Source organism: Danio rerio, chromosome 5, assembly GCF_049306965.1.
Source record: "Danio rerio strain Tuebingen ecotype United States chromosome 5, GRCz12tu, whole genome shotgun sequence".
Lineage (NCBI taxonomy): Eukaryota > Metazoa > Chordata > Actinopteri > Cypriniformes > Danionidae > Danio > Danio rerio.
The window spans coordinates 70,658,582-70,730,670 of NC_133180.1; the positions used below are offsets into that span (position 1 = coordinate 70,658,582).

At 36.5% G+C, this 72,089-nt stretch overlaps 1 protein-coding gene across 6 annotated transcripts; it reads left to right on the forward strand.

Moving 5' to 3' along the window:
* The first annotated feature begins 1,711 nt into the window (after positions 1-1,711).
* On the forward strand, positions 1,712-49,809 carry olfm1a (olfactomedin 1a). 6 transcript variants are annotated; one of them, XR_012405842.1, is made up of 7 exons: positions 1,712-2,011; positions 16,680-16,829; positions 22,231-22,386; positions 28,832-29,051; positions 41,554-41,660; positions 44,928-48,397; positions 48,613-49,809. XR_012405842.1 is itself a non-coding variant. In XM_005165598.6 (6 exons), exons 1-6 carry the CDS (start codon positions 1,946-1,948, stop codon positions 45,600-45,602), a joined length of 1,374 nt encoding a protein of 457 aa, XP_005165655.1. In that variant the 5' UTR covers positions 1,712-1,945; the 3' UTR covers positions 45,603-49,809. The 6 variants fall into 6 exon arrangements, 4 of the variants coding, with proteins under 4 accessions (XP_005165655.1, NP_001002491.1, NP_001314808.1 ...); XR_012405841.1 differs by lacking the exon at positions 1,712-2,011 and adding an exon at positions 9,436-9,810; XM_005165598.6 differs by having other exon boundaries at positions 44,928-49,809.
* Positions 49,810-72,089: the final 22,280 nt, after the last annotated feature.

A 72,089-nucleotide genomic window follows, 5' to 3' on the forward strand; every position in this document is an offset into this window, starting at 1 on the left:
AGAGCAACCGTCTCCCATGCGGAAGGTCGCCGGTTCGATCCCAGCTCGGAGCGGGTTGGGCGGTCTAGGACCGGCAGGGCTACATTGGTGCCGTGACCTGGATGGGAGTGAGGTTTAAGGGGGTGAGTGTAACGGAGGCCAGCTAGTGAAGTGCTGTGCAGGTAAACCTCACTCCTCTGACCTCTAAAGGTGCTCTAGCGATAGACGCTAGAGGCCATGGTCTTAAGCCTCCTTGTTAGAGCAACCGACTCCCATGTGGAAGGTCGCCGGTTCGATCCCAGCTCGGAGTGGGTTGGGCGGTGTAGAACCGCCGGGGTTACACTTGCGCACATTGATAATCAATTAATTAATTGATAATCAATTGATACACATTGATAATCAATTAATTGTTGCAAGTTAAGAAAGAAAAATGTTTGGTAATCTTTAATCAAAGTGTGGAGTGGTGGTTTTTCTCTGATGTCAGTTGGATGGTTAACCACACTCCTCTTACCGTTAGTTTGCCAAAAGTGAATGATTCCCCGCCTCTCACTCAATATTCTCATTCAGTTGGAAGTACATCAACATACTGAAATAGAAGTATCAGCAACATTTATTTTACACACTTTAAAACCTTCCGCTTATATAAATATATAAAATAAATAATTAATATAAATATTACATTCATTCAAAATAAAAATGCTGGGTTATTTCAAGCCATATTTGGGTAAAATATGGACAAACACAACTGTTGGGTTAAAGGTAGGTATGAATTGAATTGTCAAAAATATTATATTCAACTGAATTATAATAATAATATTACTAATATGTAAGAATAGATGTCACAGTGGCTTAATGGGTAGCACAATCATCTCACAGCAAGAAGGTCGCTGCTTCGAGCCCAGGCTGGGTCAGTTGGCATTTTTGTGTGGAGTTTGCATGTTCTCCCTATGTTCGCGTGGGTTTTCTCCCAGTGCTCCGGTTCCACCCAACAAATCCAAAAACGTGGTACAGGTGAATTGGGTAAGCTAAATTGTCTGTAGTGTGTGAAAGAGTGTGTATGGATTTTTCCCAGTGATGGGTTGCAGCTGGAAGGGCATCCGCTGTGTAAAACATGCTGTATAAGTTGCCGGTTCATTCCGCTGTGGCGACCCTAGATTGGTGGAGGGACTAAACCGAAAAGAAAATTAATTATTGTTTTTTTTAGATATTAATTATAATAATTATTATTGTTGTTGTTATTAGTATTATTATTATATGTAATCTGCATTTATATCTATAAGTATTTGTATTATCATGATTCTCATCGATAAATTGCCTTTAATCTTGTTTCAACTTTGAGTTTGGATTGATTTGCAATGATACCCGATTGAGGACAGTCTGCAAGGCACCTTCGCATCTCCTTATACCCTGCTTATGATATGTAGGCTATATTGTATATTATCCTCGAGTATGCTGTATTATCCTCGTCATTGTCCCGATGATGCACTGAGAGCTCAAGTCTTCGAGAGCAGATCACGGGTTTCTCTCCTCCTCGGACCCCCGCAGCTTCTCCGCTCCCTCGGTGCGCTTTTCTTTCGAATTTCCCCCGTCATCCCGTGTCACATCCGGTTCAGCACCGCCGCTTGGCCCCGCTTGTCAAATTTCCTGCCCACACCTACTCCCTCTCGTATTAACCAGCCAAGTTTGTCCTAGTGATGAAGTAATATTTACGGCGCTTTCCCCGTTCATCCCTGTTCATTCGCGATCGGGTCCAGAGAGGAGGCGAGGAAGCTGAGATGAGCTAAGAAAAAACAATGCAAAGCCAAAACCATCCCAATCTCATCTTCACCTCATTCTGCCGCTGAATTAAAACGCGTTGGGTTAAGATCCGTTCAAGAGGAAGCATCGAGCCGGACAGCTGCACGGGAGAAACAGCCTTGCATGTGATTTTTTGTATTCCCGGATCAGGTGGCATCGGCGGCGGAAGATGCAGCCTGCAAACAAGCTCCTGAGTCTCACCCTCCTGGTGCTGATGGGTACCGAACTCACCCAAGTAGGTTTTCAAACGCCATTTTCAGCGGGATAATTAAGCAGATATGATCATAATAAGCTTATTTCGTGATTATGAATCTGTCGGGATATTAACTAATATGATTTTAGGAGAAAAAAATTATCACAACGGGGTATTCTTCTAGCTTGAGGTTTATAATGGCACATGGCTAGAAGGGGTATTTTATAGTAACTTTTATTGTGAATTGGTGGTTGAAGATAAATGCATTTTAGCAGTGCGAGAGAGATGGGTTTTTATCATTTCTGTGATATTATTCTTGACGATAAAGCACTGTGGGGTTTGCTTGTGCAGTGTATTCTCATTATCCACACGCTGTGATTGTCTCTAACACTCTACAATCTCACTTTGAAGACGAGAATAGCAAGTGAATTGCTTTCTCCACACTCCACGACGATGCTCTCTCTATTCAGAAATGACTTTTCCCTTAAGCCCCTGACATTATTGTGGGGAAATCTCTGCTGGTGAGTCCATCAAATTGTAATAACTATTGAAAGGGGCGAGGTGATTAGACTTACAGAAAATTGAATTAGCACGTTCATTCAGGCTCCTTTTTAGGTCCTCCACCAGCTGTTTTGCGCTAAACATCTTTTAAATCCTGCAAGAACTGTGATTTATCGGATGATATATTTAACTGAGTTAGATTTCTGAAACTATAAGTGCCTTGTGTCTAATTATAAATCGATGAAAATCATAATATAATGCAATGATTGTTTATCCCTATCTCAAAAGTAAACACAGGAGTTGTCACTGCTTTGCAAAAGGTACACATTTGTAACTGAAAGTTCCATAATGGTACCACAAAGGTACTTTTTAGGTAGGCTACTTTTTTGTACTAATATACACCTTTTAGGTACCACTGTGGACTATTTGGGTGCAAATATGTATCTTTTAAAAAGGTACTGACCCTGTGACAGCACCTGTACCTTTATTTCCGAGAGTGTATAATCATTTAGGCTCTTCTTGCATTCATTGTGAGATATTTTTGCACAAGAAACCAAATGTCATTCATTCATTATTTAATTCATTTTCCTTCGGCATAGTCTCTGATTTATTATAGGAATCGCCAAAGCGGAATGAACCGCCAACTATTCTAGCTGTTTTACACAGCGGATGACCTTCCAGCTGCAACCAAATGCTCTCATTCACACACACTCATACACTATGGCCAATTTAGTTTATTTAATTTGCCTATAGCGAATGTCTTTGGACTGTGGGGGAAGTCAGAGCACCCGGAGGAAAAATAACCATGCAAACTCCAAAACCAAATATGTTATTTCATATTATTATTATCATTATCATTATTATTATTATTATTATTATTATTATTATTATTATTATTATTATTATTATTATTATTATTATTATTTCAGTTTTCACTTAATAATAGTAAAATAATTTAAACATTTACAAAAATGATGCTGGATTTCTTTTAAAATCTGAAACTAGTGCCTGGGATGATTGTATTTTGTACCAAATTATAAATTACTGGGGGGGGGGGGGGGGGGGGTGTATTTCTTGAATGACTTAATAAAAATTGTGGTTGATGTGATACATTTTTCCATCCCTATAATTACAATATCATAACTATAGAGTTAGTAGCACTCCATATTACAGAATACAACTTTTATCAAGATGTGAGACACTATTTTAGATAGTCTGTAAACTTAATTTATCAAAATAAGTTTTTTATCCATTATTAATAAATGCTTAAATATTAGATTAGATTAGATTCAACTTTACTGTCATTACATATGTACAAATGCAGTTTGGGTACAACCAGGAGTGCAATAGCAGCAAGTGCAGGATACAGATAGAAAAACTATGGGGATATTTACATATGGATGTACTATGAACCTTATATACAGGTTGTATTAGTGATGAACAGAGATTAACAATAGATGAATATATGTACAGGTTGCTGTTAATAATCAGAAGTGTGCTGATAGATGTTAACATAATTGCAAATATTGAACAATTCAACATGAATGAATCAGTGCAATGTAGTGCATTGAATATGTGCATTTTTTTTATTTTATTAAAATAAATAAACTACTTAACCTGCCATCGCTACATTAAATATCCTGTTCTACCTTATTTAACCCATATTAAAAATCAGTTTTGCTAGAATAATTTGATGTAAATGGGTTTAGGGGTTGATGACTGAATATTTTAATAAAACCAGTTATCAGCTGACACAAGGCTGCAGCCAAAATACAAAAGCTACTTATTTAAAACTAAATGGTCAATATTAATGCGTTAAAAAGTACATATTAGCTCCTAAAAATGTATATACATATAATATATACATACCAGCACAGAAAGGAAGTTGCTTGTGCAAAATCAGTGACCCACAGTACACTCTCAGTACGCGAGCTGTCACTGGAGTGGTACCTTTTTAAAAGCTACACATTTGTACATAAATGGTCCATATTAATACCTCAAGGGTACATATTAGTACCTAAAAAGTATCTACCTCTTAAAATGTGTAGGTACAAATATAAGCTACCATTATGGACTCTTTAAGTGCAAATGTGTATCTTTTGAAAAGGTACCACCCCAGTGAAAGCTCTAGTACCTTTATTTTCAAGAGTGTGTAACCTGAAAAAGTGCATGAAAGAGGACAGGTAATTAGGAGGATATGAGGATGCGCTCAGACTCAGTCTGTGTGAAAGAAGAGATCGGGTGTGAGTGCTAATTTGTCGGCACTTCATTAAGAATGTGTCTACAGTATGTGAACTAAAGATGTCTAATTGGAAGATAAAGTTGTGTACGGTTGGGGTGGGTGGGGGGGGGGGGGGGGTGATTGGAACTTTAGTCTAAGAAAAATTTTTTTAAATGAGAATGAAACCTGCACTGCCCTCTGTTGGTTAAATAATGTCAAGTCAATTTAAGAGCTGAAGAGTGTCTCTAGTCTATCCAGGTCAAATCCCCTGTTCAGAACTGGCTTGTGAATAAAAGGTGTGTATGAGTGAGTTATCTTTTTAATCTAACATCTGCTGATGGTTTAGAGTTTAATGAGGTAATCACAGAGCATTGCAAATTGTGGTTATTTTATTCTAGCACATTAAATAATGTGTGTTTCTGTCTACTGCATGCTGTATTTAGCCGATGAGCAGTGTATACTATATATATATATATATATATATATATATATATATATATATATATATATATATATATATATATATATATATATACACACACACACACACAATTGAAGTCAGAATTATTAACCCCCCTGTTTATTTTATTCCCCAAATTCTGTTTAACGCAGCGAAGATTTGTTCAACACATTTCTAAACATAATAGTTTTAATAACTCATCTGTAATAACTAATTTCTTTTTTCTTTGCCATGATGACGGAAAATAATATTTTACCAGATGTTTTTCAAGACACTTCTATACAGCTTAAAGTGACATTTAAAGGCTTAACTAGGTTAATTAGGTTAACTAGGCATGTTAGGGTAATTAAGCAAGTTATTGTATAACGATGGTTTGTTCTGTAGACGATCAAAAAAATCTAGCTAATAATACCTTAAAATGGTGTTTAAAAAAATTTTAACTGCTTTTATTTTAGTTGAAATAAAACAAATCAGACTTTCTCCAGAAGAATAAATATTATCCGACATACTGTGGAAATTCCCTTGCTCTGTTAAACATCATTTGGAAAATATTTTAAAAAGAAATTTAAAGGGGGCTAATAATTCTGATTTCAATTGTAACTTGTCCTTTTCAGATAAGATTCTGAAAAGTAGGATAAGGTTGTTTGTTTTTAGTGTTATTCTCACTTATCAAAAATAAATAAATTATATAATCACTGAATGGTCCTATGTGAAACCCAAACAAAAACGTTTTTTGTATGGCATCACTGCAAAAAACATATTTTGGAACTATTTCTTTTAAGAATGTAGTAAACATCAGGCAGCATTCATTCATTAACTTTCCATCAGCTTATCCTTTATCTATCAGGGGTCGCCACAGCGGAATGAACCACCAACTATTCTGGCATATGTTTTTATGCCTTTCCCATACACATCCACACACACACTTATACACTACGGCCAATTTACAGTGCATCCGGTAAATATTCATAGCACGTCACTTTTTCCACATTTTTTTATGTTATAGCCTTATTCCAAAATGGATTAAATTCATTTATTTCCTTATAATGACAATGTGAAAAAAAGAGTTTTTGAAATTGTTGCAAATTTATTAAAAATAAAAAACCTGAAAAATCACATGTACAGAAGTATCACAGCCTTTGCTCAACACTTGGTTGATGCACCTTTTTGCAGCAATTACAGCCTCAAGTCTTTTTGAATATGACGCCACAAGCTTGGCACACCTGCCCACCTGGGAATGTTTGCCCGTTCCTCTTTACAGTACCTCTCAAGCTCTATCAGGTTGGATGGGAAGCGACGGTGTACGGCCATTTTCAGATCTCTTCAAAGATGTTCAATAAGCCGCTCCATTGATATTTTGGCGGTGTGCTTTGGGTCATTGTCCTGCTGGAAGATGAACCGTTGCCTCAGTCTGAAGTCAAGAGCACTCTGAAGCTGGTTTTCATTCAGGATGTCTCTGTACATTGATGCATTCATCTTTGTCTCTATCCTGACTAGTCTTCCAGTTCCTGCTGCTGAAAAACGTCCCCACAGCATGATGCTGCCACCACCATGCTTCACTGTAGGGATGGTATTAGCCTGGTGATGAGCGGTGCCTGCTTTTCTCCAAAAGTAACGCCTAGCATTCACTCCAAAGAGTTCAATTTTCGTCTCATCAGACCAGAGAAGTTTGTTTCTTATGGTCTGAGAGTCCTTCAGATGCCTTTTGGCAAATTCCAGGTGGGGAGTGTCTTCCGTCTGGCCACTCTACAATACAGGCCTGATTGGTGGATTGCTGCACAGATGGTTGTCCTTCTGTAAGGTTCTCCTCTCTCCACAGAAGAACGATGGAGCTCAGACAGAGTGACCATCGGGTTATTGATCACCTCCCTGACTAAAGCCCTTCTCCCCCGATCACTTAGTTTAAATGGCCGGACAGCTGTAGGAAGAGTCCTGGTGGTTCTAAACATCTTCCACTAATGGATGACTGAGGCCACTGTGCTCATTGGAACTTTCAGAGCAGCAGAAATTTTTCTGTAACCTTCCCCAGCCTTGTGCTTTGAAACAATCCTGTATCAGAGGTCTACAGAAAATTCCTTTATCCTCATGTTTGGTTTGTTCTTTGACATGCACTGTCAACCCTGGGACCTTATATAGACAGGTGTATCCCTTTTCAAATCATGCATTAAGGTTAATTTTAAAGAGAAATGTAGGAATTAGCTGTGGTTTTTATGAACACCCTTTTTTTTTTTTGCAAGCTATTTCTGAAAACGTTACCATCACACTTTTGTGCATAAAAACTAGTCGCTGCTCAATTTATATATCACTTCGATATTGCAATGTGCTCATACACAATAGTCACATCACAGGATCAATATTAAGTTGATATTTTCACAATTAGGCATGAACAATTGAAAAGTATAACGATAATAGTGTACAAATTTATCATTTGCATGTGTTTTTTTAAAGGTTTGTGATTGTGTGAGGATTTCAGCAGAGTTTAAAGCATTTAGAGACAAGCATTTTTATAGTCTGTAACTTTAACTAAGGTTTAATTGATTGAATTATTAATATGATGATGACTATACAGCGCTGTTTTTCATTTGATTATTAGATTTCTATAGTTCACTATTAAGTCTCCCAAGAAAACTGTAAAGCACTGTTTATTTGACTTGTGTTTTTGATCTGTTGTATTTATCAATGATTGAAATGTTTAATTTATGCAAATTGCGATGCAAATCAAACTGCAGGGTATCCACGGGGTCTCAATTTTTTTTTAAACGTCTTAAAGCTAAATTTTAGGCCTTACAAGTCTTAAATCTGCTGAAATGTTGTGTTGTAGGTTTTAAATCTTTTTTAACAGGTTCTAATTTTAATTTGTTCACATATATAGTAGCTACCCAATCTTGCCATTAACACCCAATCACCAACAAACTTTAAACTTTTTGTTTAAAAATAGCATTTATTTACTTTCCTTACAGTAACATTTGCTTAATAGTTCTCTATTTATTTACTGCTGAGCATACTGGCCTGACCTTTATTTTTTATTCACAATACTCATTAGAGTTAGTTTTTGAACTTAAACGGTTTGTTGCAATCGGTTTCCTCAAATGGTTTAGGTTACATTAACTTAGTGGGTTTTGCAGTGTATTGTAGACTGAAGTAATTGACTGCTATGCTTTGTTCTATTCTTGGTCAGGATTATATAGGGTTTGTGAATGGATATATAAAAAATATTCAAACAAATTATTATTATTATTGTATTATTAAATGTATGGAATTGTAATAATTTTTGATAAGGCAAGTCAAATTCTATTCAGACTGGGATATTCTGAAAATAATATCTTTAGCATTTAACCCTGTATAAGTCTAAAATTTTATTCATAATGGTCCTAAAAATGTCTTCAATTTAGGTTAGTAAAACCTGCAGAAACCCTGACACTAAATTTAAATTAATTATTTACAAACAAAACTATTAAAGTCATCTGGTAAAATGGTATTTATATCGCAATATACAGTTGAGATCAAAATTATTAGCCCTTCTGTGAATTTTTTTTCATTGTCCAATATAAATGATAGTTAAGAGAGCAATGATTTTTTCACAGTATTTCCTATAATATTTTTTCTTCTTGAGAAAGTCTTATTTGTATTATTTTGGCTAAAATAAAAGCAGTTTTAATTTCTTAAAACCATTTTAAGGTCCATTTTATTAGCCCCCTTAATATTATATTTCGATTGATGAATGAACAAACCATCATTATGCCTAATTACCCTAACTTACTAAATATACTAGTATCTTGAAAAATATCTTCTTAAATATTATGTATTGTCATCAAGCAAGGATAAAATAAATCAGTTATTAGATATGAGTTATTAAAACTATTGTGTTTAGAAATGTGGGCTAATAAGTCTGACTTCAACTGTATATTGCAGGTAAAAAATAAATGACGCAACGTCAGATTTTTCCAATAGCCTTATAATAATAACGCATTATTTTTTATCATTATATAATAATGTATATTATTTTAAATAATAATTTTGTAGGTTATTAATTATTAAGGTATCCCTCCAAAATTAATAATCTTTTAAGGCTTGAAAAGCAGTCAGAGCTGTTTTAAATATTGCTGACAGCGTGGGTATCGTGAGACCACGAGAAAACTTTGTACGTGCTAAGTGATTTAGTATGTCCGTGCGTCAAGCGCCAGGAGGAGGCTTTAGTGATATTTATGAATATTTCAGCAGTATAGCGAGCGGGTGGGCGGGGCGCGGAACCAATGAGACGAGATGCTCCGCTGAACTGCCGTCATTATTCGAGTGGAGAGAGAAGACAGAGCTGCGTCCTCTTATCCTCACAAAGCGCAATTATAAAGTTCGCTGTATAGGATAGTGCGCGTAGAAATGCCTGAGATGAATTTATTTACACCGGGAGCTTCGCAGGAGCGCGTAACCCCAGTCAGTCGCGCAGGTTACCCGCACAGCTCTCCACTGGAATGTGTATAATGAAGGATACTGGGAAAGAGGAGAGCAGAGATGTCGGTGCCTTTGCTGAAAATTGGAGTAGTGCTCAGCACGATGGCGATGATCACCAACTGGATGTCGCAAACCTTGCCCTCTCTAGTAGGTCTGAATAGCACCAAATTAAGCGTGGCACCCCCGGGTGTGCCGGACAGGAGCACTGGCGTGAGTTTTCCTCATTCTCTTTGTTCATCTTCTAGTTAAAATACAAACATGTTTATTATTGACACGGTGTGTTAATTAAAATGAAACATATAATATCCACTTAGACTTGAAAAAAAGTCTGTTTTGAATATATTAAACAATGCAAATATGTGAATTTTTTTACTTATAGCCTGGTAGTATACACTCTAAAAAACGTTATTTATTTAACCCAATGGTTAAGTTAAACACATTTGCTGCCTTGTTGGGTTATTTTTAATCTTTATTGTGCTATTTTTAATTACTGAACTAGTTAAGTTAAATATGTATTGCTTTGTTTGTTTATTTTTAACCTTTATTTTGTTATTTATTTAATCAAAATATCCACTCGGAAAAAGTCAGTTTTAAATATATTAAACTATGCAAATATCCGAATTTTTCGACTTATAGCCTGGTATATCGTACAATCTAAAAAACGTTGCATTATTTATTTAACACAATGGTTGAGTTAAACATACTTGGTGCTTTGTTGGGTTATTTTTAACCTTTGTTTTGGGTTATTTATTAATAACTAAACCAGTTAGTTACTAAATAGGTTGGCTACCATGTTGCTAAATATCATATGGATGTAGTTAGTCTTATAGATTGTAACATTGTATTACCCTACACCTCATATTTAGGTATCGGTATTCATTATATATCAGAGTTAGTCCTACTTAATCTGATACTTTAGTCTAACTATTTAATAACTGCACTATATTGTAAATATTGTGTTTGACATCTTTAAGATAGATTTTTTTGTATCTTGCATTGATAGATATGTCATACTGTTTATTAAAATATATTTTATATTTGAGTTTTATGTCACTGCATTAATGCATTGTAGTATAGAAGCTCGAAAGGTAGATAGATAATAGCATCTCCTCTTCTGTACATGAATGTACAATTTTGTAATATTATTATACATTTAATTACTTTGCTTATTTTTACTTATTTATTTTTTCGTTTCAAAGTGTTTCTAGGACAGAGGTGATAGGAACCATCTACTGTAGCTAGAGTTCACCTGACTGTGCTTTCTTTCTCATTCTCTTTGTTCATCTTAGTTAAAATACAAACATGTTTATTATTTACATGGCGTGTTAATTGACATGTAATATAAAATATCCACTCACACTTGGGAAAAAGTCAGTTTTGAATATAATAAACTATGCAAATATCTGAATTTTTCGACTTATAGCCTGGTAGTATCGTACAATCTAAAAAATGTTGCATTATTTATTTAACACAATGGTTAAGTTAAACATATTTGGTGCTTTGTTGGGTTATTTATTAATAACTAAACCAGTTAAGTTAAATATTTGGTGCTTTGTTGGGTTATATATATATATATATATATATATATATATATATATATATATATATATATATATATATATATTTCTATTTAATGTAACTGCATTGATGCACTAGAAGGACAAAAGGTGGCAGAAAATGACATCTCATATTCTAGACAGGAATGTACAATTTTGTTATAAAAAAATATGATATATGATGATATATATATATTATAAAAATACAATTGTATAACGATGGTTGTTCTGTAGACTATCGAAAAAAATATAGCTTAAAGTGGCAAATAATTTTGACTATAAAAAATTCAAAACTGCTTTTATTCAAGCCAAAATAAAACAAATAAGACTTTCTCCAGAGGAAAAAAATATTATCAGACATACTGTGAAAATTTCTCTGCTCTGTTAAACATCATTTGGGAAATATTTAAGAAAGAAAAAAATCGTAGGGGGGCTAAAAATTCTGACTTTAAATGTATATGTACATATATACATGTACATATATACATGCATAAATGTACCTATATAGGTTCATATTCTGTATTTGCCATAGTTAAATTCCATAACATGCCAATAACACCAATTTCAAGTACCATTTTCATACATACATACCTTTTTTGCATTGTAAATGTTTTTTTTCTCAGCCTTTGTTTATAATGAGTTATTTCTCTTTAAAGATCCTATAATGAGATAGTTTACTTTAAAGAAAGGACTTATTCTTTGCCATAAAAGTAACGTTACTGAAAATACACACAGGAGCCTGATAAAAATGCTCATTTTAGAGTAAAATTTCAGACGGCATTTAGAGGTTTTTGCATCTAAACTCTTCACCTATATTATATATCGCTTAGTTTGGTGATTTTGTTTTCTTTTTCTTCGTTTAAAGATATCTTGAGTTCATCAGAAGGTGTTAGTTTATGGGACAGATGTGATAGGAGCCATCTGGCTAGAGTTGACGCGACCGTGACAGCGTTATTAATTTAAATTGATATCCAATGTTATCCAGCTCGTCCAATTTACAAAAAAACCTTTGTTTCCTCTGGTTCAAACGGCGCAATCAGGTGAAAATGGGTCTCGGCGGGGACATTATTGACTTTGAGTGTGTTTATAGTATTGGCTCATTTTATTATTAGTCACCTGCTACCTTAGAAATCCTGAGTTAAAATCGATACTAGTTTAATCAGATGTTTGGGAGTAAGATAAAGATGTGATTTCTTCTTTTATAGTTTTTTCTATACAATATATTCTTAGACAATATATAGTGCTGTTTCATAATCTGAATTCAGCATTGCGGTGGTGGCAGATTTACAAAGACATTCCTTTGAATTTAATAAAAAAGTGCTTTCTGTCCACATTGGATATGAATATGGATTATTCATTAGATTACTCAGGATTAGGGCAAGACATACGGAAACGCTCTCTCTTCCAGATGGCTCTTTTATGTAAAGCCACTGGGTCAAAAAATCCCCTTTGAGAAAAAAGATCATTTCGCGTCAAAGCAGCTACTGTGAAAATCCTTAGAAAAGTGTGTTCTGTCAAGATATATTGACCACTGATACACTGCTCTGCTCTTGAAGGACTTGAAGAAACAAAATGGAAGTGGGTGAATGTAATAAACAATACACACACTGTTGCAGGATTTAATAATACAATTTTTTCATGTTCTTGATCTGCTGGCCTAATTAGAATTTACTGATGCAGTGCTCAGCATATATAAGTACACCCCTCACAAATCTCTCTTTTAATTTCATATTTTTAATAGGAAGCTTTACAATATTATAATTGTGCATATACATTAGATTAATCAAGTTAAATCTGGGCCTAATCTAACAAAATAACTTACGATAACGACACAAAAACTAGTACAGCCAAATTTATACAGTTGAAGTCAGAATTATTATCCCCCTTCAAATTTTTTTCTTCTTTTTTAAATATTTCGCAAATGATGTTTAACAGAGCAAGGGGATTTTCACAGTATGTCTGATAATATTTTTTCTTCTGGAAAAAAGTCTTGTTGGTTTTATTTTGGCTAGAATAAAATTAGTTTTTAAATTTAAACACCATTTTAAGGACAAAATTATTAGCCCCTTTAAGCTACATTTTTTCTTGATTGTCTACAGAACAAACCACCGTTAGTCCATAACTTGCCTAATTACCTTAACCTGCCTAGTTAACCTGGTTAAGCCTTTAAATGTCACTTTAAGCTTTATAGAAGTGTCTTGAAAAATATCTAGCTAGTAAATATTGTTTACTGTCATCATGACAAAGATAAAATAAATCAGTTATTAGAAATGAGTTATTAAAACTGTTATGTTTAGAAATTTGTTGAAAAAATCTGCTCTCTGTTAAACATAAATTGGGGAAAAAATAAACAAGCGGTTTAATAATTCAGGGGGCTAATAATTCTGACTTAAACTGTATGTTATAGAAAATATTAAATACAAATTTAAAAAAGAGGAAAAATCAAGAGAAGAATAATAAATGAAAAATTACGTTGAATTTTTGTAGGTTGTAATGTATTTTTGCAATATTTCGCTTGAATTTAATAGTATTATCTTTCAATTTCTAAATATGTTTGGTGAGTAAAACATTATTTTAATAAATATGTCTGTTTAATAAATCAGTTTTGTTTAAATACACCAAAATGCATTGCCTACAGAATATTCACTGCTATATTCACTTACCATATAGCCTATTTTTGTATTTAATATATGAATGTTTACTGGTATTTACTTCTATAATGGCTGTTAACAAAAGCCATGATGATTATACACAGATCAACAAATAAGTATGTTTAGGGCTTATTCATCTTATAGAATTATAATTATTTTTATTGTGATTTCCTTTCATTTCATTTCTTACCATATATCTTTGAAGATTTATGTGTTTTGTGTGTGTGTTGTGTGTGTGTGTTTGCTGGAAAATCATTGTATACATTGTAGCACGCTGCTGTATGTGTTTATTATTTTCTCACTGAAAAATACTCTCAAGGTATGAAAATATTTTTTTTCTAGCCTGCCATAACATTTCATGTATACCGTTTTTTTAGCAATTTATATTGCAAAATATATTATATTATTATCAGAAAATTATTATGATATGAATAATGATGAAAATAATATGAATAATAATGATGATGATGATGATAATAATAATAATAATTATTATTATTATTATTATAATAGTAGTAGTTATTATTATTATTATTATTATTATTATTATTATTATTATTATTATTATTATTATTGTTATTATTACTATTATTATTATTATTATTATTATAGATATTTTATAGGTATTATTATTGTTATTATTATAATAATAATTATTGTTAATAATAATAATAATAATAATAATAATAACATGACTGTTTAATAATAATAAAACAATTGTTATTAATAAATAAATAATAATAATAATAATAAATTATTAGTAATATTATTAGTATTAATGGGTTTTTCAAGGTTTTCAACTTTTACAAAGAAATAGTTTACAATTTATTTGTACATTTACTTATCAGGTAAATTTTTTGTCATTTATCATTTATTTGTTAAATATACCCTCTATCTGATTATAATGTAGCATTTTTATAATTTTACAATCACAAAATGATGTCAGCCAACTAAATGATGTTACGTTGGATACACACAATTTACTACCACATTAGCCACACTGTCAGTGACATCATGCAGGTAGTGGAGTGATAACCTTTGCTAATTGAACATTTAAGATTGATATACAACATGCACACTCTTCAAAACAGCTCTTTAAATCTCTAAAGACAGACACAGACGGTATGTGTGCCAGTATGGAATGAAATGTAGAGATAGTACTGCTATGTAGAGATCTGTAATGTAGAGATAGTACATTTGCAAAATCCAATTGTAAATTTGTAAACCAACAATTGTTGAATTCACTAGTAAAAATCATAAATATTTTTGGCAAATGAATTGGATTTGTGCATTATGAATCGTTTTTGAATTTATGAATGGGATTTGTATATTTATGAATCCTGTTTTGAGTTTACAAATTGAAATTGAGTATTTATAAATTGTGTTTTGAATTTAGGTATTGGTTTTGCATATTCATGAATCCTGTTTTGAATTTACGAATTGGATTTAAGTATTTTTGAATCATGGTTTAAATTTGCGAATTGAATTTGCATAATTATGAATCCTGTTTCAATTTACAAATAGGATTTGTGTATTTTTGAATTGTGTTTTAAATTTACAAATTGGATTTGCATATTCATTAATCATGTTTTGAATTTATAAATTGGATTTGCGTATTCATGAATCGTCTTTACATTTTTTTACGAATTGAATTTGCAAAATTATGAATCGTGTTTGAATTTACTAATAGAATATGTGGATTTTGAATTTAAGAATTGGATTGGCATATTCATGAATCATGTTTTGAATTTATGAATTGGATTTGTATATTTATGAATCTTGTTTTAAATTTACGAATTAGACTTGTGTATTTATTAATTGTGTTTTGAATTTACGAATTGGATTTGCATATTCATGAATCGTATCTTGAATTTGCGAATTGGATTCGTGTATTTCTGAATCGTGTTTTGAATTTATGAATTGGATTCGCATATTCATGAATTGTGTTTTTTAATTTCCGAATTAAATTTGTGTATTAAATAATTGTGTTTTGAATTTACGAATTTGATTTGCATATTCATAAATCGTGCCTTGAATTTGTGAATTGGATTTGTGTATTGGCGACGCAGTGGCGCAGTAGGTAGTGCTGTCGCCTCACACCAAGAAGTTCGCTGGTTCAAACCTCGGCTCAGTTGGCGTTTCTGTGTGGAGTTTGCATGTTCTCCCTGCATTCGCGTGGGTTTCCCTGGGTGCTTCGGTTCCCCCACAGTCCAAAGATATGCAGTACAGGTGAATTGGGTAGGCTAAATTGTCTGTTGTGTGTGTGTGTGTGTGTGGATGTTTCCCAGAGATGATTTGCGGCTTGAAGGGCATCTGCTGCGTAAAAAACGTTCTGGATAAGTTGGCGGTTCATTCCGCTGTGGCGACGCCGGATTAATAAAGGGACTAAGCAGACAAGAAAAGGAATGAATGAATGAATGATTTTTGTATTTATGAATCATGTTTTCAATTTACAAATATTTTGTAAACATATTATTTTTGACAGCGATCTGGCTCCATAGCTAATTTGGTTACCTTTACGGTCTGTCCATATGTCACATCAGGAATAAGCTATGCTTTATAGCCACAGATTGAGAGCTGCGGTTCCAATCATAAAAGTTGGTGACGGTGTTTGTGAATGTTCATCTGAACGGCAGAATTTGCCAACTTAGTTGGCTAACAAAAGTTTTGGCAAACTCACCCCTGTTTTAAAGTTCTTGCACAGAGAAAAGCATCAACTGGCCAAAAACACTCACTCTGCCCTTGTGTACTGTTCAGGCAATTAACCTTCTCAAAGACTGCAGTGGCAGAAAGGATAAATTTGCTACAAAGCTGCTTCCTATAAAACACACGGCGATCAGTCACTGACCTTCTTTCTCTTTGTTTATCCCAGGTGCTGCCTGCGAACCCTGAGGAGTCGTGGCAGGTGTACAGCTCAGCGCAGGACAGCGAGGGCAGGTGTGTGTGCACGGTTGTGGCTCCTCAGCAGACCATGTGCTCACGGGACGCCAGGACCAAGCAACTGAGACAGCTTCTGGAAAAAGTAACCTTTGAAAATAATCCACACAAAGCCCCACTGACAGATTAAACCGCACGACGAATGGCTTTAATAAATCTTTTCAGTAGTGATGCACCGATCTCGGTTTTTCAAAGCAAAAATTGTCTGATTCCAATTGTCGTTGTACAACGAACTGAAGTGAGGAAATTTAAAATAAAATCCAGCCAAAACAAAGGTCATATTGAGTTCATTTCGGCAGATCAAAACAACTCATCTCAAAGCAAGCTTTCTGAGGGGAGTTCGCTTTGGCTCTTAAACACCTGTGGTGATTATGCAATCAGTAAGTGTGTTACAAAACTCCAGCTTCTTTGATTGATTCATATCTCATATCAGTGGAAGTCAGATAGGAAAACAGGAGAACAACATCCAAAACAATAACTTCATGATGAAGCAGCATGAATATACTGGAGGGCTAATCGCTCATGGAGAGGAGGTTTGAAACACAGACTTTTCGAACTTCTTGCCCTCAAACGAAGAACAAAAGAATTACTTCTTTTGAAATATACATGATACAGACATAATCTATAAAGAAAGTACTATCTGAATGAAAAGATATAGTAAGGTTAATCTGTCAGCTTGAAATTGTACCGCCTGTTTCACACTGCAAGCACAAGCAGAGCGTTAGCAGCGCGTGCGCAGCACATATAGAGAGCAGAAGCAGCACGCAGGGTTTGCCTTTCACACTAGCTGCGACTGCAGCGTGCAGCTCATCGGCAGCTGCTGCACAGATCAATGTTTCTCGGCCTATTCTATGTAGTTACCTATCTATCTATAAACAGGCCTACACTTTTTTCATCTGCACCAAGGCCCACAGCAACTTCCTCCTATGCTGTTACCTTAACCTAAGAGTCTTTATTTTACAAATTATCCAGATCCTAAAGAGCTGTAGCCCATGCTTCTCACACTCTGAGGAGTGTCATTCATGTCTTTTCAGGTGCACTCGGTCAGAAGACAATCATCTGTGATATCATGTCATTTAGTTTTTGATTGTCAGGATGATGTTGGCCTGTTGTTATAATAATAATATTTATACAATATAGTTATAATGATATTTATATTATATTTATAAATTTTATAAATGATAAAATACATTTATAATAAATATGATATTTATTTTTTAAATTTCGTTTTGTAGATCAGGCCTAAATAAATATTTGTTGCCGTTTTTAATCGTTTAAGTTCATTTGATTAAATATATTAAAATCAGTGAAAACTATTGATTCATTTATTGGGTAAAATTGCTACTTTTTACTGTCATTCAATGTGTTATTGGTCAATGAGTTATTGTTATTGGGCACTGCTGCTTCGGCGACACTCACGCCTCTGCTTCTGCTTGCGATATGAAAGCTCTAATCTGTTAACATGGACGCCGAAAAAAACACGCACTGCTCATGCTCTGCTCACACAGACAGCACACTCTATCTAACATTTTTGTGAAATATGTTATCTGTATATTCTTATTCTGTGACAACGTATTGACATCATGTGTTTGTGTGCGTACATTTTGGATCTTTTACTTATTAAACAAAATGTTTTAAACTCTAACTTGGTCCTATAAGGTTCTGTTTGTGAGCCAGTTTCAAAATGTGAAAGTAGGACCGATCGGTATCATCTCAGAAATTATGTTCAGTGATGTTCACTGCTCAAGGGAAAACGAAAATTCACCTAAAATGAAAATTTCCTCACATTTACTCACACTCAGATGGTCTGAAACTTGTATAAGTTTCTTTTTTCTATTGAACACAAAACTAAATTTTCTGAAGAATGCTAGGGAGAAAGCAACCAATCGCCCACACGGTAAATGTTTTAATAAATGTTTTGATTTGGGTTTTTAATATATGTGACATATATAAAATTGGCCGTTTTCCTATATTATATGTACATATACAGTTGAAGTCAGAATTATTAGCCCCCCTGAATTTTTGTTTAAAGAAGAGAAGATTTTTCAGCACATTTCTAAACAGTTTTAATAACTCATTTCTAATAACTGATTTATTTTATCTTTGCCATGATGACAGTAAATAATATTTGACTAGATATTTTTTAAGACACTTCTATACAGCTTAAAGTGACATTTAAAGGCTTAACTAGGTTAATTAGGTTAACTAGGCAGGTTAGGGTAATTAGGAAAGTTATTGATAATGATGGTTTGCTCTGTAGAATATTGAAAAAATATAGCTTTAAGGGGCTAATAAGTTTGTCCCTTAAATGGTTTTTAAAAAATTTAAAAGTGCTTTTATTCTAGCCGAAATAAAACAAATAACTTTCTCCAGAAGAAAAAATATTATCAGATATACTGTGAAAGTTTCCTTGCTCTGTTAAACATCATTTGGGAAATATTTAAAAAGAAAAACCATTTCAAAGGGGGGCTAATAATTCTAACTTTAACTATAAATACACCACATTTTTGTTTTTTTCCATTTCCGCACATCCAAAGTTGGAAAAAAAATCATTTTATGGAAGTTATGGCTGCTGCTTTACAAATCAAATCAAATCACTTTTATTGTCACATCATCAGCAGCACGTGTGCTATGATGAGTGAAAAGCTTAGGTGCGGGCTCCAGACAGTTCAAAATACAGAGTGCAAATACAACAACAGTGCAAAATACAGACAATGCAAATACAATGACAGTGCAAAATACCCATACAGACAATGCAAATACAACAACAGTGCAAAATACAGACAATGCAAATACAATGACTGTGCAAAATACAGACAATGCAAATACAATGACAGTGCAAAATACAGACAACGCAAATACAATGACAGTGCAAAATACAGACAGCGCAAATACAATGACTGTGCAAAATACAGACAATGCAAATACAATGACAGTGCAAAATACAGACAATGCAAATACAATGACTGTGCAAAATACAGACAACGCAAATACAATGACAGTGCAAAATACAGACAATGCAAATACAATGACAGTGCAAAATACAGACAATGCAAATACAATGACTGTGCAAAATACAGACAATGCAAATACAATGACAGTGCAAAATACAGACAACGCAAATACAATGACAGTGCAAAATACAGACAGCGCAAATACAATGACTGTGCAAAATACAGACAATGCAAATACAATGACAGTGCAAAATACAGACAATGCAAATACAATGACTGTGCAAAATACAGACAATGCTAATACAATGACAGTGCAAAACACAGACAATGCAAATAGAATGACTGTGCAAAATACAGACAATGCAAATACAATGACAGTGCAAAATACAGACAATGCAAATACAATGACAGTGCAAAATACAGACAGCGCAAATACAATGACAGTGCAAAATACAGACAATGCAAATACAATGACAGTGCAAAATACAGACAGCTCAAATACAATGACAGTGCAAAATAAAGACAGCGCAAATACAATGACAGTGCAAAATACAGACAGCGCAAATACAATGACAGTGCAAAATACAGACAATGCAAATAGAATGACTGTGCAAAATACAGACAATGCAAATACAATGACAGTGCAAAATACAGACAATGCAAATACAATGACAGTGCAAAATACAGACAGCGCAAATACAATGACAGTGCAAAATACAGACAATGCAAATACAATGACAGTGCAAAATACAGACAATGCAAATACAATGACAGTGCAAAATACAGACAATGCAAATACAATGACAGTGCAAAATACAGACAATGCAAATACAATGACTGTGCAAAATACAGACAGCGCAAATACAATGACAGTGCAAAATACAGACAGCGCAAATACAATGACTGTGCAAAATACAGACAATGCAAATACAATGACAGTGCAAAATACAGACAATGCAAATACAATGACAGTGCAAAATACAGACAATGCAAATACAATGACAGTGCAAAATACAGACAGCGCAAATACAATGACTGTGCAAAATACAGACAGCGCAAATACAATGACAGTGCAAAATACAGACAGCGCAAATACAATGACTGTGCAAAATACAGACAGCGCAAATACAATGACAGTGCAAAATACAGACAGCGCAAATACAATGACAGTGCAAAATACAGACAGCGCAAATACAATGACTGTGCAAAATACAGATACAGACAATGCAAATACAATGACAGTGCAAAATACAGACAATGCAAATACAATGACAGTGCAAAATACAGACAGCGCAAATACAATGACAGTGCAAAATACAGACAGCGCAAATACAATGACTGTGCAAAATACAGACAGCGCAAATACAATGACTGTGCAAAATACAGACAGCGCAAATACAATGACAGTGCAAAATACAGACAGTGCCCCCCAAAAAAAAAAAAAAAGAAAGAAACAGGACAATGTAAGATTGACAGCGATATGTACAATGAATAGGTGTCCACATAGTTGTAGCAGTATGGATTCACACAGTATGGATTGGTTAAAGTGCAGTGCATGCTACATATTGAATTAATTTGATTTGATTTGATTTCATTCCTACAACTTTTGTGTTCAAAGGAAGAAAGAAATTCAGGTTTAAATCAATTGGAGAGTGAGTAAATGAACAGAATTTTTATTTTGGGTGAACTGCGATATTTACTCTAGCTGTATAGTTGAATTTGACATAATTTGAATATAAGTGATCGCCTAAACATGAGATATGATGAAAACTTCATACCTTGTTTTAATTTAAAGTCAGTTGAAAAAATCACAGAATCAAAGAAGTATGAAGTCAACAAAAGTCAGTATTTGTTTAGTTTGGTTTGGAAATTTGGTAAGTTTCTGTGGGTGCTGCCAGACTGTTTGTTGGGACATCTGTGCTCTGTCATGTCTTCTGTTAATGTTCTGTTTACATTATTTGTAATATAAAATCATTGCAGTGCAATTTATATGCAAATCTAGAATAAATTAGGAGAAATTGGCTGGACAGTCGGTGCACCTCTACGTGTTAGGTAAGGTTTTCACCCGTCACATGGCTTAGAGTAGGCCCACAGAATCAGTGCTCTCAGAAATCCACAGATTTCCTCAGATTTTTAACCCATCAGTGAATCTCTTTATTTCTTGTGTAAATGTGTGTGAATTTATATTTACTCAGTTTTTAAATTAATTTTATTATTATATTATTGACTAATATGTTTATATTATACACTTACAATACAGTTTGTAAGGTAATATTTTCTGCCTTTTAGTAGATATATTAAAGAAGAGACTTGCTTCGTTAACCAAATAAGCGTATTCAATTGGATTTGCATTGTAAAAATTAAATAAAATCTAAAAAATATATTATTTTTAGTTACAATACTCCCCAATTAATTCCAGTTTCTACAGATTTTTTTTACAAAATTCTCAGCAGAAATAGCAAAAAATGTCTGCCGATTCTGTCTGGCCCTACTTGTGAGTCCTCTCATGTTCTCTTTCTCTCTGTCTCTAAGGTCCAGAATATGACTCAGTCCATCCAGAATCTTGACCAGAGGACTCAGAAAGACCTGCAGTATGTGCAAAGAATGGAGGTGCAGCTCAGAGGACTGGAAACCAAGTTCAAACAGGTGGAAGAAAGCCACAAGCAGAATATCGCCAAGCAATATAAGGTGCGTACTACTTATTTTTCATTTTGATTATCACATTGTCATTGCCATATATTTCATTTGTGACCACATAAACAGGTTTTTTTTCCCCTTTTTAAACGCACAGTTCGCCCAAAAGTAAATTCTTTTTTTCCCTAAACATATTTGAGTTTCTTTATTCTGCTGAACACAAAGGAAGATATTTTAAAGAATGTTGGAAACTGGTAGCCATTAACATCCAATAGTAGATTTTAATTCCTCATATGGATGTCAGTGGCTACCCGTTTCCAACATTCTTGAGGATAACTTCCTTTGTGTTCAACAGAAGAAAGAAACTCAGACAAAAGAGTAAACGGTCACCATCATTTCATTCAAAACCCATAAAACATATGTGTTTATCATTAGAAATCTTAATACTTTCTGTGTAGAGACATAAATTAATCATATTAACACTTCAGTAAAAAAAAAAAAATTGAATTCCCTAGAGATAAACATTTAAGTTTGACCCTTTGTGAATCTATTTTATTGTGTTAAAGTAGTTGGGTTGAAAATACCCCAACATATAACCCAATGTATTAAGTAACAACTTAAGTTATTGTAGCACCTTCCACAACTATGGCTTATTTTAACCCAATGCATTGGGTTATTTTGATTAAATGTTATTTTTCCATTCTGGTATTACTATTGCTACTATTATTAGTACTACTATTAATTATTAGTACTACTATTATTATAATTGTAGCTGTGTAAACAAATAACATACTTTTTTAAAAAATATTGAAAATGCTTTATTTTAGTTCTAGACACTTTTGTTAAAAAAAATTATCAATCACAAACAATGAAGGAAAAGAACAAAGTGCAGACAGTTATAAACTGTGCAAGCAGAACATCATGTGTTGATGGAGCAGAATTTGGAGCTCTGTGTGCTGTAGAGACTGTCCAGCAGGCTTCACTCAGTGTCCACAATGTACAATATAATTTAAGCACATCCAAACGCTTCTAAAAGATGGTCCTGGATGGTGAAATGGATATAAAATATTGACAAGGAGAGGTGATTTGATAAAAAATTACAATATTATTGTTATAGCTTAATTAAACTTTATAAGACAAAAACAACATTACACATGGATAATACAGCTGTTTTGTCCGTTAAATCAGTTGACAGTTGAAATTCAAAATTTTAACCCAACTGGTTGAGTTATTAAATAAATAACCAAATAAAGGTTATAAATAACCCAACAAAGCACAAAATATTCAACTGGTTGAGTTATTAACAAATAACTTAATATAGGTTAAAAATAACTAACTCAACCAGTGGGTTTAATAAATAACTCAACGTTTTTTAGAGTGTTGCCAATCTTCAGATTCGAAGGGAGCACTTTTAACTTAGCTTAGCATAGATCATCCCCTCGAGTGACCAGCCTGGTTTAAGCTGGAGATAGCTGGTTTTGGCTGGGCTCGCAGCCTGGCTAGGCTGGTCAAGCTGGATTTAGCTAGTCACCTCCCAGCCTGAACAGGCTGGAAATGGCTAGGAACTGGCCTGGAATTGGCCTAAACCCCTCTAAAACCAGCCTAGGCTGGTTTAAGCAGTTTTTTTCAGTAGAGTCATATTAGACCATTAGCTTCTCACTAATACCCTGGCTACAGAAGTCGCAATGATATTAGGCAGCACCTGAAAAAAGTCTCAATGCAGCACCAAGCACTACATTTGCAACAGCAGTTCAGCAGGTCGCACACCAGAAGCGCCGCGCAAAGCGTCGTGCAACGCCACTCAGCGCCATGCATTTTAGAATTCTAAACATAGTTTTCTATCAGGGTACACACACCGACGCCGCAAGTCGGCGGCTGTCGGCGGCGCCCAGCCACGACTCAGGACGCAGTTCATATTTCAGCCGCGCCACAGAGCGCCATCTGATTCATTTCATGTTAAATATCACGTGAATGTGCGCGTCTGGTGTGTGATACTTTAAACTGTCATGTGCTGAGCGCCACTTCTGGTGTGCGACCTGCTTTAGAATCTGCGTAATAGCACCGGCTGTAGCCATGGGATGGTAGCAAAGTTGTTGATTATCACACCGGAATATTCTGGAGAGGATAGTTTCCAGCCACATTAGCGTAGAATATAGAAATTTTCCATTTTCCGTCAGTTTTAGTACACAATGAAACTACACAAGATTCAAGCTTTAAATTGGAAAAGTTGCTCTTTGGTGATGATGCTAATGGTCTAATCCGATTCAATGCACTATGCTAAGCTAAGCTAATGAAATCAAAAATGGTAAAACTCAACTGTTTAACTCTAGGGGAGATCTCCAAAAATAAAAGTGGAGTGTTCCTTTAAAAATATCTTCATCAGTGTTGAATGGAGATGAACAAATAAAAAAAATTATGGGTGTGGATGAACATGCGGACGAGTTTCATTTTGGGGTGAACTAAACCCTTTAACATGTTTAACATTGATAAACTAGTCTGCAATTTCATTTTCTGCACATCTGTGCGCTCAGAATACACGTTATGAGTGATTTTCTCATCCTAAGTGGACGCCACAGGCATTTTCTCTACAAGAAGTGAATTGCAAAATGTGATTCATTTTGGCGCCGTAGCTGCTTCTCCATCTTAGGCATTGTTAGCTGCGTGACATCAATTGCATCTGCATGCTAATGAGGCCGGTTCTATTTTTTTCTAGACAGAGGCACGGCGATTTCTCCGCATTGCAATTTGTAGCATGTATCGAGCTCCGGGAGTGCCACAGATTTTATAGATCAATCTAGCACAATCTGTTAGCTCCTTCCACATCACTGTGCCCTTCAAAGTCTTTTAAACAAAATAAGCGTGTTGAAAATTTAGATCTAATGAAACTGAATATTGTGTTCAGGCAGGTCAGCACAGGCTGCATCCTCTTGTTCATTTAAACTACTCAAAACAATTTATGACTTGACCTTTAAACATTTATTACATGAAGGCATCAGATATTTGGATGCAATCGCTGGAAAAGGTCAACATATACAACATCACATGATCTTTAAATCAGAGTGCTTTTCATTTTCAGAAGTTCAGGTATGTGCCGGGAATATACAAACATGGCATTTCTGTCCAAGCTGGAGAATATTTATGATGAGTTTGAAAAACGGAGGCCAAAAAGGCATTTTTCTTTTTTTTAATACAAGAGTGTTTATACACTTAATGATGCCAGTGCTATTTAGATATGATATTAGCGACCTTTGGATAAATAGAGGGCAGTAAGAGCATTAAAAAGACAATTATAGTCTTGTTCAGTAAAAACTGTAAAATAATGAAAAATTTTACTTCAAAGAAATGCATTTATATACATTTTTTTAATAATTTCACTGTGAAAATAACAATATTTTAGTGTAATTGATCAACTTTTAGTAACCAGTTATGTTCATCCAAATAAAAATGTGGCCACCAAACAAAAGTTGGAATAGAAACATAATAATTTTAAATTTAAAGGAGGTTTAGAAAAATGTTTATTATATAAATAAATATTTTAATATTAATAATGATATAATATATTGCAGTTGAAGTCAGAATTACTACCCCCCCCCCCTGTTTTTCCGTCCCATTTTGTGTTTAACGAAAAAAAAATTTTCAACACATTTCTAAACATAATAATCTATTTTATCATTTCTATACTTTAGATTTATTTTATCTTTGCCATGATGACAGTAAATAATATTTTACTATATATTTTTTAAAAACACTTCTATACAGCTTAAAGTGACATTTAAAGGCTTAACTAGGTTAATTAGGGTAACTAGGCAGGTTAAGGTAATTAATAATATAATGTATAATGATGGTTTTATCTGTAGACGATTGAGAAAAAAATATAGCATACAGGGGCAAATAATTTTGACCATAAAATGTTTTTTTTTTTTAAATAATAACTGCTTTTATTCTAGCCGAAATTAAACAAAAAACTATTATTTAAAATTAAACTTTCTTTAAAAAATAAATAATATTATCAGACATACTGTAAAAATTCCCTTGCTCTGTTAAACATCATTTGGGAAATATTTAAAAAAAGAAAAAAATTGTAAGGGGGGTTAACAATTCTTACTTCAACTGTATGTATGTATATATACAGTTAAACAGCTGAGCAAGCATCTTATATATATATATATATATATATATATATATATATATATATATATATATATATATAGAGAGAGAGAGAGAGAGAGAGAGAGAGAGAGAGAGAGAGAGAGAGAGAGAAATTATATATATTTTTTTAACTTCACAGTGAAAATTGGCAATATTTTATTGCATTTAAACCATTTAAACTCAAAAGAAGTTTCAATATTTTTTATTAATTGATTAATAACATTATTCAGAAGACTCAAAGCACTCGTTAAATAATTACTTTATATAGCTTTATTTTACATTCTTAGGAGATGCAAAACACAGTTGTTTCTGTTTTTTTTGCAACTCATTTGAATTTAAATGTATTAAATAAAAAATGTATTCAAATTTTGAAAAAAAAAATGTTCAACGAAGTAATTTTCACTGTTTATCTGATAGTATTCTTTCTTCTGGAGAAAGTCTTATTTGTTTTATTTTGGCTAGAATAAAAGTAGTTTTTAATTTAAATTAAATTTATTAAAATTAATTAATTTAAAAGCATATTAAGGTAAAAATTTTTAGCCCCTTTAAGCTATGATTTTTTGATAGCCTACCATCATTATACAATGACTTGTCTGATTATCCTAACCTGACCCCTGAAATGGGAAAAAAAAATTATATATATATATATATATATATATATATATATATATATATATATATATATATATATATATATATATATATATATATACTGTACATACACTACCGGTCAAAAGTTTTGGGTCAGTGGGATTCATTTATTTAATCACAAATACAGTACAAATAGTGAAACGTTATTGCATTATAAAAAAAAGCTGTTCAAAAGTAGTTTATAATTTAATTTAATCATTTATTCCAGTGATTTTAATGATGAATTTACAGCTTCATTACTCCGGAGTCATACGATCCTTCAGAAATCACTCTAATATTAATTATTATTGTTATTATTATTCACATTATTATTATTAATGATAATAGTAATAAAACCAATAATGACTGGAGTAATAATTTCATTTGAAATTACATACAATACGTAATAAATATATATTAAATAAATAAGTATTTTACAATTTAACTTTTTTAACATTTAATGAATCCAGCTGAATTGATCAACTAGATGATTTTATTTAAATTATTGAATTAAATTAATAATAAATAAATAAAAAACTGACCCCAAACTTTTGACTGGTAGTTTGTGCTCTTTATTAAAGTTTTATTTAATTCTTTTCCCTAACATATTCCTTTGTGTCTACTAATTTTCGCACCATGATCCAAAGTTACTTCGTTTGGTTAGTTCTAGTCATGGCTTTGGTACTGAAGATACTGTATATATACACAGATACACAGATACACATAGAGACCTGTAAGGTATGTGCTTATTTCTACTGACCACTGTTTACTTACTTTATAAAAATAAACTCTCCTGAACTCTCTCAAGGCAGGCGTTGCTGATTTGCAACAGTTAAAAGCATAGATTTTGCCTGTTTCTAAAATTTAATTTGAGCCTAAAAGGGTTAAACACAAACTTACAATGATTTTGGAAGGATTGCTTGAAACAGGAGAAATTCTGCATTCAATTTGTGCTAGCATTTCTTAGTTCCACTGTATTTTTAATTAAATAAATGCCAACTTGTAAAGAACATGAGTAATACATTTAATAACAATAACTAAACCTGGTGTATAAACCTAAATAGAAACCATCAAACAACTTCATTCACTCATCTGTGTGTATATTCATCCTATCAAGTTACAATTACTGTACATTTAAATCATCAAGTGTGTTGTATAATTTCAGCTGTATCTGTGAAGATGTGTGTTTTAGAAAGGCTAGCGAGTTAGCTATTCAACCCAATTTCATTTTCTTGCTTGCAGGGCTAACTTTATGCATTAAATCAAAGCTGCAGAGACTGAAGAACAAGTTCAATCCCAGTGTAATCTCCAACTGGTCAACTGATCGCATCATTCAGTTTATTTTAAACGCACCTTGCCAAGTCTTTTTTGTGCATGCCACTATTTGCAGACTACCGTTGAGTAGATCCTCTAATGTTATGACATGTCTTTACTAACTCCAATTTGTTAATGCACATTTGGATATTTGGAAACGAGCGAGAACTATTGTTGTATGTGAAGCATGTGAGACTTGCATTCTAAGCATTGAAACAAAAAATAAAGAGAGTTTTTTCACATTTTGCTGGTGTACTGAGAACTTGTTTTACGCCTCTACATCTATCCCACTTGTATAATATATATATGTATCGTGATAGAGTAGACGAGTGAGGGCAAGACAGGGTGTTTGGACGCGATCGTTTGCACGCATGCCTACTGAACCACGCCTATTTTAACCTTTCAGGCCATAAAAGCGAAAATGGAGGAACTTAGGCCAATGATACCAGTGTTGGAGGAATACAAGGCCGATGCAAAATTGGTAATGCAGTTTAAAGAGGAGGTCAAGAATCTGACGTCAGTGCTAAGTGAGCTGCAGGAGGAGATCGGGGCCTTTGACTACGAGGAGCTCCACAACAGGGTGTCTAATCTTGAGGAGAGGCTTCGTGCGTGCATGCAAAAATTAGGTAGGATGAGTTTCAGCACAAACACAAGCAACCTTTACGCTTCATTTCTAAAACATACGGGTTGTTGACATGATGTTGCAGTTCAAGGGATTGCAAAACTGCTAGCCTGACATCTCGGGCAGTGTTGGATAAGTTGCTTTTAAAAAGTATTAGATTACTAATTACTGACTACTACTTGAAACTTGTAATCTGATTACATTACCAAGTACTTCATGTAAAAAGTAATCAGATTACTAAGTACTTTACTTTGAAGTTACTTTAAAAACAGGGGCGGACGTGGACTAAAAATCAGCACTGGCACTGTACCCACACCAGCCCACATTACCACACTGACTCAGCCCCACCCACGGACACGCACATTAACTACTTATATTGGTGTACAGATGGTCAAAATAATATAAGCAGTACCATATGTAATAGATATTTAAACTGTTAATGTATGTGACTGGAACAAAACCAACCCATTTATAACAAATATACATACAGTCATTTCATTAATTCATTTTCTTTTCAACTTAGTCCCTTTATTAATTTGGGATCGCCACAGCGGAATGAACCGCCAACTATCCCAGCATATGTTTTACGTAGCGGATGCCCTCCAAGCTGCAACCCATCACTGGGAAACCCCTATACACACACATTCTCATACATGCACTACGGACAATTAGGCCAACCCAATTCACCTATAGCACATGTGTTTGGACTTGGGGGGAAACCAGGAGGAAACCCACGCGAACATGCACACTCCACACTGAAACACCAACTGACCCAGCCAAGGCTTGAACCATCAACCTTCTTGCTGTGAGGCGACAGTGCTACCCACTGTGCTGCCCCCTTTCGAGACTATTTCAGTTAATTTTATGCATTTGGCAGCGTCTGATTTTAGAGCAATGTTTTGCTTTCTCTGAGCTTTTTGGCACGCTTTTCCTTTTTTTCAGTCCATCTCTGACAATCAGCTTGTTGTTTGTTTGACATTCCTGCCAGATTTTGATTACATCCGTGTAACCTCTAATTGGGTCGGCCCATCTTGAAACCAGCCAGCCATTATCGATTGGGCCAATGCTTAACATTTATTATTATTACTATTATCATCATCCTAATATTCACATCTTGCAAGGGATAAAAGCTGCCTGCATGTAAAAACAATACATATACATTTTTTTTTTAATTATTTAAAAAAAGCATACCGGCCCAAATTTTTAAAAAGGTCCAGCCCTTCTGGCATGTGCTAGAATTGCCAGATGGCCAGTCCGCCCATGTTTAAAAACATATAAATTATACCGATAAAATAATACAAAATATACTACAGCTCATTCAGTAATTTAATATTCAATGGTCGAGTTAAAAGCAGTCGAAAATTCTTTAAAGACTGGACATAGATTGCATTTCATTTTAGTTTTTACGCTCAATGAAATCTAAGTAATGTATTTCCTCTTGAAGAAGCAAACTCCCTTGACAGCAACCAATTTCAGCTCGCGTTCTCCTGCAATTTAAAAGCACCTGCTTGTTAACTGACATTGCAGCGGAAATTTTCTTCTACAAAACTATATTTGTAACGTAAGTAACGCAATTACTTTGACTTTAGCAACTGAAATCAAATTAAACAAATTTAAAATGTAATTCGTTACATTACTGCGTTCCCCAAAAATGTGATTAGAATACAGTAACATGTTATTATGGAATGCGTTACACCGGGCTACCAAAAGTTTATCCACCTGGTGGCCATCTCAGTGGACGGAAAAATATAGAGTATTTCAGTGCTTTTGCATTCTTTAATAGATTACGCATGTTGTATGTCATTTGCTTGCATTGAGGATCCACAAAAATAACAACACAAGTTGTTAAAAATAATAATAAAACAATTAAAGCGAGAGCTGGTTTTCACATTATTTGTGTGTAGCCTACAATAAATGCCATCATATATATTTTTTTAAAATTTAGCAAATGTATGTATTTCTTTTTATTTAGTAAATAATGGTATTTGGGCCACTTAAATTTAATTTGGGCTACCAAAAACCTGCCCAAAAGCCTACCAGGGATTTAAAAAATTTTCCTTGATGACCAAAATTCAATGTCTAGTCAACGTCTAAGGACAATGTTATTTTAAAGAGCCCATATTATGGGTTTTTGAAAATTCCCCTCCATGTAGTGTGTAACACAGCTCTAAGTGAAGTGAAGTATCCAGCTAAGGCTTAAATCTGTAAGAGTACAGTGTTTAAAACGGTTGATTCATCTATAAAAGAGTCGACTCATAGTGCTTCAAACGAGTCGCCTTGATACCGATTCATTAGGTGTTTCGCCATGACGTACGAACGAAACCAAGTTATTCACGTGCACGCGCAAACCCGGGAGATTTCAAACCTGAGGCCCCGCCCTCTGACGCAGAAACCCAGACACACACACACACCCACAAACACACGCACACAAACATGCCGGTCGATTGAAGTCACACTGTCACACTAAATTTCCGAATCAATCGCGGGAGCGGTCGGTAACAGGTTTAATTTGGGACGGGAGCGGGCTGTCTAGCAATATCGTGGATATTGCTATGCGAATGAGACAGAGCTTTGCCTGCCTGTGTGTCTGCTTGGCGCTTGTGTGTATGTGTTAGTGCGCGCGTATGAGAGAGAGAGAGAGAGAGAGAGAGCGAGAGAGCGAGCTCTGTCTGGCTGTCTCTGGACTGTTTTGCTGGGTGATTTTCGGTTATGTTCTCCCCCGCTCTTTAGCGGGATCGGGCGCGGCGGGCAGAAAACGGGGCGGTTCGGGCACCGGGACAAGAAATTCTAAATATAAGCCGGGAGCGGTCGGGTTCAGGCTAAAACCTGGCGGGTGCGGGCGGAAGCGGGAGCGTTGTCGTCCAGAGGTGTGTGTTTGTGTGTGTGTGTGGCAGCTAAAATCCACGCCTACACTATGGAGCGCGTATGAACTGTGATTACTTTCATATTGCTGATTAGCTATTGGGCATTTCATTCTCTGACTAAAGGCAGTCGACCAATCGTGACAGACTGTCATCGGTCCAATCAGCGCAGATTAGCTTCGCGCTAAGGAGGGGTTTGGGAACAAATGAATCACTGGACGATTCATACAGGAGTCGCTGGGATAATTAGGTAAAAATAAATGCAGATTATAAGACCATGAAAGTGTTTTTTGACTTTGCATGCATATTAGACTGTTGTTGGAGACCCTTACAAGCAAGATATGACCCTATTTCATGTATAATATGGGCTCTTTAATGTCCTAGAACGACGTCAAATGACGTTGAAATTTTGTTGATTTTAGGTTGTGTTGGAAAGTGACCAAAATCCAACGTTAAGCCAACATCTTAAACGTCATATTGACATTAAATACTGACATTTATTAATCTTGTTGGGCAACCAAAACCCAATGTCTGATAGACATTATAGTGGTAATGTCCACACAACGTCAAGCTGTAACATCATTGGACGTTGACATTTGATAGATTTTAGGTTGTGTTGGAAAGTGACCCAAAATCCAGGGTCGAGTCAACATCTTAAACCACGGGTGTCCAAACTCGGTCCTGGAGGGCCGGTGTCCTGCAGAGTTTAGCTCCAACATTCTTCAACACACCTGCCTGTAAGTTTCTGGTATACGTAGAAAGAACTTGATTAGCTGGTTCAGGTTTGATTAGGGTTGGAACTAAAATATGCAGGACACCGGCCCTCCAGGACTGAGTTTAGACACCCCTGTCTTAAACCAATGTCATATTGATGTCAAATACTGACATGTATTCGTAGACTTCATAGTGGTAACGTCCACACAATGTCAAGCTGTATAACATCATTAAACATTGATGTTTGGTTGATTTAAGGTTGTGTTGGAAAGTGACCCAAAATCTAACATCATATTGATTTCAAATACTGACATTTATTTGTCAGGTATGGCAACCAAAATCCAGTGTCTGATAGACGTCATAGTGGTAACTTTACACAATGTCAAGTTGTAACATCATTAGATGTTAATATTTGGTTGATTTTAGATTGTGTAGGAAAGTGACACAAAATCCAAAGTCGAGCCAACATCTTAAACCAACGTCATATTGGCATCAATTACTGACATTTAGTCATCAGATACGGCAACCAATTCAAGTTGTGATAGACGTCATAGTGGTAACATGGTTGGACATTGCACATTGACGTCAAATGTTGTGAATGAAAATAAGGGTGTTTATATTGAATTATTAACCAATCTATTGACATTTAATAGCCTCTTTCACACTGTAATATCTGTAGATATGTGTAAAATTACCAGAATACCGTTACTAGCATTTTTAAAAATGGGCTGTTAACACATGATCTCTTTCATAAAAGTTATCATTAATTTTCCTGGAAAAGTCTGTGTGAACTACAGTTGTCATTTTATGCTCTAAAAATGTCACTTTAATTAAATTTTTGTCAGCAATGTCTTTTTTTTTGTCATCAGTTGTTTGCAGAACAAAATAAAAATGACAAAAATGCAGAGAAACCGAAGAATTTCCAAAAGATCTTTAAATTTTATTTTATTTTATTTTTTTTTAGTTTTTTCCAAAAGTCATTCTTGGAACCAGAGATCCTAATCAAAAGGATAGTTTGCACAAAAAAAAATTTATTTACTTTCTGTTTACCCTCCCTCTAAACCTTTATGAGTTGCTTTCTGTATTCATTTAATTTTCCTTCAGCTTAGTCCCTTATTTAGACCCCTTATCTAGGGGTCGCCACAGCGGAATAAACCCATGCGGACACAGGTTTGCTTTCTTCAGTCGAACACTAAAGAAGACATTTTGAATAATGCTCAAAATCCATTGACTGAAAAACAAACACTACAGAAGTCAATAGATACAGGTTTCCAACATTCTTCAAAATATATTCTCTATTGTTCGACAGTAGAAAGAAAGTCAAATAGGTTTGATACAAGTAAAGGGCAAGTAAATGATGACAAAATTTTTGTCAGTTTTGGCTAAACTATCCCTTTAAGAACTATTATGTTAGGCAGCACAGTGGCTCAGCTCACACTGCCTCACAGCAAGAAGGATGCTGGTACAAGTCCTGGCTGGGTCAGTTGGCATTTCTGTGTTGAGTTTGCATGTTCTCCCCGTGTTCATGTGGGTTTCCTCCAGGTGTTCCGGATTGCCCCACAGTCCAAAAACATGCGCTATAGGTGAATTGAATAAACTAAATTGGGTAGTGTATGTGTGTGCATGTGAGAGTGTATGGGTGTTTTCCAGTACTGGGTTGCAGCTGAAAAGGCATCTGCTGTGTCAAACATATGCTGGATAAATTGACAGTTCATTCCACTGTGGCGCCCACTGATGAATAAAGAGACTAAGCCAAAGGAAAATGAACAAATGAATTAATCCAGTCACACTTTCGATTTTCTATAATTAAGCACACACACAAACACACGTGCGAGCGCACAAAAAGTGTTTACTTCAGTATTTACTTGAAAATGCAATTAGAGACGTCAGTCCTGACAGTAAAACACAATCAGCATCTTTTATTACTGTGCCGCTCGGAGGCATTAGCATGGCGAGTTTTAACAACACTAGATATACAGCGCTCCTGTCATTTCCCCTGTTTGAAATGCTGCGTCTCAGCATAGCTAATCTCGACACAGAATCAGACGTAGCCTTATTGTGAAGCGAGAAACGGATCTCATATGGATGTTGGACACAGACGTGACTAATGAGAAGCTGCTGTGCTTTTCTCTCCATAACAAATACCTGCGGGTCCACCTGAGCCACGGCATGAATTCATAGCGACATTACAGGTAAATAAAAAAAATCAGCATGACAGGACGCACACGCAGTCTCCGATTTATAGGCAAATCCTTAGTTTAAAAAAGCGAAATACGCCAGAAATCATAATAAGCGTTCATACAGTGGAATATAGGTCAGCAGCTCTGTGTAACAATGCTCTTCTTCTTCTTTTTTGGAGCGTTTTATTTTAGATTCAGACGAATAACAGATTTAGTACTCATGCATAATGCAACACAGTCTTACTTTGATTGATTAAAGGAGGACAGCGGGCTGGATTTTTTTTTCTTTTTTGGTGCTTAACAATAAAAAGAGCAGCAATCTTAAGTTTTTCACTTGAGCCTAGAGCTACACGCAGTGATAACGAAAGCCATCCAAATATGATCATGGGATTGTATTGAAAGATTACAGCTCCCAGTACGGTAATCTCCTGGCTGCATGAATGTCTAATGCTGCGTTATGCAAGGGGGTTAAATCAGTGGACGAAGGGGAGGGGGGACAAAACAAAAACAAACAAACAAAAAAACTATGATTATTTGTTCACCAGTGTAAATATAGGTAATGCTTTACATCACCTGACAAAAGTCTTGTCATCACTCCCAGTTGTATAAGCTTCTTAACTTCTAGTTGATCATTTGGAAAAGTGGCAGAAGGTCGATTTTTCTGATGTTGAACTGCATCCCAATCATCACAAATACTGCAGAAGACCTATTGGAACCCAATATTCTCACAGAAATCAGTCAAGTTTGGTGAAGGAAAAATCATGGTTTGGGGTTACATTCAGTATGGGGGCATGCAAGAGATCTACAGAGTGGATGGCAACATCAACAGCTTGAGGTATCGAGACATTTGTGCTGCCCATTACATTATAAACCACAGGACAGGGCAAATTCTTAAGCAGGACAGCGCTCCTTCTCATACTTCAGCCTCCACATCAAAGTTCCTGAAAGCAAAGAAGGTCAAGGTGTTCCAGGATTGGCCAGCCCAGTCACCAGACATGAACATTATTGAGCATGTCGGGGGTAAGATGGAGGAGGCATTGAGGATGAATTCCAAAGAATCTTGATGAACTCCTGCAAGAACACTTCCTTTGCCATTCCAGATGACTTCAACAAAAAGGTATTGGAGTCACTGAAGAGATGTATGGATGCAGTCCTCTAATCTCATGGGAATTATACACAATATTAATTCTTTTTTCACTGCACAATGACTTTACATTCTAATCTATACTGTACATCATTTCTGTTAAGTGACAAGACTTGTCTAAGCAAAGTCAGACTTTACTGTCCTAATTATATAATTCTAAATCAACTAAAAGTCAAGATGTTATTTGTTGTTTCTAAAACTTGGATAGGCAACAAGATTTTTCTCACTATTAAATACTTGCCAAACTGCATTGACCTAAATACAGTGTCTTACTGTATATAATAATAATAATTATATATATATTGTAAAATAATAGCTCATCATTTAATTTTTTTAAATAATTGCTATAAATAACAGCTGTTAACATTAGAAATACAACCACCCATTTTTTCCCCTAAAATTAATCTATTTTTAATTATTAGCAAAGTGTCTTTAACCACTTAAGTCCCAAGGTGTTTTTTACATGCATTTTTTGTCTCTTTGCTATTTGAGCTTATTGGAACCTAATTAGAATAAAACCTAAGTATCATCTTTTGATATGATGTACTATTAGATAACAAAATTATGCTCATATATGTGAACTCTTGGTTCGAATTTACATAAAATACTTTTTCTGACGGTTTAGTATTGCATATTTAACAGATTTTTTTTTTATATTTTTTGACTATCAGAGAGTAAAAACAATTTTTTTCCCAACTATGGACAGTTAAAAATAGTGTTTGGGATATTCCATATGCTGCAAAACAGTTGTAGGATGACATTGTATTTCTCTAACTAAATGTAAAACATTTAAAGTATTTTAAATAGCCACTCAAGAGCTAAAATGTGCTGTCCATGTATGTGGTCACTAAGCCCTAGGAGGTTAAGGCAAGTCATTTTACTTTGTGGTCATTTTTAAAACGCCTCTCGGGCAGTATGCTCAATTATTCTGTCTAAATGGGAAAACCTTGAATTCTCCAAAACTGTTTGCCAAGCTTAGGATTACATTACTTACAGTATTTGGAATCACCAATACAATTAGACCAATATTGTCCCATAAGCTTCTAAATGTTCAAAACAAAATCAAAATTTTTTCAGGTTGCCTGAGCTAATACGCATGGGCACTCAAAAGGAACGAGATCACGGCACTGACCTCAATTATGGCCGTGCTACATATTATCATCCTCTGGATGATGCTTTGTCTGATCGCGCTGGTCTTCTGAAGTAATGCACAACTTGGTCTTAATGGCAAATCTCCTTCTGAAATGAGGAGCTTGCCCAGTAGCTCACCATCTATGTTGGTGGACTTGAGACGCAGAGAGAAGTTGACCGTGACGACAAGGTTTGAGTCTGGTAAAGAAAGCAATGCTTCCAGAAAGCAGGTTAAACAAAAGGCAAAACATTAAAATGAACAAGTAAATAGAGATCGTAATAAGATCTGAAAACCTCGTTAATATCAGGTGATTTTCTTTTTCTGGATTACTTTTGAAAACACTGTCTGTTAGGTTTATTAGGGAAGGGGGTGGGCGTTGGTCTATCAGTGCTTTTGAAAACACTATCAGTTGGGTTTAGAGAAGAGTTTGGGTGGAGATATCAGTCGGTCGGTCAGTCAGTCGACAGCAGTCTCTGATGGATTTACGCGAGACAGGCAGGTACGAATGCCACTTGCTAAAGAACTTTGAGATCTGAAAAAGCTTACACAGCAGCCTCTAGTAGATTCGCGAAAACAAAAACAAAAAAACTGTACCTCCTGGGACGTATTTCACGATCTCCAGAAGTGTATATAGGGCTACGTATCAATAATGAGCCTGAGTTGCATAATATTGACCTTAAAATGGTTTTAAAAAATGTAAAACTGCATTTATTCTAGCCAAAATCAAACAAATAAGAAAAAAAGCCTTGCTCTGTTAATGATCGCTTGGGAAATATTTTTACAAAGAGGCCGTGTAATTGTGACTTCAACTGTAGATGCTATCCTTCAGCCCACACGAAATTCATCATCTCCTAAATATGCTAATGAAACTGCAACCCCTCGCCGGCTACAGACTGTTGAACTAACATTTGGCGGTGGGGTCTGGTGTAAAGACTGACCACCTGTGCTGAGACAATAAATCAGGCTGGCACTTACTGAACATTATGTGTCATGGAGTGTCTTTGAGTCTAGGTTTTGTTTGGTGCAGTACGTCTGGATCAGAGAACCGGGCGAATAAATGGCAACGCATTCAATCTCGGAGGGATTATGGAATCGTACAGATCAATATTAGCAGATTATGAATAGTCATATAGAGGTCAGTCTGTTCATGGGCTGGCTAAATCGTATTATTTTGATAGTAGAGCTGAAAATAGATGAACAGAGATGGGGGAGAGGGGGAGTAGGAGACTGCTTGACAATTGACTATGTTGGGTTTTGTTGGATTTACTGCTTTTATTAAGTGTGATGAGGGAAAAATTAATGCTCAGTCGTATGCTGCACTGGTATAATTTTGTCAATAGCCAAATATACAATATGGACCAAAATTTCTGAGGAAGATTTCCAGTGCCTTGTTGAATCTGTGCCACGAAGGATTAAGACTGATCTGAAGGCTAAAGGGGGTCCAACTCGTTACTAGTAAGGTGTGCCTAATAAAGTGGCCATAGATGTTGTGTATATGGCCATATACTTTTATGAGCTTGTGTCATATATGTCATTTGCATATAAGGAAATATATGCAAATTACATATACGCCATACAAGCTCATGTTTGGATTTCACACCTATAAAATAAGTCATATGTGCAATATGGATTTCTCTTTTGACCCAACATTGGGTTACAATAACCCAGCATTTTTATTTATCAGATATACCATTTGGCTTACAGTATAAAGCTTTGAGCACAGAATTCAATGATTGGCCAATCATAATCCGGTATTTTGTTTAACCCTTTAACCAAGGTCAATGAAGTCACCAGATATACAAACCAGTCTTTCACCAGAGCTCCTCCGGTGAGGTTTTGCATAAAACAACATGATGATGATCACATTTCAGTGCCAAGAACAGAACATTGGAATAAATACCATGGGAATCGGAGGAGCAGCTATAAATGTACATTGGTATAAAAGCAGTTGCTATTCCCCGGTGAACTGCAAAAACAGCACAGCCAGAGCGAGAGAAAGAGAAAGTGTTAGAAAAGGAGGATACAGCATCAATTCTGCGAAAGACATAAAGTGACAGGAAAAAGAGGTCCAGAAAGAAGCATAAATGAGAGAAGAACAGACATCCTCATGTATGAGGACTCTTGCAACACTGCAGACGTCTACACAAGTTATGCTCCAGTGCGTCTGTCTGACACTGTCAAAACAGAGAGCATGAGAGGTTCACTGATGCCTGCAAACTCCTGCCTGAGTGCCTAACACACGGCACAGTGTATGACAGAAACTGCAGCGCTTTCCCATCCAACACAACTCATTTACCAGCCCCAAACACTGAGCTCTAAACAGCATTAAAGGGTTAGTTCGCACAATTTTTTCATTCATTCATTCGTTTTCCTTCAGCTTAGTCCCTTTATTAATCTGGGGTCGCCACAGCGGAATGAACCGCCAACTTATCCAGCATATCTTATATTATATATTATATATTATTATTAAATTTAGCTTTACCGCTTGTCTTTGGACTAGAGGTCTGCATTACATAAATTTCCGAATATAGCGCGGGAGCGGTCGGTAACTCGCATAATTTGAACGGGAGCGGGCGGTCTAACAGTATCGAGTACGCGTATGTATGTGTTTAAATGAGAGAGCTTGATGCTGTGTGCAGCTTGTTTGTTGCTGTCTATGTGTGTGTGTGTGTGTGTGTGTGTGTGTGTGTGTGTGTGTGTGTGTGTGTGTGTGTGTGTGTATGTATGAGCGAAAGCTTGGTGCTGTCTATGCGTGTGTATATGTGTGAATGTGAGATAGCGTGATGCTGTGTGTCGCTTGTTTGTTGCTGTCTGTGTGTGTGTGTGTGTGTGTGTGTGTGTGTGCGTGTGTGTGTGTGTATGAGAGAGAGCTTGGTGCTGTCTATGTGTGTGTATATGTGTGAATGAGAGAGAGCTTGATGCTGTGTGCAGCTTGTTTGTTGCTGTCTATGTGTGTGTGTGTGTGTGTGTGTGTGTGTGTGTGTGTGTGTGTGTGTGTGTGTGTGTGTGTGTGTGTGTGTGTGTATGTATGAGCGAAAGCTTGGTGCTGTCTATGCGTGTGTATATGTGTGAATGTGAGATAGCGTGATGCTGTGTGTCGCTTGTTTGTTGCTGTCTGTGTGTGTGTGTGTGTGTGTGTGTGTGCGTGTGTGTGTGTGTATGAGAGAGAGCTTGGTGCTGTCTATGTGTGTGTATATGTGTGAATGAGAGAGAGCTTGATGCTGTGTGCAGCTTGTTTGTTGCTGTCTATGTGTGTGTGTGTATGTGTGTGTATGAGAGAGAGAGCTTGGTGCTGTCTATGCGTGTGTATATGTGTGAATGAGAGAGAGCGTGATGCTGTGTGTCGTTTGTTTGTTGCTGTCTGTGTGTGTGTGTGTATATGTGTGTATGAGAGAGCTTGGTGCTGTCTATGTGTGTGTATATGTGTGAATGAGAGAGAGTGTGATGCTGTGTGCAGCTTGTTTGTTGCTGTCTATGTGTGTGTGTGTATGTGTGTGTGTGTGTGTGTATGTGTATGAGAGAGAGCTTGGTGCTGTCTGTGTGTCTGTGTGTGTATATGTGTGAATGAGAGAGAGCGTGATGCTGTGTGCAGCTTGTTTGTTGCTGTCTATGTGTGTGTGTGTGTGTGTGTGCGTGTGTTTGTGTTTGTGTGTTTGTGTGTGTGTGTGTGTGTGTGTGTGTGTGTGTGTGTGTGTGTGTATGTATGAGAGAGACAGCTTGGTGCTGTCTATGTGTGTGTGTGAATGAGAGAGAGTGTGATGCTGTGTGTCGCTTGCCTGGTGCTCTGTGTCTATGTGTGTGTGTGTGTGTGTGTGTGTTTATACAGACAGCTTGTTACAGGCTGTTTGGACTTTGTATCATGTAGCTGGGTGTTTTTTGGTTTGAAGCCTCTTAGTTTTTAAGATATCACTAAGCTAGTGTGCTCCAAAACAGTGACTACATTCACGTTTAGAAGAATAAGAAACATTTAAGAAGATATGAAGCTGATTTAAACATTTAAATCGTGTAGTTTGTCACCTCCACCTAAAAAGATCAATGGTTTTACTTACGTCACCTCATACTTCAGTTTCTCATCATGACCAATCAAATGCTCTCTAGTATCTGACATGCCCCGCCTCTTTGAGACTCTTTTCGTTTGCTTTTCATTTGATGAAAATAAAACATGTGAGAAAATAAAACGCTATTGGCTGTTTTTTTTTTAAAGAGGAGGAGCTACACAATGTCCCATCCTCTCTTCTTGTTTCAGTTGAGATTACGTCAAACATCTAATAAAAATGCAACTTTCAAAGCACTTCACAGGACTGTTAAAAGTTGTGGTCGATCTGCAATCTCTTTAATAATATGAAAAAGAGCTGCATGAACATTCTCCGAAATATCTCTTTTCATGTATTACGAATACAATAGTTATAAAAGGTATTGAACATTATACTGAGTACATTTTTTTGTAACATTTTGCTTTTGTCTTCTATTACCAGCCTGTGGGAAGCTGACTGGAATAAGTGACGCCATCACCATAAAGACGTCCGGATCGAGATATGGATCGTGGATGACGGATCCGCTCGCCCCTGATGGCGATACGAGGGTGAGTTTATCAAATCCTTCAGCTTAAAGGAGTTTGAATCACTTCACATCCCTCACTTAAATCAAAACCAGTGTTGTTTTGAGTTTTTCTCTGCTTTTAAGCCTTCGATTTGGGGCTGTTTTGTCCCAGCAGTGTGTTTTCTTGTAAACAAGCCAAGAGTGCGGTTTATTAAATTACTTTTGCGCATTAAAATGCAAATGATAGGTGTAAATCTTGCAAGATTTCATTAGTCTGGCAGAAAAGCCTTTCTCCTGGTAAGATCTGAATGATGTTTTAGTATTTCCCATTGTATCGCTACTCCGTTTTCACACTTGCTTTAGCATTCTGTGCTAAAAAAAAACAAAGATCTTGTAAGTCAATTTGAGTTCCCTGCCTTGTACAAGCTTTCTGTCTTTCTCCAATTTCTCCAACAAATCTAACACATCCATCTTGGTTAGATGTCAGCAGCAAGTAAGTTTGCTTGACAACTAATCCATGATCCCATCATATATTAATGCAACGACTTCAAAGAGGATGGCTGAAGGTGAAGTCGTGGAGTTTTTTTTAGGCCCGTTGAGATGGATCGATCCAGCAGAAAAGCTCAGAAACTGAAAGGCATCTGGCCTGCAGTTCTGTCTGAGCCTTAAATGATTGATGAGGGGTCAGAGAGTTGCCCTTGCGTGAAGCCCTCCATATATTTCGTCAGTGAATATACACTTAAAAGGGTCAGACAGTTCTGAAGCAGGCTTGTTTTAAAGGGTTGAATGCTTGAAAGCAGATTCACAACAGGGAGATGATATAATATAGGCAGATGTAAAAGAAGGAATGTTATACATCAGTGCCAGAGATGTAGACTGCATGCTGAGCTTGATTCTGAAGGGATCAATGATAAATCAAAGTGTTTGAGAGGAAGAAAAATGCATGTGGCACATGTATTCCTCACAACTCTAAGTCAGAATTATTCGCTCTCCTGTGGATTTTTTTTTTCTTTTTTAAAATTTTCCCAAATTATATTTAACAGAGCAAAGAATTTTTCACAGTATTTCCTATAATATTTTCTCTTCTGGAGAAAGTCTTATTTGTTTTATTCTGGCTAGAATAAAAGCAGCTTTTTATTTTGTAAAAAAAAAACTTTGTAAGGTCAATATTATTAGCCCTCTTAAGCAATATTTGTTTTGATTGTCCACAGAACAAACTATCAATATACAATGACTTGTAAATATCACTTTAAGCTGATTACTAGTATCTTATATTAGTAATATTACTATTAAATATTATTTACTGTCATCATGGCAAAGACAAAAGGAATGTTTAGAACTGTGTTGAAAAACTCTTCTCTCCGTTAAACAGAAATTGGGGGAAAATATATACAGGGGGCTAATAATTCTAATGAAACTGTATGAGTGAACACTTTACTTGTTATTAAAAAATAAATATATAATTAAAAGTTATTAAAAGTTGAATAATTAAAAGTTGTGTTTTTAATTATACTCTTCAGCATTATGTAATAAATATCATGAAATATTGGTTTATAAATGTGATTGCGTTTTTGGCAATTGCGTGATATTTTATGTGTCTACAGTGTATCTGGAAAGTATTCATAGCGCTTCACTTTTTCCACATTTTTTATGTTACAGCCTTTTTCCAAAATGGATTAAATTAATTTATTTCTCAAAATTCCACACAAAATTGACAGTGTGAAAAAAGAGTTTTTGAAATTGTTGAAAATTTATTAAAAATAAAAATCCTGAAAAATCACATGTACATCAGTATTCACAACCTTTGTTCAACACTTTGTTGATGTATCTTTGACAGCAACTACAGCCTTACGTCTTTTTGAAAATGATGCCACAAGCTTGGCACACCTGTCTTTGGGAATTTTTGCCCATTACTCTTTGCAGTACCTCTCAAGCTCTATCAGGTTGGATGGGAATTAACAGTGTACAGCCATTTTCAGATGTTCAATACGATTTAGGTCTGGGCTCTGGCTGGGCCACTCAAGGACATTCACCGAGTTGTTGTGAAGCCTCTCCAATGATATTTTGGCAGTGTGTTTTGGGTCATTGTCCTGCTGGAAGATGAGCCGTCGCCCCAGTCTGAAGTCAAAAGCAGTCTAAAGCCGGTTTTCATTCAGGATGTCTCTGTACAACGCTGCATTCATCTTCCCCTCCATCCTGACTAGTCTTTTTTCAGTTCCTGCTGCTGAAAAACATCCTCACAGCATGATGCTGCCACCACCATGCTTCACTGTAGGGATGATATTAGCCTGGTGATGAGCAATGCCTGGTTTTCTCCAAATGTAATGCCTGGCATTCACTCCAAAGAGTTCAATTTTAGTCTCATCAGACCAGAGAATTTTGTTTCTTATGGTCTGAGAGTCCTTCAGGTGCCTTTTGGCAAATTCCAAGTGGGGAGAGGCTTCTGTCTGGCCACTCTACTATACAGGCCTGATTGGTGGATTGCTGCACAGATGATTGTCCTTCTGTAAGGTTCTCCTCTCTCCACAGAAGAACGCTGGAGCTCAGACAGAGTGACCATCGGGTTATTGATCACCTCCCTGACTAAGGCCCTTCTCCCCCGATCACTCAGCTTAGATGGCCGGCCAACTCTAGGAAGAGTCCTGGTGGTTCCAAACATCTTCCACTTATGGATGACTGAGGCCACTGTGCTTATTGAAACTTTCAGAGCAGCAGACATTTTTCTGTAACCTTCTCCAGCCTTGTACCTCAAGTCAATCCTGTCTTGGAATTCTACAGACAATTCGTTTGTCTTCATGCTTGGTTTGTGCTTTGACATGCACTGTCAACCCTGGGACCTTATATAGACAGGTGTATGCCTTTTCAAATCATGTCCCATCTACTGAATTTTCCACAGGTGAACTCAAGTTAAGGTGCTGAAACATCTCAAATGGATCAGTGGAAACAGATTGTACCTGAGCTCAATTTAGAGCTTCATGCCAAAGGTAGTGAATACTTATATACATGTGATTCTTCAGGTCTTTTAGTTTTAATAAATTTGCAACAGTTTCAAAAACTATTTTTTACATTGTCATTATGGGGTATTGTGTGTAGAATTTTGAGAAATAAATGAATTTAATCCATTTTTGGAATAAGGCTGTAACATAAAAAATATGGAAAAAGTGAAGCGCTGTCAATACTTTCCGGATGCACTGTATATTTTAATAGGCACCTATGATGAAAATCATCTCTTGTAACAATCATTCCCTTTCCATTTGTGTTGTAAAATGTTTGATCCAACCCTCACGCTCGTTCATTTCTTCTCCACCAGGTGTGGTACATGGACGGCTACCACAACAATCGCTTCGTCCGCGAATACAAGTCCATGGCCGACTTCATGTATTCCGACAACTTCACCTCACACCGGCTTCCTCACCCCTGGTCGGGCACGGGACAGGTGGTCTACAACGGCTCCATCTACTTCAACAAGTTCCAAAGCAACACTATCATCAAATTCGACTTCAAGACCGCCACCATCAGCAAATCTGGCCAGCTGGATTACGCTGGATTCAACAACCGATACCACTATTCCTGGGGCGGCCACTCCGACATCGACCTCATGGTGGACGAAGGTGGGCTTTGGGCCATTTACGCCACCAATCAAAACGCAGGGAACATTGTGATCAGCAAACTCAACCCGGCCACCCTGCAAATCGTCAAAAGCTACACCACCAACCACCCAAAGAGGAGCGCGGGTGAGGCTTTTATGATCTGCGGGACGCTTTATGTCACCAACGGCTACTCAGGAGGGACAAAAGTCTACTACGCATTCCACACCAACTCCTCCACTTACGAATACATCGACATCCCGTTACAGAACAAGTACTCGCATATCTCCATGCTGGATTACAACCCACGGGACAGAGCTCTTTACGCGTGGAATAACGGACATCAGGTGCTGTATAACGTCACCTTGTTCCACGTCATTCGCTCGGAGGAACTCTAAAGTGACTTTCTCTATCCGTCCGAGGTAGCATCGATGGAGTTTATTACCGGAAAATAGAGTAATGCCTGATTGATTGTTCAATAAAAGAAGACGTACAAATGTATCAAAAGTAATAGTTCGAGGCAACGTTACGAATAGCTGCCAACAAGGTCTTTTTCTTGTCTTTTTTTAAGCTTTCCTTAGATGATTCTGTTTGAATTCCTCACTGCAAAAACGTTTCGGTTATTAGTGTTTTAGTCACATTGCATAGTAGAAATGTTGTAAAACAGTATCGGTTTATTTGAGAAGATCTTGTATCTTATTTTAAGCACTTTTTATATATTTCTGACAGATCTCTTCTAAAAACAACAACCCAGGCTCATTCTGAAAACTTACCGCTATATACATACTGGAGAGCGCCAAATGCATCTCAGGAGGTACGCTTTTTTGCAGTTTTTATTTTGGTGAATCCACAAGAGGCCGCTGTTTATGCTTTTTCAGATCTCAAATTTCTCTTGTGAATGCCATTAGCGCCTGATGTTCTTAAATAAATCCACCAGAGGCCGCTGTTGACTGACTGACTGACTGACTGACAAACACTCCTCCTTTCCTAAACCCAACCGATAGTGTTGTCATCATAGTCAACCCCATCGTCATGGTTAACTCCTCTCTGCGTCTCAAGTCTGCCAACATACATGGCGAGCTACTGGACAAACTGGTAACAATGGGAAAGCTGTTTATTTGGAAGTAAGAAACTAAAAAATACTATAGTAATTTATAGTAAATACTAGTGTTTTTGAACCATACTATAGTAAATTACTTTAGTAAAGTACAAATTACCCAATGCTGTACATAGTTTTCTACAACTATATGAATTCTACCATAGTTAAAATAAAGTATACTACAGTATTTATTGCAATTTCTTCGTTCACTACAGTTAATACTTTGCATGCTGTAGCATTAATTAATAAAGGGTTGTAAACACTTTAATATAAACGGTATTCATTCATTCATTTTCCTTCAACTTCAGGTCGCAACAGCGGAAAGAACCACCATCTATTTTCGGCATATGTTTCATACAGCGGAATTTCTATAAATTTCTATAGTATTTTTTCATGTGTGAAATTAACCAGCAAAGTTATCATAACTATGGTTTATTTTTGACTAAACGTGACGTGCGTTCTCAAATGTTCAACTTATCAGTGATTCCAATTTTACAAAACCGGTATCCGATTATAAAATTTACAAATAAAAATGATTATTGGTCAGTCAGTGCATTTTGGTCATCAAATTACACAACATATCGTTTTGAGGACATGAAAACGCAAGTTTTTTGAAAACCCGTTTTCGAGTTTTATGTAAACAATAGCAATATTTTCTCTGTGTGAAATACAAAAATGGAAATTCATTCAGTCTAGGCATGCAAAAGTATTTGACAATCGAAACAACAGATTTGGCTAATACCTTTCTTTACAAAATGGCATCGCCCCCTACTGGCCTGTCATGCGTCATTTTGCCTTTTTTAGAGATTTGCATAAATAGGCATTGTTTTGCATTGCATAACATTTTGTGAACGCGATATCAGTTTTTCGAACATTCTCGTCATCTTAAAGTACTCTAGAAATAGTAATCCTTACTTTATTTGTAACTTTTCCAGTATGTTGACATATTTTTACTGCAGGCTCATAGTATTTCTTTACAGTGACATCGCCCCCTACTGGCCTGGCATGTATGATTTTGAGTCTTTTTCATTGATCTTATTAAATGGACTTGGTTTTGTTAACATTTTACAAACACAACATCGCCACCTATTGGCCTGGCAAACATAATTTAGTTTTTTTCTTAGATTTCCATAAATAGACTTTTGCGGTTTTGCGATCATTTTGCGATCACAACGTCTGTTTTTCATACATTGTTGTCATCTTAACGTGCCATAGAAATAATAATCATTACTTCATTTTTTTTCCAGTATGATTAGATATTTTTACTGCAGGCTAATAGTATTTCTTTACAAATTGACATCGCCCTCTACAGGCCTGGCATGCATCATTTAGTATTTTTCATAGATCTGTTTAAATTGACACTGTTTTGCGAACATTTTGTGAACACAACATCTATTTTTCATACATCGCTGTCATCTAAACGTATTCTAGAAATAGTAATCCTTACATTATTTGCAACTTTTCCAGTATGTGTAGATATTTTTACTGAAGGCTCATAGTATTTCTTTATTAAGTGACATCGCCACCTACTAACCTGGCCTGCATCATTTTTAATTCATCTGCATAAATGAACATGGTTTTGCGAACATTTTGCAAACACGACATCGGTTTTTCATACATTGCTGTCATCTAAACGAACTATAAAATAGTTATCCTTATTTTATTTGCAAATTTTCAGTATGTGTAGATATTTTTGCTGAAGGCTAATAGCATTTCTATACTAAAGGCCACCTACTGGCCTGGCATGCATCATTTATTTATTCTTTTTCATTTATCTGCGTAAATGGACATGGTTTTGCTAACATTTTCCAAATAAGACATCTATTTTTCATACAAAGTGACATCGCCCCCTACCGGCCTGGCATGCATATTTTTTGTCTTTTTCATTGATCTGCGTAAATGGACATTGTTTTGCGAACATTTTACGAACACAACATCCATTTTTCATGCATCGTTGCCATCTAAACATACTCTAGAAATAGTCCTACTTACATTATTTGCAACTTTTCCAGTATATTTAGATATTTTTACTGCAGGCTCATAGCATTTATTTACAAGTGCCATCGCCACCTACCGGCATGCATCATTTTTAGAGTTTTTCATTGATCTGCTAAAATAGACATTCTTTTGCGACATTTTGCGATGACAACATCTATTTTTTGTACATCCTCATCATCTAAACGCACTCTAGAAATAGTAATCCTAACTTCATTTGCAACTTTTCCAGTATGTTTAGATATTTTTACTGCAGGCTCATAGCATTTTTTTACAAAGTGACATCGCCACCTACTGGCGTGCATCATTTTTAGAGTTTTTCATTGATCTGCTAAAATAGACATTGTTTTGCGAACATTTCGCGATGACAACATCTGTTTTTTGTACATCTTCATCATCTAAACGTACTCTAGAAATAGTAATCCTAACTTCATTTGCAACTTTTCCAGTATATTTAGATATTTTTACTGCAGGCTCATAGCATTTCTTTACAAAGTGACATCGCCACCTACTGGCGTGCATCATTTTTAGTGTATTTCATTCATCTGCTTAAATGGACATTGTTTTGCAAACATTTCGCAATGACAACATGTATTTTTCGTACATCCTTGTCATCTAAACGTACGTACATTTTTACTGCAGGCTCTTAGTATTTCTTTACAAAGTGACGTCGCCCCCTACTGGCCTGGCATGCATCATTTTGTCTTTTTCATAGAATTGTGTAAAGTGACAATGTTTTACGAACATTTTGCGAACACAGCATTTCTTTTTAATACAACGTCTAAATGTGTACACTAGCAATAGTAATATTTACTTTACTTGCAACTTTTCCAGTATGTTTAAATATTTTTACTGCTGACGAATTCCCTAATCAATCGAATCGTTTTTGCAGTGTTCTTATCAATACTTGTACAGCTTTCCGAAAACGATTCCGTTACATAATAATGAGCAAGGAAGATATCTTTTGGTTCGTCCTTTGTATTGAGAGCAATCAAACCATCAGCTAAACAAGCGAAGGCACTGACTGTTGAAGGCCCTCTGTGTTTTGTTGTGACTGTATGTAGATCAAAGATTTGCATGACCATTTTTAGCACAAGGATTGTATGATTTTATTTTGTTTTGCGCAGTAAAATGACAAATTGTATATGTGAACAAGAAATTAGATTAGCGATTGGTTTTGCTATTCTTCCTGCCATGCTTTATTTTTTGCTGTATTTCTTTTGCGATCTGTTTCTTTTACATTTGTGTTCATAAAGTGACTATTTAATTGTAGGATGGACTGTAAGGAGAGAAGTGTATCTATTTAAATATAAAGTTGTCAGCAAAAAAAAAAAAGGTATCTAAAGACAATGTGAAAATAATGTATTATTCTTTGACTGTATTTCAAAGACAGATCTGTGTGTCAGCTGTCTTAGTTAGAAGAAATCGATGGCGTCATCTAAAACTGTTACGCTTGCATCTGTGTTGTACTTGCAATGTGATTCATATCAATAAAGCCAGTCTTTATTTTACACCTCTTGCTCGAGGGAAATGAAATCATGTGCCAAATTTGTTGATCACCCTACAGTATCGAAGTATAGATCTACAGTTGAAGGAAAAAGCTTACGTACACTTTGCAAAATGTTAATTATTTTACATAATTAGAGGGATCATATAAAAATGAATGTTTTTTTTTATTTATTTAATACAGACCAGATTTAAGGATAGTCCAAAAGAGTAACTCTTCTAAGTTTGCACACACACTTGTTCCTTAATACTGTATTTTACCAGATGATTCAAAGCTTGTTTTTGTTGTTGTTTGGTTTAGCAATGGTTGTTCATGATTCCCCTGTTTGTCCTGGGCATTTAAAGAGACAGTTCACCTAAAAAAATTTATCATTTACTCACCCTTTACTAAACCTATTTGAGCTTATTTCTTTTGTTAAACACAGGATATTTTGAAAAATGCTGGTAGCCATCAGCATTCTTCAAAATATCTCCTTTTTTGTTCACCAGAAGAAAGAAACTACTAAAGGGTGAGAGAGAATAAATAAGTCTTTATTTTTAAACCCGTTTAACTTCCTGTTGATCTTCAAAAAAACATGAATTATTTAGTTTGTCCCTTTATAATTTAGAGATCCCTTTCCAAACAGAACCGTATAATTTCCAACTATTACAGGTGATCAACACTCACAGTATCTTCTGCAATTACTTCTGAAGGACACAAAGTTTTAATTCAATTAATTGTATTTATTTTCAAGTAACAAAATGAATTGACAGTAAAATTTAACTTAACTTTAAGTTGGTTAATTATACGTTTTTTAATTTAATTATTATTTTTTATTTTCATTTTTTTAACAACTGTAAAATTGCACAAATCATCTTCGTGACTTTTATCATTTTCTTTTTGCTAAACTTTTTAGTTTTAGTTTATATTTGAGAAATTTCTTCTCCTGTTGCTTGATTTACATTTTTTATTATTATTATTATTCATTAATTTTCCTTTGGTTTATTCTCTGCTTTATCAGAATGAACTGTCAATTCGACTTTTATAAATAATTTTTATTATTATTATTTGTTGATTTATTTTTGATTTATGTGTACAGAAATGTTGATTTATTTATTTATTTATTTATTTATTTATTTATCTACAAGTTAAACTAATAAAATGGATAAACATAGCTGCAATTCAATTAATTTTATTTATTCTCAAGTAACAAAAATGAATTGACAGTATGATTTAACTTTAAAAATAAGCAGTTATAAGTTAATATACACTGTAAAAAAAAAAACTAATTTTACAGAAAAAAATCTCTAAATTAACGTAAAATAACTTATTAATTAACCATGTTTGGTTTATGTACTCTGAACATTTCAAAACCATTGCTGTCTATGGAGGAATCTAAATATCTTAATTCAGAAATGAATGATAACAACATTTTTATTTTTGAGTGGACTAACCCTTTAAAATTGAACTAATTCTGCAAGGAGTCCTTTACTTTTAACTTTTCCTTTAACTTTTCAACTGTTTATGAATAAATAAATCTCATGTTAAGTCTGTGCTGGAGCAGATTCCAGCAAATAATGACCTGGCTCCAACTTTGGAAGCTTCTTGGAGCGGAAAAATAAGTCAATGGGACTGAATAGTCTAAAGTAAAAAAAAAATAAGAGCAGTCTAAAGGTGGATATCATTACCGGCCTATTCTCTTCCTCCATGGCAGAAAGTGATGACCTCATGTGTTTGGCTGCAGGGAAAGAGCTGATCCGGAAACAGCGGGACAGAGCAACTCATTAGCCTTCAGCTCTTCTCTAAAGACAGTGTCAAATTGAATTGTCTGCTCTGCCTGTGCTCAGCAAATGCACATTTAATTCAGGCCACTGTGACACCGGCAAACTGCTATTCAGGGAAGAAGGCGCTTAAATTTAATGGCATTTCTCTTCCCCTTTCATCTCAAGGTGGCCATCAGATCCAGCTAATCTAATTGGCTTCAAGTCGTCAGTGCCACAGAGTCGCCGGATAATTGAGCTTCTCTGCGTTGCGCTCTCATTGTGATGATGAAAAGAGTCGTCTCCATTGTTTATAATTAAGAGCTTTTCTACTAATGAAATGATTTCTTCTTAAAATGTCTTCTGAAGTCTTGCCTGCGAAGGACATTTAAAGGGACGGTGCACCTAAAAATGTCAACTCTCATCCACTTTGTATATATATTTGTGTGTGTTTGTGTGTATGTATGTATATTAATTTATTTATGCATATATTTATTTATTTATTTATTTGTTTTTGATTTAAATATTTATTTATATAATTATTTATGTTTTTATACATATATATTTTTCATTATTAACATTTATATTTACATATTTATATGTGTTTATTTATTTATATTATTTTTATATTATTATTTATTCTTTTTTTATTTATTTATTTATTTATTTATTTATTTATTTATTTATTTATTTATGTGTATTCATTTATTTATTTATTCATGTTATTTTAGCAGGCTACATCAAGTTAAACTAATGAAATTACATAAATAATACCTCAGTAAATAAAAAGTTTTAATTCAATTAATTGTATTTATTTTCAAGTAACAAAATAAATTGACAGTAAAGTTTAACTTTAAAAATGTTGGTTAATTATAAATTTTTTTAATTTAATTTTTTATTATAAGTTTTTCATTTAACAACCGTAAAATTGCATAAATCATCTTCTTAACTTTTATAATTTTCTTTTATACTAAACTAAACTTTTTTAGTTTTAGTTTATATTTGAGAAATTTTGTTCTCCTGTTGCTTGATTTTTATTAATTATCATTATTTTTATTTATTAATTTTACTTTGGTTTATTCCCTGCTTTATCAGAATGAACTGTCAATTCGACTTTTATAAAATATTTTTATTATTATTATTATTATTATTTGTTGATTTATTTTTGATTTATGTGCACTGAAATGTTAATTTATTTATTTATTTAGTTAGTTAGTTATATGTATATTATTAATTCATTTTTATTTATTTATTTATCTACAAGTTAAATTTAAAAAATGGATAAACATATTTTTAGTTCAATTAATTTTATTTATTCTCAAGTAACAAAAATAAATGGACAGCATGATTTAACTTTAAAAAATAGCAGTTATAAGTTAATATAAGGTAATTAATGTTATTAAAAAATATTTTTATTAAATTCTTATTTATTATTATTGTTATTTTATATAAAAACAGTAAAGTTGCACAAACTATGTAAGATCTATCTTTCTTTCTGCTGAACACAAAAGAATATACTTTAAAGGAAGATGAAACCATTGACTTCTATAAATGCATATGGCAGTCAAGGGTTTCCAGCATTCTTGAAAAAATCTTCTTTTGTGTTCAGCAGAAAGAAAGAAACTCATTAATGTTTAAAAGAAGTAAAGGTTGAGCAAATAATGACAGACTTTTCACTATTGGCTGATCCATATCTTTAATCTTATCTCTTCAATTTAAACATTTTGTCTGTCTTCTAATATGACCAGCATAAATGTCACAGTTCTAATACAAGACTGCATTTTCTGCTAATATCAGTATGCATTTTTAATATTAGATTATTTAAACTAGTCTAAAATGTTCTCATTTCCAAGCATGGTCCTTAAAGTGCTTCTGCTCTTTCCCTGCCTGCCCGTCTGTCTGCGAGCCCAGTTTTTAGGTCATCTGCTGAAATGTGCTGTCGTTCATCAGGATCTGAGACGAGAGGCCACTGGGGTTTGCTTTTTTCCCTATGGACGGCCTAAATGTGCACTTATCGTTTCAGCATCTGCTTTCTTCCTCTATCAGCTCTGCTCTCTCCTGGTTTTCCTCCTATAGAATGGCTTTTAAGTAAATCACACCGAGTGAACCACATTGTAAAGAGTTTTTCCATGTTGTTTGGCTCTTAATGGCTTTGAAGTTGTAGGGTTTCTCTGTTGTATGACTATTTTTCATATACAAATGCACTGCAGTTATTGCACGTAACAACACTCATTATTTTCATAGTCGCTGGATGAGCTGCTTGCACAAATATTATTTTGTATTTTCAGCTTAGTCCCTTTATTAATCAGGGATCACCACATCGGAATGAACCACCAACTTATCCAGCATACGTTTTACGCAGCAAATTCCCTTCCAGCTGCAACCCATCACTGGGAAACACTCTTACATCTTATTCACACACATACACTACGGACAATTCAGCTTACCCAATTCACCTATAGCGCATGTCCTTTGACTGTGAGGGAAACCGGAGCACCCGGAGGAAACCCACACCAACACGCGGAGAACATGCAAACACCACACAGAAATGCCAACTGACCTAGGCTTGAACCAGAGACCGGTCTGAAATACTGGAGACTCCTGGAAAAAACGGCAGTGTTGGTAGGTATGGTGTATGGGTGTTCCCACTGATGGGTTGCAGCTGGAAGGGAATTCGTTGCGCAAAACATATGCTGGATAAGTTGGTGGTTCATTCCACTGTGGTGACCCCAGATTTATAAAGGGACTAAGCCGAAAAGAAAATGAATTAATGAATTGTATGCACTATTTTAATGATGTATAAATATCTGTATTGTACTATAAACATGGCTTATTCTAAAATATTGCAGAAAGTAAGTAACTAAAATCACCTTATGAATTCCGAAGCCCTAAATGCAATGCTAGAGTAAAAAAGCTACATAACCTGTAAGTGAACTAAACCATGTTCACATACTACTGTGTGTGTCTGTACTTCACATGCTACTCACATACTAGAGGTGCTGTTGTGTTATAGCAGAGAAAGCTAAAATGGCGTCCAAAGCTGCTATTTCCTCAGAGCTTCTTCCGTTTCTGTATTTGAGCGTCCAAAGGACACAACACAAAGAGAGAAGTGCTTACAATTTTAATTATGTTCCAGAGAATTATAATAAAATATATAGCTAGCATTTGACAGGACAGCTTCCAGAATCTCTCCCAGTTCAGCGCTGAAAACTGTCCAACTGACGAAGCTGTGGATTGTGAGCCACAAGCTGTAAGTATTTTTACTTGTTAAAATAGATCTATTACAGGCACATTTTGCAGTGTTAATGGTATGTTAAGGAAGTAGACAAGGATGTAAACAATGGGAAATGCTGTTTGGCACCGCTAACAATTTAGCTACAAATACATATTTATCAGTCAAACCGCTGTAAACAGCCGCAATCTTTAGCAGCGCTGCAGTGTCTCTCTTTGACTGTCTCTCTAGGTGGCTGTTTTCCCTGCGTTCTACATCTCAAATAAAAAAAACTCACAGAAAATATGTGAACGTTTTATATTACTTACACATGCTTATTCCAAATACATGTGAAAGACACTTGTCAGATTTTTATTTAGAAAGCAGGCAGTGTGCTTGGTGCTTTCATTTTTCTGTCTGATTCAGGCAGCTAACGCTGCTAACAGCTGCTCTTACTGGACTGTTTACACAGCGCAAAAGCTCGTGCTTCTAGGGGCATGACGTGGTGATGTGGAGCCAATCTTGAGGGTGGGCCTTACAGAGGAACTAGGAAATATAACAGGGGTTTTCATGTTAGCTGAGTAGCTAAGAAGTAGGAGGGTAGAGAGCATAATATCAAGAATTAGATTAGGACATGCAGGACTCAACAGTACATTGTACAAAATGAATCAACATCAGACAGGAAAATGTGATTTTTGTGGGCAAGAATAAACCGTGGAGCATGTTATTATGATGTGTCCAAAGTACAATAGGGAAAGGAAAGTGTTTATTTTAAATTTGAAAAGAATCAATACAAATTTTAATTTGGTTAAAATGATTAAAAAAAACTGTATAGTACTGTATAAAGATAAAAAAAAAAAACTGTATAGTATTTTTAATACTTTTTAAAAAAATATCTAAGTTAAATAAAAAAATATAGATATAAAAGGTGTAGGACATTTTTTTTTTTTACTTTTCTAAAGATACATGGAAAGTGTGATGATAGCCCACACTCCTAACCAGCAGGTGGCGGAGATAAACCTAAAAGTTGTATGCCAACCGCCAACAAAAACTCATAAGAAGAAGAAGTAGCTGATTAGCTGTATATAATCAAGGTAAGATATCTAAAAATAGCGTGATTTTCGACAAGTGAAGCATGATCACACAATGCTTAGCATCTTATAAACACAGCCAAGCCTTAAAAATACACTGTGGATCACCCCTTTAAGCTACACCATTAGCCCACTTAGCAACATAATTTTTTTTCTTCCTGAGAGGTTATCACTGATGTTTTGTGATGATTTATGCTGCAGTTTACAATTTTACAATCTTGATTTTGCAAACTACAAGTCATATTTCAACCAAATACTAGACATTCAATATGGAGCCGATGCTAATGCTAACTCGTTTTCAACTTTATGCCATGGGCAAAAGTATTTTCAAAACATGCTTTCTTCACTGTGTCTGCAGTGGGTATCAAGAAGAAGTGACAAAATTTGACATTTTTTACAGGAGCTGTAACACCTTACGGAAGCAGAGAGCTAAAGGTTATCTTTAGAAGCGCTGATAAACTGCAAACATGACCAAGTCGATGCATTATTTAGCAGATATTTCATTCAAGCAGTCGAGTTTTCTCTCCCTCTTGCAGCGCTGTCTGTTTCTCACCTCACCTGAGATGTGTGAGGCTGCTAAAGTGTTGCTGTGCATACCTCCACAGCAGCCCAGAGCAACACCTCTCTCCTGACTGATAATGGCTTTCCAGAAAACAGAGCATCTGCTTGCTGCTATTTTTACCCTCTATTTGATTCCCTCTCCGCTCCTGTCTTCAGGGGGAGCTGAGCTATCGTGAAGATGTACTGTCTGAGGCACTATGGAAGATACAGAAACCTGTTTGGTAACATTAACTTCTGCCAATCCTGCATTTTTACGGAGGAGGCAAGAAATAGGAGAATAATAACAAAATTTGGATATTACAGTGCAAAACTGATACAAAATGAGTTTGTAAAATGTAAATGTTAGTTGTTTTTTGTTTTTTAATGTGCTTTAAAATGAAAATCTGACCAAAAAAAATCTGTAAATTAGCAGTTTTTTTTATTCATGTTTTTTTTTTTTTATATATTTAGGCCTTTGAATTGCATTATCAAATCATGATCTTTCTTCCAACATCTTTTAACCTTGAAAAGTTCAATAAAATGTGACTTTTATTAACATTTGCTGTAGTTTAAAGTGAAATATTGTCTGAGTTGGTGTTGTATTTTATGGTACAAAAACCTTGTGATAAACTGCCAGTACATTTTCTGTTATTTTACAGACTTATTCCTCTATATTTTTTACAATTTGCTATTTCAAACTACTAAAATGTCAATAAAAGTCACTATGATAAACTCTAGAGTTGAATTTTCCACATCAAAAGTCGACAGAGCAGAGATCAACATTCCATAATCCAATTCACAACCGTAAATAAATGGAAAACTCATTATATTATAATTAATTATATGCAAGTTGGTGGCAACGTGGCGGCGCAGTGGGTAGGATGCTCTCACCTCACAGCAAGAAGGTTGCTAGTTCGAGCCTCGGCTGGGTCAGTTGGCATTTCTCTGAGGAGTTTGCATGTTCTCCACTTGTTTACGTGGGCTTCCTCAGGGTGCTCCAGTTTGCCCAACAAGTGAATTGGTAAATTGCCCGTAGTGTGTGTGTGTGTGTGTGTGTGTGTGTGTGTGCGTGTGTGTGTGTGTGTGTGTGTGTGTGTGAATGAGTGTGTATGGATGTTTCTCAATGATGAATTGCGGCTGGAAGGGCATCTGCTGTGTAAAACATATACTGGATAAGTTGGCGGTTTATTCCGCTGTGGCAACCCCAGATTAATAAAGAGACTAAGATGATAAGAAAATGAATGCATGAATATATGCAAATTGTTCTTATGTAAATTCTGTGAGTATAAAATCCCAATGGAAAACAAAGCACAGACTCTGATGTCATGTGCATACTCCAGACAGCGTTTGATTGGCCACGTTTCCCTTATTTTGTTTTTATCTAAGCTTGTGTTATACTTAATATGTATGTGGGACTCTTATTTTGAAAACTGGACAGGCTTTAAATAAGAGTAGGCAGTTATGTGAAACTGGCAGCCAGGAGTGGACTAGCCATAAGGGAGCATTACAATCTGGCCTGACACCAACCCCAATTCCAATCATAACAAATATTGCCTATTGGAATCCACATGAGCCCAAGATTTTCACAGATATCAGTCAAGTTTGGGGAAGGAAAAATCATGGTTTGGGGTTACATTCAGTATGGAGGTGTCCAAGAGATCTGCAGAGTGGATGGCAACATCAACAGCCTGAGGTATCAAGACATTTGTGCTGCCCATTACATTACAAACCACAAGACATGGCAAATTCTTCAGCAGGATATAGCGCTCCTTCTTATACTTCAGCCTCCACATCAAAGTTCCTGAAAGCAAAAAAGGTCAAGGTACTCCAGGATTGGCCAGCCCAGTCACCAGACATGAATATTATTGAGCATCTTTGGGGTAAGATGTAGGAGGCATTGAAGATAAATCTCAATGAACCTTACTGTCCTAATTAAATAATGCAATATCAAGGCATGATCATATTTTATTTTGGTAAAATGAGCATAATCTAGAGGCCTTTACCTTTCATATAAGCCACTTCTGATAGCAAATGAGCAACTAGAAGTCAAGTTATTATTAGTTGTTCCTAAAGCTTGGATAGGCGACAAGACCTTTAGTAAGGTAGTGTATGGCATGCATTTGTGCAGTTGGCATACACCTGATTAATGGTAGTTCTTTTTGTACTGGGTTAGACCCTACTCTAATGTAGGAACTGATATAGTTCCCCCAAAAGGTGTTTCTATAACTAAAATCATTCCCTGATCTTGTAGTACAAACACACAAAACAAAACAAAAACAGGTAGTTACCTCCGCCAATAGTTCTGGATATATTTAAACATTCATCTGGTGTGAAAATTAAAACAGTTCTGTCCAAGTAACACCTTTCATCTGAGAATAATAAATCCTAAAATTATTCATACAAGCTGTCCACTGATAGTCCCAAGTGTGTCGACAATTCCTACCAGTAGCTTGTCATCCAAAAGTGTACACCTCAACTGGAAATGGAATATGAATCTACACTGGATTTAAAACCCCAAGCACAGAGTGAGGTCTCTGTGTTTCAGATCTTCACCATACGCTGCCGCTCCTGTCCCATCATCCTTTTAAAAAGCTCAGCCTGAGGACTCTCTCTGAGTAATGGGGGTCCGCTTTGATGTCCCGCCGTCTCATCAATCGGAAAGCTCCACCATCTCATCTGCAACGTGCCAATCAAACCCTGACTTCACTAAACCAATTGAGCTCATTCTTTTGATTCATCCATGTGTGTTGATTCCCAGATTGTTAGAATTTCTAAAAGAGTATTAAAATAGCGAAGGGAAATTGCTTGCATCTCTATAGAATGCTTTATGTGTTGCTAAGAAAAGAATCGGAGGTTTCTGCGCAGCACCTGTGCTCCAGGGTGATTAGCGGAGATGAATATTGCTGATTTGCATATAATAGATGTTCACAGGGTAGGTTGTTCTCATCTCGCCGGCTTTCATAAGAATCCCACTCGTTTAGAAGTTAGCTGCTGAATCTAACATGACTGGTTTCTTTGATGGATACTATTTCAGGATCAGGACGGAAGAAATTATTTAAGAACTTACATCACAGGGGGAAGAGATTCAGAGACTTCAAAGATGTTCGAACACAAGAAAGCATACGGAACAATGTCAAAGAGAGAAAGAGAATGAGGAATTAATCATGCGGAAGCACTTTAATGGGAGACAATATACTTAGGACGGTGTAATGACGCCTTTTGAAATAACACTTGTCTAGGATCGATGATGAAATAAAAGCATGAACTTGGAAAAACGGTCACGGAAGAGCTATAAAGTCTTTTTCTGCTCTGCTTTTCTAGGTTTCAGAACAAAATGGAGTGCATTTAAATGAGATTAAACACTGCATTGCTTACTATTCGGTTTTATGATGTTCAAAACATCTAGATATTTGTTCCCGTCTTATAAACCTTTAATAGGAATAGAGCTCTGTGTTTCAGAGTATTGCATAAGTATCCGTGTGATACACAAGCCCAGAGACACTAACCTGACACACGGCATATATCAGAGTGGCATTATGTAATGATGGGATTATTCTCGTAAGTACTCATCTATTTACATTACTTTCACCACAGTACTCATTTTTTATCGATTAGAGACCAGATATATCTTGATCCTGAATTCATCTTTGAATAATGGCCAGAAAGCATCTAATAAACATTACCGACTACACTCATAGGCCACTTTATTATGTGTTGAATGTAAATAGCCAATCCATGAGAGCAATCAATAGCTGCTTTATTGGGCCAAATGGTCCTGTTTTGTTTAACCATTCCATTCCGTGCCTATCAAGGCCAGTCAGTGTGGATATGGTCAAATTTCCTTTAAGCATACCTGTCAACCCTCCCGTTTTTCCCGGGATTCTCCCGTATTTTACTGTTCTATGCCGCTATCATCCTGTAAAGGTATTTTTCCGTATTTCTCCCGTATTTTCAGTCTTTCTCTAAACAGCCGAGCCTCCCTATACGCAACCCATACTGCTGAACCACCAGGGGTCGCCCCATGCTCTAAAACGTGAGTCTTCTGTGCTTTCGCTTTGTTTAGAAATGAAAACACATATAAATAAATACTAAAAACGGCGCGATTCCATTTCCATTTGATTACAGGTGCCGTCGCCCATTCTATACAATCCTCAAAACAGTCATATAATGGTGCATGACTGTCAGCTGACGCGCTCCATAGTGATAAACAGATGCTGTTTCCCAAACGGATTCTGTACACGCGATTTGAAGTGGAGAGAAAAAAAGTCTGGCTTTTGGGTGTGTGTTTAAACAGACATACACTCACAATTAATAATAATAACATATAAGGATGTCGATCTTTGTGGGGGTTTTTTTCCCAAACATAACTAATTTCGTCTTAAATGAGCATAAAATGTAAGAAGTGACACCTGTTATTTAATGTATAAAAAAAAATCCTTATAAATGAGAGATTCATTCGTTGCTCTTTAATCAGAATTTTTCTTTTGTTAATAATAATTTTAAAACATATTACTGACTATTTAACTGTTTATTTACAATGAAACAGCTCCAAATGAACATATTTAGTAATTTGGGTATGTTTTTTAAGGGGGTGGGGGTGTCCCTTATTATGGTGGGCATATCCCTTATTTTCACATCCCAATGTTGACAGGTATGCCTTTAAGGCAAGTAATTTCACTCCGCGGCCATCTTTGAGACGCCTCTCGGGCTGTATGCATGGCCATTCTGTCTGAATGGGAAAACACCAAATTCTCCCAAACTGCTTGCATAGCTTACGATTACATTTCATATTTTGAATTAGCAATAAAGTTAAACAACAGCTGTCTAATAAGTTTTGTTTCTAAACATTCGAATCAAACAAAATCAACATTTTTTCAGGTTGCCCGACCTAATGCACATGTGCACTTGAAAGGAACAAGATCACGACACCAACCTCATTTATAGCCGTGCTACTTATTATCCTCTGGACAGTGGTGTAGCGGACGGGCCCGCAGAGCATGCACCGCGGGGGCCTACGCGTAATCAGGGGGCCCCTTTTTAATGCATGTTCCTGTAAGAAAACATTGTAAATAATTGAAAATCCGGTGACCGCATTAATCAAACCCCTGGGAACAACTGTGGTCGGAACCAAAGTTCACAGGTCAGTGTTCTCTGAACTCCTCTCAAGCAGTGGCCCACTTCATTCTGATCGCTTACCGACGAACCACATCATAGCTCATTACCATAAAGTTGACTTGATTTCGACTGTCCTCGACGGCATCACCGGCAAAGACGCGCCATGTAGCTCATTGCCGCTTATCGCCCCCGGCTCTCATTGAAAATGAATGACTTCCGGCTACTTTGACGCCCTCGCCGCTTTCGGTGTGAATTCACGGTAAACCCCCTCCTCACTTTCTGATCGCTCCACCGACTCACTTTCGCTTCCTCGCGTCGTCGCTCCACCGACTCCCTCCCTTGTTTTGTGCTGCGCCACTGCCTCTGGATGATGCTTCGTCAGATTGCGCTGCTATTCTGAAGTAATCCACAACTTGGTCTTGATGGTGAATCTCCTCCAGAAATGACAGCAACTATTTGTTTAAAAGCTTGTGTGCTTTTGAGTAGTTTCTGCTGTCATGTGATGTGTGTTTGACAGGACAACTGTACTTCGCGTTCATTTCATACAGATCACAAAACCAAAATATTTTTGTTTTCAAGTGCAGTTGGTTCATTTATAAGTACAGATTTCAAGTTTTATGTGGATATATTTCTCATAAGCAAGTATTCGCTGAGATTCGTGCAGTTTTTGACCACAAAAAAACTGTTGTAAAAAGCACACGTCTGGCCCGAGCTTCTCCCCGGAGAAACATCAGTCTATAGCTATCGATGATTGGCTCATGTGATAGTAGGCGGGGCTTGTAAATGGAACTCTTTGGAATGTAATACAAATTTGTCAGTCATAGCCTTGGAAACACAACAATAATATACAGTGCATCTGGAAAGTATTCAATTGATGCAAAATTATTAATAATAAAAATTCTGAAAACTCACATGTACATCAGTATTCACAGCCTTTGTTCAATACTTTGTTGATGCAGATTTGGCAGAAATTACAGCCTCAAGTCTTTTTGTAAATGACGCCACAAGCTTGGCACACCTGACCTTGGGAATTTTTTCCCATTTTTCTTTGCAGCACCTCTCAAGCTCTATCAGGTTGGATGGGAAGCAACGATGTACAGCCATTTTCAGATCTCTTCAGAGATGTTTAATAGGATTTAGGTCTGGGCTCTGGCTGGGCCACTCAAGGACATTCAACAAGTTGTTGTGAAGCCGCTCTATTGATATTTTGGTGGTGTGATTTGGGTCATTGTCCTGCTGAAAGATGAGGTTGAGCATTCTGAAGCAGATTTTCATTCAGGATGTCTCCTGGGGGAGCAGGAGAGGGGGGGGGGGGGGGTTGCAGTATGATTGGACCCTGTAATAGTAATTCTGGGATTGTCCTAACTTCCGTCCACCTAGCGGCGCCCCCAATAACAGTTCAGCTCAATTCGTAAACCTTGCCTAGAATTCCAGGCCAAGAACAGTTATCCTGCTGGGCAACTAAATTGAATTTCCACAAGTTCCTAATTTTACAGTTGATCACTACATTTAACATTTGTGAACTCTGAACCCTATACTTTTCTATAAATAGGCCGGATAAATAAGGGTTTCATTGATGTATAATATGTTAGGACTGGACAGTCTTTGACAGAGATATGAAAATCTGGAATTTGATGGTGCAAAAAGAATTTAAATAGTGAAAAAACCACCTTTAAAGTTGTCCAAATTAAGTATTCAGCAATGCATATTACTAAAAACAACTGAGTTTGGAATATTTGTCAAAGAAAATTTACTAAATGTCTTCATGGAATATGATCTTTACTTAATATAGATTCAACTGGGCAGCACGGTGGCTTAGTGGTTAGCACTGTCGCCTCACAGCAAGAAGGTTCCTGTTTCGAGTCCCAGCTAGGCCAGTTAGCTTTTCTGTGTGGAGTTTGCATGTTCTCCCCGTGGTCGCCTGGGTTTCCTCCACGGTCCAAAGACATGTGCTATAGGTGAATAGAAAAAGCTGAAGTGGTCGTAGTGTATGAGTGTGAATGAGAGTGTATGGGTGTTTCCCAGTGCTGGGTTGAGGCTGGAAGGGCATCTGCTGCAAATAACATATGCTGATTAAGTTGATGGTTCATTCCTCAGTGGTAACCTCTGATAAATAAAGTGACTGAGCTGAAAGAAAATGTATGAATGATTCATTCCATTGATATTAAATATAACAATGTTTTAGCCATGAAATCGACGATTTTGACCAATATAATATATATTTGGTGTTTGGTATATATCTGTGCAACAGAAAGCTCACATTTTCTAAGCATTAACAAAACTAATTTACTTAGATTTATTCTTAAAGCAATACATTTAATCATGTTGTTATCTGTAGTGAAAACAAGAAATAAAGTACTGATTAAGGTGGTGGATTTTGAGGTTATTGTTGAAAGCGATAGTGTTGCACCACTGAGCTCTTAGCCATGCTTTTCACCTGAGGGAGCTTTTGTTCTATTTTCTTCGCTCACCAATCAATACAACGCTCTCTCCTCAGGATAAAGATAGTTCAGGAGATTGAAATACATGTGCTGTCAATTCCGACTGCTATTTCTAGACGTGCATGAGATTTGAGCGAGGAGAACCTCTTTCTCTTATATTTCTGACGCCATGCCAGAAATACACACTTGTTTTGCTTGTTTTGCTACTTAAAATCTTATTTTCTGTTCCATTTGTTTTTGAAATCCAATTTCATCAAACTGTTGTTTTTCCGTCTCACCAGAAAGTGAGCCGTGTTCAATTACCTTCCTCGAGCTCTCATGATCCCACCGCTAATCTATCTGACCTACAGCTGACTTTGTGTTTTCCTCTTTTGGAAAATGCAATTTGGAGATGAAGCATTTTGTCATTGGCGCAACCCTGTCTGTGACAGATACTTCGAGCATGTTGTCTAGCTGAGAGAAAGGAGAAAAGGTGACGGAAAAAAGAGTGACGAGAGACAAGGAGGAGACAAAGGCACGCTGACAGAGAAAGAGAAAACTGAAGTGTCTGAAGGGATAATTCCTCCGTTATCCTTAAGCATTACGGTTGAGCTCTCCTGGAGAATGTGATTATGTTTTAGGACATCGCATCCGAGCCCAGACTGACATCCGACTGAGGGTCATTTACAAGACATAATTTGCATGTAAAAAACAGAAACGTGGGTTAATAAGTATTGCATTGTGAATATATTGCGATAAGCAGTTCGAGATAATAGCGAAATTTTGGTATTATGTCAATTTTTTGGCGTGATGTTTCAGACTTGTCACTATTATTTGTACTTGGTGAAGTTTATTCATAAACTAATTTCGAGAGGATCACGTGCTTATGATTCATCACGGCCGGTCACGCATTTGCTAATCCCTATCTTCCAATCATATGAGCACTAAACTACTATAAATAGCCACAGTATTCAGTTCACTTTATCTTCGTTTGGAAGAAACCCCCCTCCTCCCCTATTCTCCTCCTTTACCTCTGATTGGGCGGCACGGCAGCCCAGTGGTTAGCACTGTGAGCCCCACAGCAAGAACACTGCCAGCCCTGGTTCCACAGGACCGGTGGGTGTTTCTGTGAGGAGTTTGTATGTTCTCCCCGTGTCCGCATGGGTTTTCCCCGGGTTCTCCGGTTTCCTCCCACCATCCAAAGACATTCAACATACATAACAATTAAGCTTTGTCCAATCCCTTGTGTTCCCTTTGCTACCACAGCAGGGGAGTTCTGAGATCCACCGAGCTCAGGCTCCCCTCTTGCTCTGCCAACGGAAGGAAGCCCCGGGCTCGAGGAGCCCTTGAGCTCGGGGCTCTCTCCCGGGACAGCATGCCAAACAAGCTTTTATAAATCATCAGCTAAGTGTGAACTCTTGAATTGTAGATTTAGTTTTTCATTTGTTATGTTGCACTATATTTTGAATAATTGTACACTCACTTTACTAGGTACACCTTATTAGGCCCGAGTTGGACCCCCTTTAGCCTTCAGAACTGCCTTAATCCTTTGTGGCATAGATTCAACAAGGTACTGGAAACATTCCTCAGAGATTTTGATCTATATTGACAGTTGCTGCAGATTTGTCAGCTGCACATCCATGATGCGAATCTCCTGTTCCATCACATCCTAAAGGTGCTCTATTGGATTGAGAACTGGTGGCTGTGGAGGCCATTTGAGAACAGTGAACTCACTGTCATGTTCAAAAAACCAGTCTGAGATGATTCGCACTTTATGACATGGCGGGTTATCCTGCTGGAAGTAGCCATCATAAGATGGGTACACTGTGGTCATAAAGAGATGGACATGGTCAGCAACAATACTGAGGTACGCTTTGGCATTGACACAATGCTCAGTTGGTACTAATGGGCACAAAGTGTGCCAAGAAAATATCCCCCACACTTTTACACCACCACCAGCCTGAACCATTGATACAAGGCAGAATGGATCATGCTTTCATGTTGTTGATGCCAAAGTCTGACCCTACCATCTGAATGTTGTAGCAGAAATTGAGACTCATCAGACCAGGCAACATTTTTCCATTCTTCCAGTTTTGGTGAGCCTGTGCGAATTGTTGCCTCAGTTTCCTGTTCTTAGCTGACAGGAGTGGCACCCTGTGCGGTCTTCTGCTGCTGTAGCACATCCGCCTCAGTGTTTGACGTGTGTTCAGAGATGCTCTTCTGCATACCTTGGTTGTACCGAGTGGATATTTGAGTTACTGTTCTGTTGCTTTCTATCAGCTTGAACCAGTCTGGACATTCTCCTCTGACATCTGCCATCAACAAGGCATTTGCGCCCACAGAACTGCCGCTCACAAAATATTTTCTCTTTTTCGGATGTAAACCCTAGAGATGGTTGTGTGTAAAAATCCCAGTAGATCAGCAGTTTCTGAAATACTCAGACCAGCTCATCTGGTAACCACAGCTATGTTCAAAGTCGCTTAAATCACCTTTCTTCCCCATTATGATGCCCGGTTTGAACTGCTGCAGATCGTCTTGACCATGTCTACATGACTAAATGCATTGAGTTACTGCCATGTGTTTGGTTAATTAGAAATTTGCCCTAATTTAGTGGCCGATAAAGGTATACTTTCCATATTAAAATGTGTTTTTGTCCTAACCACCCAAGATGACAACATGAAGTGGTTTTGATTTCTAAGACTTCAGAGCTGATCAACAGCATAAACTACCATGACAGTAATAATCTCAGGTGCTACTTGTGTGCTTTATTTAGTGTTAAATGTTACCAATGTGAGTTTGAATATCATTTTACATGACAGGTATAGCGGGGCGACGCAGTGGCGCAGTGGGTAGCATGTTCGCCTCACAGCAAGAAGGTCGCTGGTTCGATCCTCGGCTCAGTTGGCGTTTCTGTGTGGAGTTTGCATGTTCTCCCTGCGTTGGCGTGGGTTTCCTCCGGGTACTCCGGTTTCCCCCACAGTCCAAAGACATGCGGTACAGGTGAATTGGGTGGACTAAAATGTTGTAGTGTGTGTATGTGTGGATGCAACCCAGAGACTGGTTGCGGATGGAAGGGCATCCACTGCGTAAAAGCTTGCTGGATAAGTTGGTGGTTCATTCCGCTGTGGCGACTTCAGAATAATAAAGGGACTAAGCCGACAAGAAAATGAATGAATGACAGGTATAGCTATACAGTAAGCTAGAGATGATGGTTTACCATCTTGTTATCTTAAAAGAACTAATAAAAGGTTTAATCGTAAAGTAATGCAAACCATCAGCATTAGTCACTCAGCAGCTACTTTTAATCATGACAATGAGGTTTATTATGAATTAATGAAATTATAAACTCTCCAGCGCCTAGACTGCAGCTCTGCACGAGAAGTTTGGAGAAAGGAGAAATGGACAGGGCTAACTGAGCCTTATTTCTCTCGAGGCTTTTTTTCCTTCACCTTTGTCAATTGGTAAAGATTCAGCCAATCACAATTACAATCCGTCAAAATGACTAGTGAAGTGGTCACATGGCTAATACATTTTTAATTAATTATAGAAACAATGAATTGAGATGGGGGCGAGGCAGTGGCGCAGTAGGTAGTGCTGTCGCCTCACAGCAAGAAGGTCGCTGGGTTGCTGGTTCGAACCTCGGCTCAGTTGGCGTTTCTGTGTGGAGTTTGCATGTTCTCCCTGCCTTTGCGTGGGTTTCCTCCGGGTGCTCTGGTTTCCCCCACAGTCCAAAGACATGGGGTACAGGTGAATTTAGTAGGCTAAATTGTTCGTAGTGTATGAGTGTGTGTGTGTGAATGTGTGTGTATCCCAGAGATGGGTTGCAGCTGAAAGAGCATCCGCTGCTTAAAAACTTGCAGGATATGTTGGCGGTTCATTCCGCTGTGGCGACCCCGGATATATAAAGGGACTAAGCCAACAAGAAAATGAATGAATGAATGAATTGAGATGTTCAAACTATCTGAGTACCTATTTCTGAAGAAATTTGTAGATAATAAAGAAGTCTAATTTTAATTACATTTGAAAGAGAATCTGACTTAAATCCAGTTATAAAAATGATACATATTTATAGACTTTAAATATTATAGAGCCTGTTAACCTTGTTCTTCAGTCTCTACTTTTATAGATGCAGATTATTCATGCCATTTTTATACCTGTTTCCTGGCTGCCTTGGCATGCTTGACAGACAGTGAACAGTGTGAGTAAATCTCATGCTGAGTTTCTATTTCGGAGCGTTTCTTCAGTCGGTTTGTCTGAGGATGGGACTGCGTTAGGACTCTGCTAGATGGAGTGCAGCATTTGTGCACACTGCTGCAATAAAGCAAGTGTCTGCATGAGGCTTCAGGGGCTCAACTGTGCATAGAGGACAAGCTGACAGTTCCATCTGCCTCACAATTTCTCCACAGATGTCCACACACACACACACATAAGCGCGTACGGCAGAGCTGTTTTGTTCAACCCATCACTCATTACTTTGCTGTCTTGCCTTGGCATCCGTTCCTGGCAGTGTCATACAGGGCAGCAGCGAAAAGATAGACGGGTTTGAGAGGAAACTAAAGCCGCCCACCCGGTTGTTCTTCCCATTTAGTTTAACAAACTACTGAATGTTTGAAAAGGCTTGCAGCGGATTAATACACTTCTGTCATCAGCTGCTCGCTCGCATGTTGTTCTTGTACACTGACCACTACAGTCAAGATCCAAAAATAATCAGAGTGGCATTACAAGAGGACAGTCTAACAGCACTGGGACTTATCGTTCTGTGTTTGTGGGTTTTAGGCAAACTGGGTGACTCTTTTGTTTGATTACAGAGATAGAAAGAGACTATATTTGTGCGTGAGTCATTGAATTATTCATGCAACTCATTTGTTCAAAAACTGATTGAATCGATGAAGGCTGTACGGCTTGTGTACACCTTTTCACTTTGTGCTTTTTCTCTGAACAGATAACTGTCTAATTTGTGAAAATGGCTCTATTTACATTTGGCCATATAAATGGGTCTTTGCTAAATGCATTAGCGAATTAATCTGATCTTCTATATGCAAATTTACCTGACTTATGTCAATGTCTTGAGGTATGAGGCGCCAGAGTGGACAAAACTCAAGTGAAAGCAGAGAGACTGAGCTTGCGCGAGAGAGACCGAGTGGACACGGGCACAAAAGACGAGTATTCGTGTGCAAGAGAGACCGAGTGGACGCACACACGAGAGAGAGACGAGTATTGGTGTGCAAGAGAGACCGATTGGACGCGCTAGAGTGATTGGGTGGACGCGCGAGAGACGAGTATTGGCGTGCGAGAGAGAGACGAGTATTGTCATGCGAGAGAGAGAGAGAGAGACAAGTGGATGCGCCGAGAGACTATTATGGCTCGTTTCCCTTGATTAGATTAGATTAGATTAGATTAAACTTTATTGTCATTACACATGTACAAGTACAATGCAACGAAATGCAGTTTCGGTCTAACCAGCAGTGCAATAGCAGCAAGTGCAGGATACAGGAATAAGTTATAAAGTGCAGTTATAGAAAACTATGTTGATATTTACAGATGGATGTACTATCAACATTATATACAGGTTGGATAAGCTATGAACAGATTTACAATATATGAATATATGTGCAGGTTGCTATTAATAATCAGTAGTGTGCAGATAGATAAACATGATTACAAGTGTATATGTTACAATATATGAATATATGTACAGGGATAGATAAACATGATTACAAGTGTATATGTTACAATATATATATATGTACAGGCTGCTATTAATAATCAGTAGTATGCAGATAAATAAGCATGATTACAAGTGTATATGTATAGTGGGTGTGTACATAATTACAAATGCCCATATGCAGTGGGTATGTACAGTTCAATAAGTAAACAGTTCAATTTGGTGCAGTGAATGTGCAAATTTTAAACGTGCAAATGTTAAACAGTGCAGTTATTGCGAGGAGTTTAAGTTAGAGGAGAGTGGGGGGTGTATTGGGGGGGCAAAAGAGTCAGTGTGGGGCAGTGAGTGGTACAGTACTGTATGGTACAGGTCACCTTTCTCAGGCTTGCCTTTCCACTGCTAAAAGGATAACAGTGGTAGTCTTTTGGTGGGCGTGGTGTACAACAGAAAGTTTCAGACGACGTCATTTTATCTCTAGGAAATGTCTACAGTAAAGCTGTAGGGTCACTCTAGTAAAGAGGGTGGGTCAGTCTATCGGTCAGTCAATCAGTCAGTCAGTCAACAGCTGCCTTTGGTGGATTTACGCAAGAACTGCAAGCATGAAAAATTTGAGATCTCAAAAAGTAGACACAGCGGCCTCTGGTGGATTAACGCAAGAACAGCAGGCATGAAAAATGAGAAATTGAGATCTCAAAAAGTGTACACAGCGGCCTCTGGTGGATTTGCGAGAGCAAAAACTACAAAAATAAAACGTAGCTTCTGGGATATATTTGGCGCTCACTAGAAATGTATAAGGATATGTTTTCAGAATGAGCCTGGGTTGAAGTTTTGAGTTATTTTTTCTATAAAAAAATATCTTTGTTTACTACCTGATTCGCTGACCTTGCCTTCTTCCTCCCACGAACATTGTTACACCAGTGCCGAAACCCGTGAGGAAGAAGAGACACAGCTGCCAGCATGTCAAGAACATCCTCCAGCCCATTTGTGGAAGTCATCCCGGCGCTAGTGGGCGCTAATCACCGCCCAGCAGCTACTAATCGAGAACCTCCTGGAATACAATAATTTCAAGCAAGCCATTGTCCGGCCGCAATCCGAAGGAGCATCGCCAGCGGTTCCGCTCACTGGAGCTGAGTGAGAGTGGCAGCCCAATGACTGGAAGCAAACAGGTGTTAATAATGATCTTAATTAGACCTACTTTCAGCCGCTGGTTTCCTAATGCCACGGTCACTCTGGAGTTTGAGCTAGCGAAATACTGTTGTACGGCTCTGCAAAAAGAGGCGGGATTAGATGATTAGACATTTTAAAAAGCGAGTTATTTGTCCATATTTTAAATTTCTGTCCAGAGAGGTCATTTTTTAATTGGTCTCATGCAGTTACGTGATGTGATTCCGCAGGTCAGAGTTCACCAAGCTTGAACTTCGCAACGCAGCGAACTGCGTGCATATGAATGGAAGCCTATGGGGAGAAAAGTCCAGTGTGACCACGGCTTTACTCGTTCTCCTTCATGAGAATCCCCACCCTCCACTCCCCTCGTGACAGTCAATTATAGCGTAAAATTTAAAACAATCAGCTTTCCAGGAAAGTTTTGATCACATTACAGTTTATATTCTTTCTCTGAATGATTTAAACTATTTTTAAACTATTTCCATAATTACGTCATTAATTATGAGTTATTATCTACAGAGATAACAATGGCCTACTATCTTTCCCTGGCTTTCTCTACTAGATGTACACACACATACAATACATTTTCATTTAATATATTAATTAATGATTCTGGCTGCACAGAGGCGGAGTGGGTAGCATGTTTGCCTCACAGCAAGAAGGTCGATGGTTCGATCCTCGGCTGGGTCAGTTGGCGTTTCTGTGTGGAGTTTGCATGTTCTCCCTGTGTTTGCATGGGTTTCCTCCGGGTGCTCCGGTTTCCCCCACAGTCCAAAGACATGCGGTACGGGTGAATTGTGTAAGCTAAAATTGTATGTAGTGTATTTGTGTGAATGAGTGTGTATGCATGTTTCCCAGGGATGGGTTGCAGCTGGAAGGGTATCTGCTGCGTAAAACATATGCTGGATAGGTTAGCAGTTCCTTGTGGCGACCCCAGATTCATAAAGGGACTGAAAAGAAAATGAATGAGTAATTAATAATTCTGTTATGATGTACTAACCATCATTTGTTCTTATACAACAAAAGTCAAGCTAGCCTCAAAAATATTTTAGCATCTTTTTTTATGCACAGCGTTTTCCGAGTAAAAAAAAAATCAGGGGAAAGAACCCAGAACCCTGAGTGAAGAGCATACTCACAACCACTTGCTGGTGAGCCTGTAAATGGATGATGTAACCTTGTCTGCACTCGTTATATCCACCAAACATTCTAAGGAACATGGCAGTAATGATTAAATATTGATGACCCTTTCAGTTACATTTAGTCAGAAAAATGAAATCATGTACTATCTAATAAAAGTCTCTAAAACAGTGGTTCTCAGCAAGTTCCCTGTTTCCATGTG

Excerpts from the sequence above, each read along its gene's own strand:
- olfm1a (NM_001327879.1), top strand. The coding sequence starts at position 9,661 with ATGTCGGTGCCTTTGCTGAAAATTGGAGTAGTGCTCAGCACGATGGCG. Across the intron at positions 9,811-16,679 it reads TGCCGGACAGGAGCACTGGC|GTGCTGCCTGCGAACCCTGA; the intron begins GTGAGTTTTCCT and ends TGTTTATCCCAG. Across the intron at positions 29,052-41,553 it reads TGCGTGCATGCAAAAATTAG|CCTGTGGGAAGCTGACTGGA; the intron begins GTAGGATGAGTT and ends TTCTATTACCAG.